The sequence below is a fragment of the Triticum urartu genome, chromosome 7 (assembly GCF_003073215.2).
Source record: "Triticum urartu cultivar G1812 chromosome 7, Tu2.1, whole genome shotgun sequence".
Classification (NCBI taxonomy): domain Eukaryota; kingdom Viridiplantae; phylum Streptophyta; class Magnoliopsida; order Poales; family Poaceae; genus Triticum; species Triticum urartu.
Genome location: NC_053028.1, coordinates 529,747,229 through 529,817,301, shown reverse-complemented (window position 1 = coordinate 529,817,301; position 70,073 = coordinate 529,747,229). Strand labels below are relative to the sequence as shown.

The following is a 70,073-nucleotide window of genomic DNA, read 5'->3' as shown; positions in this document are numbered from 1 at the left end:
TTGTTTTGCATTTTGTTCATGTCATGCATACCATATCATGTCATCATGTGCATCTCATTGGATACGTGTTCGTCTCATGCATCCGAGCTTTTTCCCAGTTGTCCGTTTTGCAATTCGACACTCCTACGTGCACCGGCGTACCCCTTTTGTCTCTTTTCGTGAGTGGGTGTTAAACATTCTTGGAATGGACCAAGGTTTGCCAAGCGGCCTTGGCACACCACCGGCAGACCGCCTGTCAAATTTCGTGCCATTTGGAGTCCGTCTGATACTCCAACGGTTAACCGGGGAACCGCAAAGGCCTCGTGTGTGTTGCAGCCCAACACCCCTCCAAAACGGCCCAATAACCCTTCCAAACCACTTCCATGTCCTCCGTCTTCGGATCACGATCGTGTGGGCGAAAACTACACTCCATTTGGACACTCCTACCTTCTCCTAGCTATAAATATGTGCACCCCGTCCAATTTCCGGGTCCCGAAACCCTAATTTTCGTCCTCTCCGCCGCCGGACGTGTCCGCTCCCGCTGGACACGCCCGCGCCGCTGCCCGCAGCCAATCACGGCCAGCCACGTGGCACCGCATCACCGCCGGCCCGCTCGGCCCGTGCAGGGCCCCCGCGGCCCGACCGCGCCACGCCGCGCCCGAGTCCCAGCGTCGCCGCCTCGAACCCACGACGGCAGCCGCCTTCATCGCGCACCGCCGTCAACCTCCGCCGCCCCGGCGACCTTCGCTCCCCACCGCCGAGAGCGCCTCACCTCGAATGCCGGTGCCGCCCCGGCCTCTCCTCCGGCGACTTCCTCCTCCGCCTCGGCCACCTTTCGACGCGCCGGATCCACCTCCTCAGCTCCGGCCGCCGTCCCCGACGTCTCCGGCGAGCTCGCACCGGCCATCCTCGAACTTCGCATCAAACCCTAGATCTGAGATTTCGGGAGGTCATTTTTCCTCTTAGTCCTTTCCCCTCATGTGTTATGCCTCTGTTCATTGCATCATAACTCCATGACCGTAGCTCTGTTTCATGCGCATGATATATCAAAATGTTCATTGGGAGATGCTCTTCATTTCGTTCCATTGTGACATTCTTGTTTTGCTTGCCATTTGCAAACTGTGCATCCATTTCTGGTGATCTTTATATCGATTTTGATCGAAATCATCTCATCTTTCCAACGGCACACTTGGTTTGTCAAGTTGATGCCTTGATCAATCTTTTTCCTTCCGGAGCATGCATATGCTTTGCTTATCACATCTCGCATATCATGCCATGTTTTTGCATCATGTTGATTATGCATTGCATCGTGATTGATTGTTTGTGCTTTGCTTGTGTTCTTGCTTTGGGTAGAGCCGGGAGACGAGTAAGTGATCGAGGAACCTGTTGAGTACGCTAACGAGGATCAAGCTTTCGTCAACAATGAGAACTTTGCAGGCACGATGACCATACCCTCGAAATCACTTCTATCTTTGCTTGATAGTTGTTCACTCTATTGCTAGCCCGCGATACCTACCACCTGCTATATCATGCATCCCATATTGCCATGCCAAGCCTCTAACCCACCTTTCCTAGTAAACCGTTGTTTGGCTATGTTACCGGCTTACCGCTTTGCTCAGCCCCTCTTATAGCGTTGCTAGTTGTAGGTGAAGTTGAAGTTTGTTCCTTGTTGGAACATAGATTTTGTTGGGATATCATTATTATCTCTTATTTACTTTAATGCGTCTATATACTTGGTAAAGGGTGGAAGGCCCGGCCTTATGCATGGTGTTTTGTTCCACTCTTGCTGCCCTAGTTTCCGTCATACCGGTGTTATGTTCCTTGATTTTGCGTTCCTTGCGCGGTTGGGTGTTATGGGAACCCCTTGACAGTTCACTTTGAATAAAACTCCTCCAGCAAGGCCCAACCTTGGTTTTACCATTTGCCACCTAAGCCTTTTCCCTTGGGTTCCGTGGACTCAAGGGTCATCTTTATTTTAAACCCCCGGGCCAGTGCTCCTCTGAGTGTTGGTCCAACTTGTCAACCGCCGGTGGCCACCAGGGGCAACTCTGGGCTGGCCTACCAGAAGTTTGGACAATCTGGTGTGCCCTGAGAACGAGATATGTGCAGCTCCTATCGGGATTTGTCGGCACATTCGGACAACTTTGCTGGTTTTGTTTTACCATTGTCGGAATGTCTTGTAACTGGGATTCCGAGACTGATCGGGTCTTCCCGGGAGAAGGAATACCCTTCATTGACCGTGAGAGCTTGTGATGGGCTAAGTTGGGACACCCCTGCAGGGTTTTGAACTTTTGAAAGCCGTGCCCGCGGTTATGGGCAGATGGGAATTTGTTAATATCCGGTTGTAGAAAACTTGACACTTAACTTAATTAAAACGAATCAACCACATGTGTAGCTGTGATGGTCTCTTTTTGGCGGAGTCCAGGAAGAGAACACGGTCTCGTGTTATGCTTGAACGTAAGTAGCTTCAGGATCACTTCTTGATCACTATTAGCTTCTCGACCGTGCTTTGCTTCTCTTCTCGTTCTCTTTTGCGTAAGTTAGCCACCATATATGCTAGTGCTTGTTGCAGCTCCACCTCACTACCCTTTCCTACCTTTAAGCTTAAATAGTCTTGATCGCGAGGGTGTAAGATTGTTGAGTCCCCGTGACTCACAGATACTTCCAAACAGATGCAGGTGTCGATGATGCCAGTGCAGGAGATGCTACCGAACTCAAGTGGGAGTTCGACAAGGATTCGGGCCGCTCACTACAAGAAATATGTCAACTTGTGACCTTGACTATTGGTCACTGAAAGGTCATTGTTTTTCATTTGCGACCTTTTTGTGACCAAAAACAGAAGGTCAAAAGCTGGCGGTCGTAAACTGAAATTAACGACCTTCTCTGTGAGAAGGTCGTAGACGTTTACGACCAAAATATGCCTACTGTTGTGTTTTGGTCACTAGCAGCCTCCCCAGGCCACATAGGCATCCGACGTGGCAATCTGATGTGGCACAAGAATCAACCCGGTTCGATTCAGCATTTTACATGGGCCGAGCCCAACACTTCGGCCTTTTTAATATATTTTTTCCTGTTATTTTTTACTAGCTACATGGGCTTGGGCCATTGTTTCGGCCTTTTTTGCTTTCTGAGGTGCAGCCTTTTCACATTCTATATATTTTTTATTTTCGGGTTTTTTTGTTACATTCAATTTTCAGATTATTGTAGTCAACTGGATGCACATTGTCAGATTCTTCTAGGCACTAGGTCCCAAACATCAGGTTTTAATTTTTCACAACTTGTAACTCAATGATATACAATCAGAGAACACATTTTAAATATATTCAAATAACAGCCAAATCACCAATATACCAATCAAGTTTATTACATTCCGCCAATCACAATATAACCATACAATATTACACCAATCACAATATAGCACTCTACAGATAAAACACTCAACAAGTATAGGCACGTCTCCAACACCTTAGCGCCTTGAGCCTGCAAAACATCACATCCAGCCACATATTAATGATCAAATCAATTCACCCCTTGACGGCAATAAAAACGGTGCTCATGTATGAACGAAAATAAAATAAACAATCTTTGAGGCCATAGAATGTGCTACAAAAATCTTAACAAATGCATAGATGTCCACACAAAGCACATCCTACATGCACCAAGCATCAGGCATATGTTCAAGAAGACAAGTAATTTGAGATGGAAACAAGTACAGCTAACAATCTGACATGTGTAGTAGCACCAGCAAAAGAGCAAGACATGGAAGAATTTACAAGAACAACACCCTGGGAGTACAATTACATGTACATGAGGTACTGCTGCTAGTGTATAACAAAGCATGAGTCCAGCTTGTGTAGGAGCAGAGCATGAGTCCAACAAAGCATGCTATAGGAGCAGAAAAGAGGGAGCTAGGGGTAGGAGATGGAGCCAGCTCACCGAAGAACTTGGGAGTCCAGCTTGGGTCCTTGTTAATCTGTTGCTGCTCCGGTAGCTCTCGTGTGCGGGTATAAGATCAGATCCAACTGTCTGGAAGCGGCCGTTTGTCGAGCGATCTTTCATTTCCTGGTCTGCAACAAGAGGTAAATGCTAGAGATTAGCAACTGCTGCCAAACCCAATGTGACAAAAATTTAAGTCAATCTTTGTGAGCGTGTAGTAGATTGTTCACATCCTAATGAGATACATGGCAAAGAAGCTTGAACTATACTAGCAACAGAAAGCAATCAACAGTATCTGAGAGTGACTGATGGTTGTTTCAACAAACAATCAGTTTCTTGACATCTTAACACAGACTCAACTTTGAGAGAGCGGACTGATTAACATTTTTTGTCCTGCCAGCTAGATGTCGTGTAACTAAATAACTGTTGGTTCAGAGTTAGATGCAGTATAAAATCTGCCAATTTGCAGTGTATGCCACACATTCAAAGAAATTTGTGTGATGTTCAGAATATGCAGTGTACGCCACACATTCAAAGAAATTTTCAGAACATCTGACACCCCTAAAATTCAGTCAGTCTAAAATTTGCTAGGTTATAAATGTTCAGAAACAAACTTGGCAATGTTCCTGTTTACATGATCAATCTGTTTACTGTCAATTTATAGAGAAATGAAGTTTTTCTCTGTAGGAGCATGATTTGTTCACAAGACTAAATGCACCTGTTAACTGTTAACTACTGTGTCAAATCATTGAAACCAATCAAAGTAGGGAGAAAAATAGATCCTCTATTTAATTGTCATAAGAATAGAAGCTGAAGGACAGAGATGAAGCACCCTTAGCTCAGTTTGCTAGCACACAGGCCATAAAAATCGGCAAAACATTCAAAAAGCATGACTCTAATCTTAATGTTGTGTGGAAACAGGACAAGAATTGTACAAGTTTAGTACTGTACACAGCAATGAGCATAATTTCAATGCTGCACAGCAAATTTAGTCAGTTATCGAATCACCTTCAATCACACACAACTGTTCCAGATTGAATCCCCACACACCGCATATATAAACCGAACTACCGTATAGACAGATCACATTTGCTTTCCCAGATGACAAAATGCAAGACACAATCACGGATAAATCCATGGGTAGAGACCTAAGCCAGGAGAATCACCACCCGTACCTTGCCTATCCACAGCATGTTGAACACATCCAGGAGAATCCTGTAGTTCTGGATCATGTCGTACTCCGTCTTGGCATCAAAATTCACCTGCAAAACACCCCAAAATGAGCATCACATCGCAGCCATCTAAGCCAAGCCACCTAAGCGCAGTGCTCCAGAACAGATCAATCAGGCCCGAACGCCTCCTAACCTTGTGCATCAACACCAACCCAGGGTGAACTATGTCCAGCAGCTGGCACTGCACCGCCCCCAACGCCGCCTGCGGACTTGATGATCCAAGCCCCCACGACGACCATGTCATGATCCATGCGGAGCTCCACCTCCTGCACGTCTGATCCATGCTCCAGTGGAGGCTCAGGCTCCACCCTCGAATCCAGCGGCGCCTACAAAAAGATAGAGAGAGATTGAGCGAGTCAAAAAGAGAGAGGGGGCAGGTCCAATATACAAGTTATCATGGTCTATTACCATTCGCAACAGACTAAATCGAGCACCCTGGTATGAGCAAAATGCATTACCATTTTTGTTAATAAATATGCATCATGTTCAGGTACTGGTCATGCTATTGAAACTGATCATTGCGACTAACACCAGCACAGTGCATGATTCCAGCAAATGTTGATTGAACAGTCACCTAGATCGGTATTGATTAACATTAACCAAATAAAAAATGTATAATGTGCATGCATGGCAGTAACAATCTTGCATATAATGTTTACTACACAAACATTTTTAGCTTAAAAGTAGAAGCAAATTTGGGCTATTCATTCAATCATGATAAAATGGTTGATCATGCCCCCAAAATACGTTTGAGTGGCAGGACACGGCATAGGACAGGCCACTCCGTAACTGAAATATTGAACTGGGTTGTTAGAGCTAACCGTAGTGAGACTAGCAAAATGACAAACAGGACGAAAATATAAATACAAAGGCCAACTGAAACCTAGCTCACACATATTATGCAAGCGTGAGAATACTCAGGTATACTTAACTTGAGTTTAGGACACAGGTACAGTTTTAAATGCATATCATATCAGGTATAAAATCATGCACCTGGGTTTAACTTATCAAGGTTTGTGGTCAACAGACAGGGAAAACATCTTGATTTCTAGGTATCAAATTGTCAGAACATCATCCGTATTTCTTCGCAAAACCAAAATTAACAGGATAAACCAATCCACCATAAGATTAGACAAGACATTTCATCAGCATAACGACTGATAACACTCTGCAGATGCGACGAGAAATCAAGAAGCAGAGAACAGCTAGGTGCTCCCGTGGCGAAAAGCAACGACCAGGAACAGATCGGATAGTAGATCCTTGCATAAAACTAAGAAATAAGGTTGAGGTTCTTGAGGAGATCGAGCGGCATGGCGTGGTAGCGGTCGTACACGGGGCCGATGACGGCCTTGACGGTCCCCTCGACGTGGTCGACGCCGGGGCATAGCGGGCCGGTGTCCTGCTTGGCGTATGCGCAGGCCGCGGTGACCAGCAAGACAGCCTGCGCAACCGCCTGCTGCACGAACTCGAGGTACCTTAGCCTGGCCTCCTCCTCCTCGGGCGTCCTCTCCACCTTCACATCCTCCTGCGCGCGCGCCAACAAACCACAAATCAGCACCAAATCATGAGGAAATTGAAAAACCGAATCAAATCTCGGGGTGAGATCCCTTACCGCCGCGAGCTGAGTACTGATCGAGGTGGCGTCGTTGTTGCCGGACTGCGCCATCGGCTGCGGAGACCGAGCACGTTGCCGGGAGCGAGAGGGAGGAGGACGTCAACGTGGGACGCCGGCCAGCCCAAGCCCCATCGGTGGAGAGCGCCTGCTCGATCCAGATCGAGGTCCTGATTGGCATCTGGTGTTGCATCTCATTCCGGCGGGGCGATGGATCTGGGCGTTGCCTCACCCCTCGCTCGATCTGTGGATGGGCGAGAGGGTGGAGCAACAGTGCTTGGGGGTGGGGGTTGAACTCCGCCGGAGGGAGGTGGCCGACATGCGCAGGAATGGAGATGGAGGCCGGGGCGGGAGGGCGAGGGGTTCTGACTTGGATTGGATCTGGGAGGGAGAAGGGGGCAGCGGCGGCTGGAGTGGGAGGGGAGTTAGGGTTTGGGTGGTTGGGCTGTGGGTGGGATGAGGGGTGAGAGGTAAGGGGTGTGTGGGCCGTTGGATCTGGGGGTATCCGACGGTCTGTGATGCTTGATCCGTGTGACCTGTCCATAGACCAATCAGAAGGAAGTATAGGCTTTGATGATGTTATGACCATGTAAATTGGTCTTAATCGATTAACAATAAGCAAAGAACTACGAGTCAGCTAGATGATTTTGTCTAAAATCATCTGCCTAGCTAGCCGCCCGATCTGCGCATTGGCTATCGTTCGATCACATCAATATGTCACGACAGCACCAAACGTGAAAAAGTTTCAACGCAGCACCGATAACATCCCCACGAAGCTCCATTACAGCTCTCAACAGCGTGCTAAGAGCTCCAACGCAACGCCACGGTGCCCGATGAAGCTCCATTGCAGCGTCGGGGAGATCCAACGTAGCACCACGGCGCCCGGTGGTACGTTCCCTTCTCTCATTGAGTGCCCGAAATGAGTTTTTTTGTGAAGGACCTACCATATATTTGTTGCAAAATTGTACCAAATAAACTTTCTAAAATACTAGGACATATTTAATGCACAATCGACCAAATGGTTGGGTGTCAAAAGTTTTTATCCACCTCTGGTGAAAAAGACAAATTTCCGCCGATTCAGCTGGAAACGGGTCAAATTTGAACTGCGGCTGCCTTATAGTTTGCTCTTTATTTTTTCCAAAAATCATTTCTAGGTACATAAGTATCTATTTAATCAGAGAAACGGCAAAAAAAATTCAAGATTCAACCACTAGCTCGGAACGGTCATTCCCGCCGTTTTGACCGCATTTTGAAACGGGCATAAAAATTCAAAAAAAATCAAAAAATTGAGAAACCTTCGCATTTTGTCATTATATGTGGCCAAGTTCCTAGGAAAAATAACAAACTTGTAATATGACAATTATTCTAAAAAAGTGTTCCCAGAAACGAGCTATCACGTGTGGAGATCAATGGCTTTCAAGCCAAATGATCAATTTTATGGCCACATTCATGGCATAGTTTGTTCAAATGATCTTATATTGTGCACAAGGGTGCATATTGGAATGGCAAACAATGTTGCCTAAGGAAGTTTTCATTTTCTTTGGACGAAAAAACCATTTTCCATTTTTTGAGTGCCCAAAAGGAGGTTTTTTGTGAAGGACCTCCCAAATAATTGTTGCCAAATTGAACCAAATCAATTTTCTAAAATACTAGGACATATTTAATGCTCAATTGACAAAATGGTTGGGTGTAGAAAGTTTTGATCCACCTCTCGTGAAAAAGACAAATTTCCGCCGATTCAGTTGGAAGCGGGTCAAATTTGAACTGAAGCTGCCTCATAGTTTGCTATTTATTTTTTCCAAAAATCATTTCTAGTTACATAAGTACCTATTTAATCAGAGAAACACCAAAAAAATTTCAAGATTCAACCACTAGCTAGGAACGGTCATTCCCGCCGTTTTGACCGCATTTTGAAACGGGCATAAAAAATTCAAAAAAAATCAAAAAATTGGGAAACCTTCGCATTGTGTCATTATATGCGGCCAAGTTCCTAGGAAAAATAACAAACTTGTAATACAAAAATTATTTTAAAAAAGTGTTCTCAGAAACGAGCTATCATGTGTGGAGATCAATGGCTTTCAAGCCAAATGATCAATCTTATGGCCACATTCATGGCATAGTTTGTTCAAATGATCTCATATTGTGCACAAGGGTGCATATTGGAATGGCAAAGAATGTTGCCTAAGGAAGTTTTCATTTTCTTTGGACGAAAAAACTATTTTCCATTTTTCGAGTGCTCAAAAGGAGGTTTTTTTGTGAAGGACCTCCCAAATAATTGTTGCAAAATTGGACCAAATCAATTTTCTAAATAATAGGACATATTTAATGCACAATTGACAAAATGGTTGGGTCTAAAAAGTTTTGATCCACCTCTCGTGAAAAAGACAAATTTCCGCCGATTCAGTTGGAAGCGGGTCAAATTTGAACTACAGCTGCCTCATAGTTTGTTATTTATTTTTCCAAAAATCATTTCTAGGTACATAAGTACCTATTTAATCAGAGAAACACCAAAAAAATTCTAAGATTCAACCACTAGCTAGGAACGGTCATTCCCGCGTTTTGACCGCATTTTGAAACGGGCATAATAAATTCAAAAAAATCAAAAAATTGGGAAACCTTCGCATTGTGTCATTATATGTGGCCAAGTTCCTAGGAAAAATAACAAACTTGTAATACGGCAATTATTTTAAAAAAGTGTTCCTAGAAACGAGCTATCACGTGTGGAGATCAATGACTTTCAAGCCAAATGATCAATCTTATGGCCACATTCATGGCATAGTTTGTTCAAATGATCTCATATTGTGCACAAGAGTGCATATTGGAATGGCAAACAATGTTGCCCAAGGAAGTTTTCATTTTCTTTGGACGAAAAAACCATTTTCCATTTTTCGAGTGCCCAAAAGGAGTTTTTTTTGTGAAGGACCTCCCAAATATTTGTTGCAAAATTGGACCAAATCAATTCTCTAAAATACTAGGACATATTTAATGCATAATTGACAAAATGGTTGGGTGTAAAAAGTTTTGATCCACCTCTCATGAAAAAGACAAATTTTTGCCAATTCAGTTGGAAGCGGGTCAAATTTGAACTACAGCTGCCTCATAGTTTGCTATTTATTTTTTCCAAAAATAATTTCTAGTTACATAAGTACCTATTTAATCATAAATACATGGTTTGGTGGCGATACGTCGAGGTTTGGGCGGTGGCCGAGGGCCCCAACTCTAGAGCGCGTAAACTCACATGCCCGCCACGTGGTCATCGCGTGACCGTGGCATTGCCATGTGTTCTGGGCGGCCTAGGCATGTCTAGTGGGTTGGGCACTCCCCAGGTAGGTGCTAGGAAGAATATTACAACATAAGATTCTCACGAGGAGACCAATCGATGCTCAAACATGAATTAGCAGCCAAGTGTTTGATTAGCGGTACGGGAAATGTACATGGCTAATGGGCGCAAGTTTTGGCTGAGGATGATCAGTTACTAAGAAGACCGTCTTCACAAATTTTCAGCTCAAAAGAAGGAGCCTAGGTGGTACTTGCTTTGCAAAGTACCACACTAGACATAAATACGAATGTTGAAGCTGGGCTCAAAATAATGAATGGATTGAGCTGGCATTTGGTGGCGGATGGTTATTTGGGCATAGGAAAGCACTGTAGAAAATGGATACTATTTGGACATGCCAAAGTGGTACATCCTTCACAAAGTGCTGCTCTGAACAGAATAGGAAAATGCATATTGTTGAATTATTTTTGAACTAGGAAAGGAAGGTTTTTGACATATTTGATGAAGATATGATCCAAACAATTTATGAGATTTTTTTTGGGAATTTTTGGAATAACAAAAATATAGGTTGTTTCACAACCTAGGGCAAAAATTGACACATGGACATGACACATAGGCAAAACTGATGAGATGGCGCCTAGTCATCGCAACCCACCACAATTTACAAGGCTATGACCATCTATATTGGTCGTTAACAACTAGAAATAAGGCAGCGGACTAGCGATGTTTGCTTTATGACCATTTCGTGTAAGGAAATTACGACCTTTCTGACCAAAATGGTCGCAATGGCTTAGGGTTTGGAGCCCCTCGAATAGCTTTTGACCAATTGGTCTCAAATGGTCATAGATCTATGACCAATTCTTTCAGGGTCACTGACAGAAGGTCACTAGTTGACATATTTCTTGTAGTGGTTACTATGTTTCTTTTCAGTAGAGGAGCCCAGTTGGGGCGATCGGGGATCTAGCATTTTGGGTTGTCTTTCTTTGTTTTGGTTCCGTAGTCGGACCTTGATTGTATTCTGGATGATGTATGACTATTTATGTCTTGTGTGAAGTGGCGATTGTAAGCCAACTCTTTATCCCTTTCTTATTCAGTACATGGGATGTGTAAAGATTACCCCTCTTGCGACATGCCTACCATGCGGCTATGCCTCTAAGTTGTGCCCCGACACGCGGGAGATGTAGCCGCATTGTGGGTGTTACAGGGCGACTCCTGATGGGTGGGCCTCGTGTGGTGGCGAGAAAGAGAGAGAGAGAGGTGAGCGCGGGGCCAACTTGTTTGCTGGGCTTGGCTTGACTCGGTCGTCCGCATGAGTGAGAGAGACGGGAAGTTGGGTTGGGCCATATGTAGTTTAGGTTAGATAGATTTTCTGTTTCTTTTTTCCTTTTTTATTTATTTTGTTTTCTGTTTTTCTTTTCTAATTTCAAATTCCTTTTGAATTTGAGCTTGGTTTCAGAACCAAGTATGCTCTTTATCAAATTTAAAATTTTAATATAGGGTCAACCCTAGCACTTGGTCTTATTGGAATTTAATTTCATGACCAATAAAACATAAAGCCCATATATTAAATATTCCCATTTGACTTTTGAACTGATTGAAAAATCAAATTAAATTCAAATATTTTGGGAAATTTACCAGTGGCTCAATCCATTAGTTGGGACTTATTGAACATTTTATTATGTCCAAATTAAATATTTGATTTTTCACCCTGTTTTTTGGAATACCAGTTTATTCCATAAATTCTTCTAGGGGTCAATTTAATACCTAGTGACTTTAGGGTCTCAATAAAATAGGGGTTTATGGATATTACTCACAGCCCAAAATGTTTGACAAAATGTCACAAACATTTTGTGATATCAATTTCTGGTTTTATGAATAAGTCCAGAAACTTATTCGAGCCACATTTTAAATTAAATCAAACAACTCATATTTAAATTTTAGCTAATAACAAGAAATCACAAACCATTTTTGTAAATTTTATTTCCTTTTGAATTTCTTTTTAACATTTCATATTTGGAAAAATCTAGGTTGGGACAAAATAATACGCTTGTAAATCTCAAAGAATATGTATAAATGGCAAGCGGGGTTGCAATCTTTAGAGTGTCACCCTGGAAGTGAAGGAGGTACTAGACCAACCTAAATAGTGGAGTCTCCCCACTCCACTAAGTGATGGGTATGAGGAGAGAAATAGAACACCTGACACGTGCGCTTTAGGGCGAATGACGTAGGCGTGCGACATGCGCGTGAATGGTCCACCAAAATCCGATCGGTGGCCTTGCATGAGCACAGTTTCATTTTGTTGTTTTATATTTTGGTTCTTTGGCAGACAAGTTGTTTGTCTTTCTTGTTCGGTAAATGTGCAATTGGGAAATCAAGTAGGATTGGAATCGTGATCGTGACACGGTACCATGTGGGTTTTCCTATATATACGACTTACCGGCCACGACAAAGAAACACCGAAACAAGCTAAGGTCTTGCCTTAACCCACAACTTGCGCCGCTACCGTAGACTACTCCACCCCGAACACCTGCATGCACCGGCTAACGGGAGTCGGGAAAGCAGGCCTCGAAACATCTTTATCCTTGTGATCCTGCATCGAGAAAGGACAAATTAGGTTTCTGGGAAGTGTTCAGCCTTCACCTTCGCGCGACTGCTCAACTTCGTCACCGTGGGTTGTCTACCATCCATGTCGTCGTCGCATACTGATGTCTCCAACGTCGTCTGCTTCGACCGGTCTTCACCAACGCCATCGTCAACACCAATGTTACTGCAGTAGCTACGGCTACCAACGAATAGTACGTGCATCGTAATCTGTTCATGTCGACTTACCTGGCACGACAAAGAAACACCGAAACAAGCTAAGGTCTTGCCTTAACTCGCAACTTGCGCCGCTACCGTAGACTACTCCACCCCGAACACCTGCATGCACCAGCTACCAACGAATAGTACGTACGTCCGGGCAGCAGCGTCGTTGACGTCGCATCCCTTGTTGGAGGTGCTGCTTTGTACGCAGCGGGTCGGAGCCTGGGTCTGTGGTGGGTCAATTTCGGAGGACGCAACGGTGGCGGGTCATCCGCGCTTTGTCGAGCTGCCGTTGTTGGCATTTCTTTCTTCTTCTTTGTTCTTTGTTCTTTTCTTTGGGCTTCTTGTGCTTCTCGCCCAAGCATTCCTATGTATCGGTGTTGGTTGCTTTGGAATATAAAGCGTGGGGAAACCCTTTTTCGGGAATCTGTTCATGTCTCCAATCATGGTTGCTGTTACACGTGCAATGTTGTTGTATATGTTTTCCTGATCATCTAGTTGTCACACCTAATACAGGAGTATCGGAGGACCTGCGTGGGTGAGAGAGAGCTGGTGGTTATGACAGTGGGCCATGTGTGGCCGTGTAAGCGTGTGGGTACTTAGTCCCTTGTGCAACTCTGTATTGGTTATGCAATGAGAAAAGTCTGAATCATACTCACCCCATGTTCTCTCTCTCACCTACCCTGCTTCTTCCTCATCCCGATCCTCTTTCCTCTTTCCTCACCCCGATTCCCCTTTCCTGTGTGGCCGATCTCAAATCCACGGGCTTCGGTCATCACAATTGGTAATCAGAGCCAACAATTTCCCCCCAATTTTTTTGCGCCGCGGCATCCTCAACTCCCTTGGCTGATCGGTAACATCCACCGCTGTAGGTCGGAATTCACTCTGGTGAGATCCCACGAAATCCTCAGCGGGGTTCGATCTGTTCGGGGCAGATACCACGGCGCCATCCAAGCCTTCCGTCCAGACCCGGCAACTCCTCACGGCCATGGGTGAACAAACATCAAATCTCACTGCTCTGCTGGAGAAGCTCTTGTCCAGGTTCGATGAAGAGCAAGCTCTGGCAACCAAACATGCGGAGGAGCAGGCCACGTTCAACACGCATGTCTCAACCGAGCTGCTGAGCCTTTCCAAGCAGATCGGGCTCACGCAGGCCGACGTGGATGACGTGCGCAAGGTGGCTTCCCCGACGGCTTCCTCCACTGTGGCATCGGCGTCGCAGGTGGACGACCCCTCAGCGATGGGTCTCCGCAAGCCGGCGGCCACCAACGGCCTCCAGCAACCCGCACCTCCACCAGCGCAGCGGGACGCACCTCATCCAAGTGCGTTGCCGATTCTGCAGGCCATCACGGGCCACGACTCCGTCGCGCGACTCGTCAATGAAGGCCCACCCCTACTCGCTCGCCCCGAACAGCCATCCGCGGTGGAGCATGTTCAGCATCCATTACAGCGTGATGAGCACGCTGCCCGGCCACGAGAGGAGTACGCCACCAAGCCACCGAAGCACAACTTTCCCCGCTTCGACGGCGAACTACCTTGGGTTTGGCTAGACCGCTGCCTCGCCTACTTCGAGCTCTACAATGTGCCCCCACTCAACTGGGTGGCGACGACCGCACTCTATGTGGAAGGTCATGCGGCTCTCTGGCTCAGGGCGTTTCGTCAGCAAAATTCGGTGATCTTTTGGGAGTTGTTTTGTCGTGCAATTGAAGAGGAATTTGGCCCGGAGGAGTTTGAATCCCCGATGCACAATCTCCTGCAACTCCGACAGACCGGCACGGTCGTGGAGTACAGGAAGCAGTTTGAAGTATATATGTACAATCTGCTAGCACTCGATGCCACACTCAGCTCGAAGTTTTTTGTCACACAGTTCTTGCCGGGTCTCAAGGATGAACCGCGTGTTGCGGTGCACCTTCAAGCTCCAACTAGCATCACCAGGGCGACCGTATTTTCTCGGATACAAGAGGAGGAGCTCGATCATCAACGCCCTCATTTCCGATCATTCCCTCCAGGACGACCTCCTCCCCTACCAGCAACACTTCCAACACCAGGCCGACCTCCACCACCAGTGCCACACATCCCAGCAGCACCCCGTCCAGCTCCAGCTCCGCGACCAGCGCAAGATGATTTTGGCCGGGAACGCCAGCTCCGCGACTACAGACGGCAACGTGGTCTCTGTTTCCGCTGTGGGGACAAATACTCGCGGGAGCACCAGTGCAAGAGAGCAGCGCAACTCCTCACGATCGAGGTAGGGGAGCATGGAGAGGTGATATCTGACGAGGCCGTGCATGCATTACAGTTGCTCGATGACCCAGAAGATGTGGCCAATGCGGCGTGTTGCCTACTCTCTGCACATGCAGTCAAAGGGACTGAAACATCAAAAACCGTTCGTCTGCGTGCAACTGTAGGCAATCAAACCATGCTGCTATTGGTCGATTCCGGCAGCACACATAGCTTCGTCAACTCGACGTTTTCAGCAAGGATTGGAGCAGAAACAACCAGTATTACCCCAATCTCGGTTCGGGTTGCCAACGGTCAACGATTGAGTTGCAACACTATGGTGCCAAAGTTACAGTGGCAGGTCCAAGGGCACCAGTTCAGCACAGCTATGTGGGTTCTGGACCTCGGGGTTTATGACACAGTGCTTGGCGTCGATTGGCTAGCGCAGCACAGCCCAATGAAGTGTGACTGGCAACAGAAAACAGTGCAGTTTGAACGAGAGGGACAAACAGTGCACCTGACCGGCGTCCAATCGGACGAGCCACCAACGCTAACTGCCCTCGATGCAGCGACTCTCTGGCAGATGCATGACGCTAATGAGATTTGGGGTGCTGCCCTCTTGGAAATTCAGGTGAACCCAGCTTCAGACTCTGACGGAAGACAACCACCACCCATGGTGATTCAGAAAGTACTGATGGAGTTCAACGACGTATTTGCAGAACCAACTGAACTTCCTCCCCATCGACAATATGATCATGCGATCACACTAGAACCGGGTGCAACACCAATCAACTGCAGGCCTTATCGCTACTCACCATTGCAGAAGGACGAGATTGAACGGCTGATACGTCTCCGTCGTATCTAGTTTTCCAAACACTTTTGCCCTTGTTTTGGACTCTAACTTGCATGATTTGAATGGAACTAACCCGGACTGATGCTCTTTTCAGCAGAATTACCGTGGTATTATTTATGTGCAGAAACAAAAGTTCTCGGAATGACCTGAAACTTCACGGAACAACTTTTCAGAAAATATAAAAAATCCTTGCAAAAGATGAAGGCCAGGGGGCCCACCACCTGTCCACGAGGGTGGGGGGCACGCCTGCGCCCCTAGGGCGCCCCCCCTACCTCATGGGCCCCCTGGAGCTCCTCCGACCTCAACTCCAACTCTATATATTTGGTTTAGGGGAGAAAAAAATCAGAGAGAAGAATTCATCGCGTTTTACGATACGGAGCCACCACCAAGCCCTAAAACCTCTCGGGAGGGCTGATCTGGAGTCCGTTCGGGGCTCCGGAGAGGGGAATCCGTCGCCATCGTTATCATCAACCATCATCCATCACTAACTTCATGATGCTCACCGCCGTGCGTGAGTAATTCCATCGTAGGCTTGCTGGACGGTGATGGGTTGGATGAGATCTATCATGTAATCGAGTTAGTTTTGTTAGGGTTTGATCCCTAGTATCCACTATGTTCTGAGATTGATATTGCTATGACTTTGCTATGCTTAATGCTTGTCACTAGGGCCTAAGTGCCATGATTTCAGATCTGAAACTATTATGTTTTCATCAATATATGAGAGTTCTTGATCCTATCTTGCAAGTCTATAGTCACCTATTATGTGTAATGATCCATTAACCCCGAAATGACAATAATCGGGATACTTACCGGTGATGACCGTAGTTTAGGAGTTCATGTATTCACTATGTGTTAATGCTTTGTTCCGGTACTCTATTAAAAGGAGGCCTCAATATCCCTTAGTTTCCGTAAGGACCCCGCTGCCACGGGAGGGTAGGACAAAAGATGTCATGCACGTTCTTTTCCATAAGCACGTATGACTATATTCGGAAATACATGCCTACATTACATTGATGAACTGGAGCTAGTTCTGTGTCACCCTAGGTTATGATTGTTATATGATGAACCGCATTCGGCATAATTCTCCATCACCGATCCATCGCCTATGAGCTTTCCATATATTGTTCTTCGCTTATTTACTTTTCCGTTGCTATTGCTATCATCACTACAAAATACTAAAAACATTACTTTTGCTACCGTTACCACTACTATCATATTACTTTGCTACTAAATACTTTGCTGCAGATATTAAGTTTCCAGGTGTGGTTGAATTGACAACTCAGCTCCTAATACTTGAGAATATTCTTTGGCTCCCCTTGTGTTGAATCAATAAATTTGGGTTGAATACTCTACCCTCGAAAACTGTTGCGATCCTCTATACTTGTGGGTTATCAACGGCAAGTAAAAGAGATGCTGCGTACGGGTGTCATCACTCACAGCATGAGCCCCTATGCAGCACCCATCCTTCTCGTCAAGAAAAAGGACGGCACATGGCGTTTCTGTGTCGACTACCAACGTCTCAACGCGGTGACAATCAAGAACAAGTTCCCACTACCTATCATTGATGAGCTGTTGGACGAACTGGCTGGTGCCGCTTTCTTCTCCAAGATAGATTTGCGCGCCGGTTACCATCAGATTCGTATGCGGGAGAGCGACGAGGAGAAAACAGCTTTCAAGACACATCACGGTCACTTCCAGTTCCGCGTCATGCCATTTGGAGTCACCAACGGGCCACCAACCTTCCAATGTGTGATTAACTCTATCTTCGCGGAACCAAATCGTAAGTTTGTCATCAGTTTTCTGGATTACATATTGGTTTTCAGCCAATCCTTACATGAACATGTGGAACATCTACGCACTGTCCTCTCCATCCTGTGTCAGAATCAACTCTACGCCAAATTGTCAAAGTGCTCCTTTGCGCAACCAAGCATTGAATACCTGGGCCATGTCATTTCCAAGGAAGGGGTTGCAACAGACAAGAGAAAAACCAGTGCCATGAGTGCATGGCCTACTCCGACGAACGCCACTGAACTCCGGGGTTTCCTAGGCCTGACTAGGTATTACCGCAAGTTCGTCAAGCACTATGGGATTCTTGCCAAGCAACTCACCCAATTGCTCACCAAGAAGGGGTTTGTCTGGTCTGATCAAGCTCAAACGGCATTCGACCTCCTCAAGAAGGCCATGATCAACACTCCGGTCCTGGCTCTTCCGGATTTCACACGCCCGTTCTCCATTGAAACGGATGCGTGTGACACCGGGGTGGGCGTGGTACTCGTGCAGGACAACCATCTGATCGCGTATTTGAGCAAAGCATTGGGCACCCGCAATCAATGCCGCTCCATCTACGAGAAGGAATTCCTAGCGGTGATCATGGCAGTCGACAAGTGGCATGCTTACCTCCAAAGAGCACCATTCGTCATTGTGACTGATCATAAAAGCCTCTACAGCCTTGGAGATCAACAGTTGGACACAGAGCTGCAACGCAAGGCGGTGTCTAAACTGGCGGGGCTCCAATTTTCCTTCAAGTACAGGCGTGGCATTGACAACGGCGCAGCAGACGCCCTGTCTCGTGTTGGGCACCTTCTTGCCCTCAACGCCCTCTCTATGTGCCAACCACAGTGGCTACAGGAGGTAGCCAATTCTTATGAAACAAACACTGATGCTCAAGACATGCTCCAGCGCCTAGCGATCTGCAGTCCGGACGAGCAAGGCTATGAACCCCGGCAAGGCGTGATTCGCCTACATGACAAGCTATGGATTGGGGCCAACACTGCTCTCCAAACCAAGTTGATCAACGCATTTCATTCCAGTGCGATTGGGGGTCATTCTGGTGTCACAATGACCTACCAACGCCTCAAGAAACATGGCGCGGCCTCAAGCAGGCTGTGGAGGATTTTGTGCGTCAGTGCGAGGTATGTCAGCACGCCAAGCACGAGCACCTCAAATCCCCTGGCCTCCTACAACCCCTCCCAATTCCGACGGAGCCATGGCGTGACCTCACCATGGACTTCATCGAGGGCCTGCTGCCGTCAGAGGGCTACGAGGTGATCATGGTCGTCGTCGACCGGTTCACCAAGTACGCCCACTTCGTGCCTCTCCGGCACCCCTTCACAGCGGCGACCGTGGCACGCGCCTTCTGGGACAATATCATCAAGCTGCACGGCGTGCCACACTCCATCGTCTCCGATCGCGACAAAATCTTCACCAGCAACATGTGGCGCGCCCTCCTCGACGCCGCCGGCACAAAGCTCAGCTACTCCATAGCGTACCACCCATAAACGGGCGGCCAAAGTGAGCGCGTCAACCAGTGCCTCGAGATGTACCTGCGTTGTGCCGTGCACGACCACCCAAAGCAATGGCGCCAGTGGCTTCCCACAGCAGAGTTTTGGTACAACACCACCCATCACGCGTCGCTGAAGACATCCCCGTTTCAGGCACTCTATGGCCAAGAACCCAATCTGGGAGGCCTTCCGATGCTAGCCAACAACCTACCCGAGGGTGCAGGTATGGATCTGGACTGGGCGACTCACAACGGCTGGCTACGTGATCAACTGGCGCGCGCGTAGAACAAGTACAAGCAGAAGGCCGACAAAAACCGCACCGAGCGCTAGTTCGAAGAGGGCGACTCTGTTCTGCTCAGGCTACAGCCTTACACCCAGTCGTCAGTGGTGAATCGCCCCTGCCCCAAGTTAGCCTACAAGTTTTTCGGTCCATTCCAGATTCTGCAGCGCATTGGGGCACTGGCGTACAAGCTGCGGCTACCTGACGACAGTCTCATTCATCCAGTCTTCCACGTCTCCCAATTGAAGCCCTATACACCTGATTATACACCAGTGTTCTCCGAGCTGCCCCGTGTACCAGACCTCACGGCTGTTTCGTTGCAACCCATTGCCATCCTCGATCGGCGCATGGTGAAGAAAGGCAATAGCTCTATAGTGCAAGTGAAGGTACAATGGTCCTCGCTCTCCCCGGACATGGCCACTTGGGAAGATTACTCGGTGCTTCGCCATCGCTATCCGGAAGCACTCTGCTGGGAAGAAGACGCTCGCGCTCAAGGGGAGGCAAATGTCACACCTGATACAGGAGTATCGGTGGACCTGCGTGGGTGAGAGAGAGCTGGTGGTTATGACAGTGGGCCATGTGTGGCCGTGTAAGCGTGTGGGTACTTAGTCCCTTGTGCAACTCTGTATTGGTTATGCAATGAGAAAAGTCTGAATCATACTCACCCCCTGTTCTTTCTCTCACTTACCCTGCTTCTTCCTCATCCCGATCCTCTTTCCTCTTTCCTCACCCCGATTCCCCTTTCCTGTGTGGCTGATCTCAAATCCAAGGGCTTCGGTCATCACACTAGTATACTAGACCGTTGCATGCTAATAATAATTTTAATCATGGTTTATATTCTGAAATGAACCATGGAATTGCCTAATTATCGAATAAAAATACCACCGAGTCATGAAACACCATCTTGACTCAACGCAGGAGCCAGGTTCTGGGGCAACTGGACGACCCACCATCCCGTGAAGTCAATGGAACTGGTCATCGGTATGTATTTCAAAATGAAGCCTACCTGATCGGTTTCTTCCTTGCAAATCAACCAAATCCACCACAGCCAGCCTTGATTCTGCAGCTAGCACACGGTGCCCCACCTGCCACTAGTATTTATCATTTCATTAGCGCATGGTTGTCGACTTCCTGGTTTGGAGGTCGATGTCGTTCCGGTCAACGTACTAGTTCTCAGACTCCCGTGTTGATTTGGGCTCCTGGGATCTGCGAACACGTTGACAGAGACACTAGCGTAGTTACATTGCTTGAAGAAAGTACCAATCGATCCATGTATGATGTACCGTCAAATGCACTGCGCTCTGCACGTATTAGTTTCTTGGCAATTAGCAATGTGCAATTAGCAACGTACGTGCTTAGTTTTTTGAGAAATACGTACGTGCTTAGTTGAAGGATCAACTAACCGCGTAAATCAAGGTGCACGAAAGTTCGAAGAAAGCATCCGACGGAGAGGTCCGTTCAACACACACAAGTTTCAAAGTCAAACTCAAACCACAGAGACCGCCTCCCCCTGTTTTTTCGGGGCAAATCACACATTCCTTTGGCTTACATTTCTTTAATCTGGATCGAGAAGTTGACTTCTTTAACTTTTTACGGAAGTGGTGCACACAGCACACAGCGAGGGCCTACTGTTTCTTATGTACACTTATGAGCAGTTGGCGGCCTCTGGCCTAGCGGTGTAGCAATAGTCGGCCGAAACAATATAAAATGACAATAGCCATATGTAAGTCGCCTGAATTTGCAATTTGAGTCGGTTGATTTTTTAAAGAATCAAGTTCGTCAGAGAAAAGGAAGAAAGGAAGGAGCAATCGTCGCGATCTATCTTAGGGTGGCAGGCTTGCCGAAGATCTACCTTAGGATAAGGATGAAAACGGAGCGGAAACAGACGAAATTGAGTGCTATCACATTTGTTTTCATATATTTTTGCAGAAGCAGAAACGAATACAGAAACCTCAAAAATGAATATGGAAACAAATACTACCAGAAACGAACAAGGAGCGAATACAAAGCGAACATGAAAACATAAGTGGGTGTTGACCGGAACCTAAAAATAAATCTATGATATTTTATCCGTTAAATGACGTCATTTCGACAATTTCATATAGCTCAAAGTAATACACACACTCATGTCTTAAATAAACTGAAGATATTGCTAGAAGGACATGCATTAAACTACACAGGTATAGTACTACTCCCTCTGTTCCTAAATATTTGTCTTTTTAAAAATTTCAAATGAACTATAATATACGGATGTATATAGACGTATTTTAGAGTGCAGATTCACTCATTTTGTTTCGTATGTACTTCCTCTGTAAACTAATATAAGAACGTTTAGATTACTAAAGTAGTGATCTAAATACTCTTATATTAGTTTACGGAGGGAGTAGTCACTTGTTAAAATTTCTAGAAAGACAAATATTTGAAAATCGAAGGGAGTACATCACAATAATCTGACTAGTGAGTATTTGAGAAAAGATGTTGGATTCATTCGTCCTGTTATAGCCACCCCATATAAAATAGTCTGTGGCGGGAAGAATCTCTTGAGTGGTTTACCCTATAAATTCGCCCCTTCCTGAACGGCCACGAACTCCTCTTCCACCTTCAGATCAGACCAGTCAAAGGAAAGAGAGAGAAGACAAAGAAAGCCCAAGAACTGCCGCCGCAGTTTCAAAAAAGAACTGCCGCCGCGAGATGGAGCCCTTGTCGGGCGCCGCCAACGCCGCGGCCGCCGCCGCTGGCGGTGGTGGTGCATCAAGGGCGCCGAGCTTTGCCTCGCAGACCAATGCCCTCCTACGCAAAAATCTCATCTTCCAGGTCCAATCCATGGCCATTCTGCAGTTTTTTCGATTCTTTTTTGGGTTAGCAGCATGGAACCCTTTGGATGGGGTTTCCTGGTTCTTTAACATTTAGCAATAATTGAAAAAAAATCAGGCTTATTTACTGGCTTCCGTCGCTCCCCGGTGATGTTACCACAATCTACCGCTACTGCGCCCACAGTTTGGCCCATTTGCGGGAATTCATGGGTTGTATTGACATGTACTCACCGTAGTTTTGTTGTTATTGTTGAGCTTTTAGCAATGACCGGTCAATTATCCTGCTAGCATGATAAGAGAAGGCTGTAATATTTTGATGCAAATCGAGAACGATATCGTTGTCAAGTTGTCAATACCACTCATTGGGTAACACTCCCTCCTTCCCAAGATTTTAGGCACATTTGACTTTGCACGGTCTTTGATGCATGACTTTGACCATTAATATATAGCAAAATACATGGATTGAACATGTATCAATAGTATCATCGTATTTGTCTTGCAAAACAATTTTGTTTTATACCTCTTGATATAATTTTGAAGGCATACATTAAGTGAAAGCCATAGTCAAATTTATGCGATGAAGACCAAAAAAGTCAATGCGCGCCTTATATTTTAGGAAGGAGGGAGTACAGTTTGTTAACACCATAATAGTGCCTTGTGCACTTGGTAATTGTAGTCAGTATTTCTTTTAAATAATTGTTTTTCTTACTAACCGGCGCTTAAAAAGAACAATAAACCATCCATTTTTTTTTTGAAAGCAACCATCCATTATTGATTCTATATATTTTTATTTGTTTAAAAGAGATTGTATATATTTCGTTATTATGGCTAGCACATGTTTCCAGTATATTTCAACTTTATTGGTTAATACATTAAGAAAAATAAAGGGATGTGCTACACGTCGATGTTTTGGCGAGTGGTCACATATCAACAAATCAATTCAAACTTCCACCAGCACTACCCGTAGCCACTAGTTGCTCGGAAACCTGCAGATCAAGAGGTGTTGGTCAGTTTAGGAATTTTTTTTTGGGAGGAATGGCTCACGATGGTACCATATATAGCATATTTGCCTTTAAAAAAAGGGGGATATGCAAAAAAAAAAAGCCCCGGCAGTTCCTAACTTTTTATCACATCACTGACATTAGTTTCTGTAATTGCATACTGGCTGTTTGTGTCGTCCTAAGAAGTGGCAAACCATGTCTATTGGATAAATCCCCCCCCCCCCCCCCCCTCCCTGGTAGTTTCTAACAATGTTTCATCACCTTGCAGAAACGCAACAGGAAGGAAACCATTCGGCTAATCATAGTTCCGATATACCTCTGCGTATTACTCAGTGTTCTCCAGCGAGTCATCAACAATTTATTGGATAAACCGAAATACAAGTGTGGTTGCATGTGTGTTGATGTGAATGGCACTGGTCCTTGTCAAAATGTGTGTGGCATTCAGTACTCTACATTGGACCAGGCTGGCAGTTGCCCTATACCAAATCCTCCCGAATGGCCTGCTCTCTTGCAAGTACCCCGCCCCAAGTATCGCGCCATCCAGGATTCCTCTGAATCATGCAGAAAATCACAATCCTGCCCGGCTGCCATACCGTTCACGGGGGTAAATGAAACTCTATCTACTAGTAAGTAATCTGTATCATATAACTATTTTAATCGCCACAAATCTTCTTAAGCTACTGCGCTGAGAAGTAAAGTGTGTACTTTGTACCGGAATTTCTATGTTTCCAGTAACAATGGAAATAAGGGTGATAGATAAGTCTGCAAACATATAGTGCATTCATCATATTCCTCTAACCATCAACTCTGCTTGTTTGTTTGGCAGCTGTCATGCAGAACATGTTCACAGACTCGCCACTTTCAAATCTTTCTGATAATGCGAGCATATCTGGTCTTCTCCTAGTAAGTTAAAATAACCAGGCTATTACTTGTATGTATGTTTGTTTAAGGAACATGTCAGTCGAGACTTGCTTTCTTACCATGTATACTTCCAGGGGACAGATATGCCAGGTACTTCTACGGGCTTCATCGAACCTGCTTTTATCTCGGATGTACCCATTTATGTTCTTCAGTCGGAATGCAAATCCAGGGATTCAGTTACACTCCGAACTACAATTGATGCTATTAATGTTCAGAAAGGTAAATTTTCTATGTATTACTACTTTTGTTTCTCAGTGGAATGGTCTAGCATAATAGTTCTCATTATTTTTCTATTTCATCAGAACCATTGAATTCTATACACTCCCATGATGATGTTCCGATATTATCATTTATGCACCTCTTTAGAAGTGTTTGGTTGAATTGGATTTCACATCTGAACTTCTGAATTCATTGAGCAGAGATAAGATGTGTTCAAGGTCTACCCTTGTGGCGGAATAGTTCAAGAACAATCAATGAGGAGACCTTTAAGGGTTACCGGGAAGGAAAAATAGGGGAAGGAATTAGTGAAGTTGCAATGGGTATGGCACTTTTCCTTCTCTATACAATATAAAGTGCTGTTGTTTCCTTATATGCGGGCATTAATGCACCAGCAACACTAACTACTTCTGTTGCTATAGCTTATGATTTCCAGGACTCAAATGAGAAGCGTTTCAATGTGCTTGCATTGTATAACTCGACCTATCAGAATATCTCTTATGTCCCGATGCCATTCGGACTTCTGCGTGTTTCGCGTTCACTGAATGCGGTGCGTGCCATGTACTTCATTGATCATAACATTGACCTGTTACTATTAATTTTGTTATGAACCTGCTGAAAAAAAAATTGTCCTCCATATTTTACTGTTCTGAACTCTGAACCACTTTATGATCCCATAACAAATCCACAACAAGATCCACGAAAACATGCAACATGACATGAAAAAAGAGGATAAAACTGATGAGCAAACATATCTATATATACACCTTGCTTTGCTACTAATATGTCACTGAATGATACTTTCTGCATCCTTTTTACTACTAATTGTCCTGTCTTTAAGAAGAATGCCGAATCATCAAAACTGTTCCAAATTCATTACAGTAATTTCAACTTTTCCAAAATGATATTAGTCTATTTTTAACTTGGGCTATGTTGCTCTTTTATCAATGCAACCAGAAAGTTATATAACTCATTCGCTCATTAACATATTGCTTAACATGTGTGTAGGTCTCAAATGCATATCTCCAATTCCTACAAGGTCCAGGTTCAGGCATAAAAATGTTGCTTGAGTTCACAAAAGAAATGCCTAAGCAAGCGACTCGTCTGACGATTGATTTTTCTTCCCTTATTGGCCCTCTCTTTTTTGAATGGGTTGTTGCGTTGCTTTTCCCGGTAAATGGTACCAGATTTGACTTTTTTTTGTTATAACAAGGAACTTGATTGGATATAAGAGGATATCTAGCATACAGTAAAAGTTACTCGAGAGTAAATTGTTGCATGATTGCAATGATTGAACCTCTTAAGTTCTAATGCAGGTTATGTTGACATACCTTGTATATGAGAAGCAACATAAGCTCCGAACAATGATGAAAATGCATGGGCTTGGAAATGGCCCTTACTGGATTATCTACTACGCATACTTCCTTATTTTGTCTACGGTGTATCTTGTGCTATTTGTCATTTTTGGAGCCCTTATAGGTATCAAAGCTATCAAAACACAGTTATCATAAAAAGAATAGCAGTTATCAAGCCATTTACCTAAATCAGTTGTTACTTTGCAGGTCTAAATTTTTTCAAGACGAACAACTACAGTATCCAGTTTGTTTTCTTCTTCAGTTTCATTAACTTGCAGATTGTATTATCCTTCCTAGCTGCAACATTCTTTTCGAAGGTTAATACTGCTCAAGGTATAAATTATTTTACCATTTTATCTTCGAATTTGTTACCTCTTGTTCAATGCTGCAAGGTATGTGATGTTTGTTGCTTCTTATCTTCTTTGTACCAGCAATTGCATATCTGTACATATTTGGATCAGGGTTAATGGCAGGATCTCTTATTCGGAATTTTCTTGAAGGTGGAAAATTTCCAAGTAAGTTCACGATCATCTAAAGAAAATTTCCAAGTTCTTACCTATCAAATTTCACATTAACTTTGTTCAGTAGAATTAGTTACAGTTTTAAGTTTTAACCATGCCATAGCAAGTTAATGTCCTTTTTCCTGATGAACATATACCATCCATTTTGAGACCAACCTTGCGTCCTTGCCTATTCTGGAGACAATACCTGCATTTTCTTCCTCTTGTGTTACTGCAGGAAACTGGATTACAGTTCTGGAGATAATACCTGCATTTTCTTTATATCGAGGATTATACGAGCTTAGCCAGTATGCTATTAGGGCTTCAGAAACAGGAAATCCTGGCATGCGATGGAGTGATCTAAATGACCGTACAAATGGAATGAGGGATGTGCTGATCATTATTATTGTTGAGTGGTTGGTTTTGCTTCCCGTTGCATATTATTTTGACTATGCTGCTTCAGTTGGAAACAGCTCTGGTCTCCTTTCCATCATCAAACGTCTCCTAAGGAAAAACCCCACTTGGAGAAGGATAGCTGTTAACGAAGTCGCTGATAACGATGTTCATGTAGAAATGGAGAAGCTAGACATTATTAAAGAAGTAAGTTGTTATATTGCAGTTCATCTCTTGTGCACACAGTTCAAACTTTCATCTTGTTTTATGTGTAGTTTGAAAATTTGAAAATTACCTGTAGGGCTCCATTATTTTATTTACTTTTTTTTCTTTTCGAAAAGGGGGTTACCCCAGTCTCTGCATCAGAACGATGCATACGGCCATTTTATTAAAACAAATAAATAGGGTTGTAACAAGGTCTCAAAAGTCTTCAACTGAAACAAAAGCTCACGCAGAGCCAAAAAGGCTAGAAACACATACTAGCCAAAACAGGGACGCCACAACCGGCTGGCTAAAGCAAGATAGGTAAACTAATTGTCTATTCTATTACATGACCGCCATCCAAACCGGTTGAAGATATCCCGCGCTACCATCTCCCAGCGGATAGATCCAGTAACCAAATGCTCCCTGGCCTCCATCGGAGTGAGTAGCGACCACGAACGGATCAATGTCGTGGCTCGGAAGATAACCTGCATAAAATGAAATCGTGATGTTCTGTTAAAAACCAAATCATTTCTGCAATTCCAGATAGTCCACAGTAAAGCGCATACTCCCACACGAATATGTCTCGCTAAGTCGGGCTCAATCCCATTAAGCCATGTCCCAAATAACATGTTAACAGAATTTGGTGGAGTAATATTGAAAGCAATGTGGACGGTGCGCCAAAGAACTTTGGCCAACGGGCAATCAAGAAACAGGTGCTTAATTGTCTCATCCCAATCACAGAAACTACACCTAGTTGATCCTGTCCAATTACGCTTTGTTAGGTTGTCTTTGGTTAAAATGACTTGTTTATGGACAAACCACATAAACACTTTTATTTTCAAAGGAACTTTGACAGCCCAAACATGCTTGGAGGTAGGAATGAAGCTCGAATTGATTACATCAATATACATTGATTTAACTGTGAATACTCCAAACCTAGTTAGCTTCCAGGGTAATTCATCGGGTTGTTGGGACAATTGAACCTCCATCAGTCTCCTAACTAGACGGAGCCATTCTTCCCAACGATTGCCCGCTAGTGACCGTCTAAACTGAATATTAAGGGGGATAGATTGAAATATCGTTGCAACGAACACCTCACGACGTTGAACAATACGATATAAAGACGGATATTGAATGGCCAAGGGTGTCTCTCCGAGCCAAGTATCCTCCCAAAACCGTGTACTAGCGCCGTTGTCAATAATAAACTTTGCCCTATTAAACAAGGATTGTTTGACTTTCATCAGTCCTTTCCAGAAAGGCGAGTCGGTCGGCCCAACTGTCACTTGTGACAAAGTTTTGGTCTGAAGGTACTTGCTATGAAGTATTTGCACCCACATGGCATCAGTCTCATGGGATAGCTTCCACAGCCACTTACTAAGAAGGCATCTGTTCTTAACTTCGAGATTCTCAATACCAAGCCCCCCTTGGTCTTTCGGTCTACAGATGATATCCCATTTAGCTAGCCGGTACTTTCTTTTTAGTTCATCACCCTGCCAAAAGAAACGTGATCGATAAAAGTCCAGTCTTTTCCTGACTCCAACTGGGACTTGAAAGAACGATAAGAGAAACATAGGCATACTCGTGAGCACCGAATTTATCAAAATTAGTCGGCCTTCGTATGACATGAGCTTGCCCTTCCAGCAACTCAGTTTCTTTTCAAATCGGTCTTCGATGCACTTCCATTCTCTGTTTGTCAGCTTACAGTGGTGGATTGGTATGCCTAGGTAAGAAAAAGGTAGCTCCCCCAAATCACACCCAAACAATTGCCTATAGGCCTCTTGTTCTTCCTTGGCTCTACCAAAGCAGAACAACTCACTCTTGTGAAAGTTAATCTTAAGCCCGGTCAATTGTTTGAAAAGGCATAACACCAGCTTCATATTTCTCGCCTTGGCCAAATCATGCTCCATAAAAATGATTGTATCATTAGCGTACTGAAGAATGGATACTCCTCCATCAACAAGATGAGGTACCAAGCCACCGACTTGACCATTCTCCTTAGCCCTTCCTATCATAAGTGCTAACATATCAACCACAATGTTAAACAGGATAGGGGACATCGGATCTCCTTGTCTTAGGCCTTTATGTGTCTGGAAGTAATGACCAATATCGTCATTCACCTTAATTCCAACACTTCCTTTTTGCGTGAACGATGTAACCTGATGGCGCCAGGCTTCATCGAAACCTTTCATACGCAATGCTTGTTGGAGGAATGGCCATTTGACTTTATCGTACGCTTTCTCGAAATCCACCTTAAAAACTACTCCATCTAGTTTTTTAGAATGGATTTCATGGAGCGTTTCATGAAGGACAACCACCCCTTCAAGGATGTTTCTATCCGGCATGAAAGCAGTTTGGGACTGTTGCACCACAGAATGCGCAATCTGTGTAAGCCTATTAGTCCCGACCTTGGTGAAGATTTTGAAACTAACATTAAGAAGGCAGATCGGCCTGAACTGCTCTATTCTCACAGCATCCGTTTTCTTAGGAAGCAATGTGATAGTTCCAAAATTCAATTGAAATAAATGAAGCTGTCCAGAGAACAGATCATGGAACATAGATAACAAATCCCCCTTAATAATGTGCCAGCACTTTTTGTAAAACTCAGCCGGGAAACCATCCGGTCCGGGAGCCTTATTGTTTTTAGAACGGAACAACCAAAATATCATTATCGGCAGCCGATAGTTGAGGCGCATCCTCAATCCTGGACTCATCGAGGGACACATAGCTATCCTCGGGAGGTCCAAATAACTGCTTGTAATATTCGGTTATATAAGTTTTTAGGTTGTCCTGTCCTAAAATAGTACCTTCGTCTTGCTCAAGTTAAAAGATTCTCTTCTTTCTATGTTTGCCATTAGCAATTAAGTGGAAGAATTGGATATTCGCGTCCCCCTGGACAACTTTGCGGACCTTAGCCCGCAATGCCCACTTCAATTCTTTTTCGCGGAGAAGTTCTTTCAACCTCTTCTCCGCCTCGATTTTAACCTGATGCTCTGCTGGCTGTAAAATCATGGATTCAGCCTGTATGTCAAGGGTCTGAATAAGAGAAAGGAGCCTGTCCTTTTCAATCTTATACTCCCCACTAAGGTGTTTAGCCCACCCCCTTAAGAAACTTCTCAAATGTCTAATCTTATTCTGCCAACGCTCGACCGAAGTCCTACCTCCTGCACCCTTAGCCCATTCCCTGGCAATCAGGTCCAAGAAACCTTCGCGTTCAAACCAGGCCATCTCAAAAGAAAAGGTATTCTTGTTTCCCACGTGGTTCGGCTCCCCCGAGTCCACGAACAAAGGAGTGTGATCAGATATTCCACGCGAGAGGGCTTGTACCGTTACGAGAGGGTACTTCTGTTCCCACTCAACGCTCGTGAGGACTCGATCAAGCTTTTCGTACGTCGGGTTTGGTAAAGCATTAGCCCAGGTGAACTTTCTACCAAAAAGCTCTATCTCCCTCAGATCCAAGCTTTCAATAATGGTATTGAACATGAACGACCATCCGCCGTCAAAATTATCGTTGTTCTTTTCCTCTCTCCTCCGAATGATATTGAAATCACCCCCAACTAAAATTGGGAGCTGCTCAAACCCACAGATTCGAACAAGGTCCGCCAAAAACTCCGGTTTAAGCTCGGGCTGTGCGGCACCATATACCGCCACCAAAGCCCAATTGAACCCATCAGCTTTTGACCTGACTCGAAACTTAACCGCAAAGTCACCCATCACTACGCTGCAGACTTCTAGTGAGTCACATCTCACACCAAGCAAGATCCCCCCCGATCTTCCTCGCGGAGGAAGGCAATGCCAATCAAAGTCAATACCGCCCACAAGAGAGGTAAGAAACTGGGGCGCAAAGTTCTCACGACCAGTTTCCGAGAGAGCAATAAAGTCTAAACGATGCTCTAAAGATGCCTCAGCAAGAAACCTTCTTTTAGCCAAGTCTTTCAGACCTCTGCTATTCCAAAAGATTCCTTTTATAATTCATCATGAAATTTTTTGGTAGTCCGAATCCTAGCACTCCTACGAACCGCAGAATCGGCGTAAATCTTTCGTTTCCACTTGCGCTTTGGTTTACTAGGTTCTTCCACCCGGTCCTCATAACCGGGCTCAGTGGCACTAACTACTATATGAGCCAGAGGAACATCATCCTCCTCAGACTCCTGGTTTGATGGTGCTAGATTCGCACAGAAGTTATTGAGCACTTGGACCCCCAACTCGTCAATCTCCTCATCATTCATGGGCTTTACCGTAGCCAGATTACGAATAATCTCTAAGGCACGTTCCGCCTCCAAATCTAAAAGATCATTTACTGAATTGGAAATTTCACTATCATTAGCCCCTAGCGAAACTCCTAACTGGTTTGCATTATTTATAATTTCCTCCTTAGAAAAATGCAATAAAGAATTAGAAATGTTGACGGACATACCAATAGACATCGCAGCATCCCGAATCATGGCCGCCCTCATAGCGCACCTCTGCTGCATGTCATCAACCTCCGGGTTGTCCTGGAGACGAGAACTCATCCGTCGCCCCGCAGATACCGGATCGGGGATCCCACCGAAGGCAATAACCTCCTCCCGTGTAACACCTTGCGCTGAAGATTTAGCCAAAGATACCAGTGGAGGCGAAGGAGGGCTCACAAGGCCCATGGACGGGAAACCGGGGGAGGGATGCGCGGGCGCCGCCGGCCCAGACACACCCCCCGCCCCACCCTCCTAGCCAGAGGTGACTGGCGAAAGAGGAAGGAGGGTCGAGGCCACCTGCCCCAGACTCCCCCCCAACACCACAGGAGAAGCGGCGGCTGAAGCCGGCACCGTAGGAAAAGGAATCGGGTCCACCTGACCCATACTACCTCCCCCACGGCCGGCCATTGAAGGCGTCACCGGTGTCCTCGGCGCCACGATAGGAGGAGAGGAGATCGAAGTCACCTGACCCGGACTCCCCCTCCCATATACAGCATCCGAAGCAGATGTCGTCTCCCGGTCCGAGGCCACTGGGGTTAAACCCTCCACCCCTGGTCCAACCACAGCCTCAAACTCCAACACCGGAAGCGTGCACTCAAAACCATCATCAGAATCCACCTGGTCGCTCCAAAGTCTGGGAGGGGCAGATGCTCCGCCCAAAGGATCCAAACCTCAACGTGCTCATCGGCGCCGACGGAGCTGGGGCTGGCAGAGCCCCGGGTCCATCCCCGGGCAGCTGAGCAGCAGGACCAGATCCAGTAGACCTCTCGCGCCCAACCTCATCAGTCGGGTCCCCACTAGCACCCGCATCGCCATCACCCTCGTGCATATCCACATCTGTCCCATTAACCGCGACAGCAAACAACTCCGTATCCTCAAACTCAATCTCAAGCGGAAACACCTCTCCCCTATAAGTCCAGTTGACCACATCCGGTACGAACTCGATGTCCAGAACACTCACTAATAGCCGGGCCACCCCATGGGCACGTGTGAATGCCATATCCACTTTCTCAGTTTTGCCAACCATAATACCCAGACTAGCCACAACTCGAGCATCCGTCAATGACTCGGAGGGGGCCCCGGAAAGCCGCAGCCACACCTGAGTGAGAGGCTTTCCCTTGGGCTCCACTTTCTTCCACTCGTGAAACTCTAGGATGCATTTCGTGCCAGGAACCTTGCACAACCCAAAACTCAGCAACCTGTGCAAGTCGTCCACCGTTGGGAAGTCAACCCTAAACACATTGTCCTCAACCCGGACAAGCTCCCACTGAAAATCACCTGGGGCCAGTTCCCGGAGTCTCTGCACAATCTGAGCCTCAGACACCACTCCCTGGGTAGCTTTCACAATTCCAGTAGTCAAGCTCCGTGACTCTACCGGAATCTCTCTCGCCGCCGGGGACTCAAAGAGCATAAGCTCAGCACAATATACTCCATACATCGTGAGAGCCGGAGCCTGATCACGCAGAAGCGGGCAATCCCCCATGTCGTGTGCTGGTTTACCACACGTGTCACACAACTCCGCCACACACTCAGCAATGAAGTGACCCTTGTCACCACATCTATAGCATAGCATCTTCTCCTTCTTACGCGCGCACTTGGACGCCCTCTCAGACTCTGCCCGGTCGCCTGCGTCGGTTGTAACCCCATTCCCAGGAATTTCCGCGTTGGCCAAATTCGTCACTACCTCCATCGCCTGGCTAGGCAGTGCATTCGTCTGAACGGTATCTGCCTCCACCTTAGACTCCTGATGATCCACAACGGCCGGTGGCGGAGGCTGTCCGCGATGACGACCACGACCCCCGCCACGACCACCACGGTGACCACGGAAACCCCCTCTCTGCCGGTAGTCCGGTCCAGAAGCTCCCTCAACAAAACCGCCCGGAGGGCCTAGAAACGGCCTCTCAGCAGAACCATCACTCTGCCAAGCATACGCACGACCGCCTCCCGTCGATGACGATCCACGGTGTTGACCATCCCCATACGCATCATGGCCGTCATCCCCCACTGTCCTCGGGGCGGATCATAAGCTTCTCTAGCCACCACATTCTGTCTCGTCTGCGCTGGGCCCAATCGCTTCTGCGTCGGCCTCGCAACATAGTGAGGTGGCGGCGCAGGACGATGATGCGTGCCAGCAGAAGTAGCCGGGATGACTGGCCGCGGGGCGTTGGCTTGGAGAGCCGGCCGAGGACCATTGGGCACATGCATCGGCGGCCTCGGCGGAGCGGCTCCACGCCCCACTGCCGCAGCTGTCGGTGGCCTCAGCGGAGCAGCGCCGCGGCCCACCGCCATAGGTCCTGCCGGAGCCGGCGGCGGCGGCCTAACTCCAGCCGTGCCACGACCCGCAGCCGCAGGAGGTCCGGTCGCGAGCGCTGGTTTTGGGGCGGGCGGGATGCCACTCCCTGCAGCAGCCGCTGGTCGGGCTCCAGGTGGCGCGCCGCGCCCTGCCGGCAAGATCGGCCTCTGCCCTAGCGCGCCACCGCCTCGTCCAGCCGGCGTCGCTCCCCCCCCCCCCCCCCCCCCCCGAGGTTCTTAGGATCAGCAGAAGGGGCACTCCCCCGCCCAGCCATGGCGAGGGGAGGGATACGAGTTGCGCGGCCAGGACCACAGCGAGGAAAGCCCGACAGAACGGAGCGCTTGTCAACCCTAGGCGGCTGAAGGACAGATCGAACACAACGATCTTCTACCCTGCATGGCTCGATAAGCAGGGGAGGCGCATCCAGGCTCTCCTGGGCCACATACCCAGTCGGCGCCTGTCCACCAAGCCCTTCGTCAACACCCCCATGCTGGGCCTCATACCCATGCACAGGCTTGTAGCCGGCCCACTCCTCGACAGCCCCTTCGCGGCCCAAGAGGAAATTTAAACGAGCAGCCCTAGCCGCTGGGCTGCTCGGATCCCAGCCGCCGCCCTGATCTCCGGCACCGGCGGTACTGGCTCCGGTCTCCCTCTCCTCTTCTTCTTACGGACAACCCGAGTCCAAGCGTCTTGCGGGAAAAAATCTGACAAGGTAATGGGTTTGATACATACCTTAGGTATAGGCCCTTTCCAAGGCCGTATCACCGTCGCCGCCGTCCTCCGGTGGATGGTCCGGCGATCCACCCTTTCCTCAGAACACAGCTCGATCCGCCCCGGAGCATCGCCCGGCACCAGCGTGGCCACCTCTTCCTGCGAGTGACCAGGGCTGAAGGCCTCCACGACCACGTGGGACGGCGTCAGTGAGTAGTTCACCGGCGATCTGCCATCAGGATCACCGTCGTCGTCCTCCTCATCTTCCGAGTCCGCAAGAACCCAAAACCTCCCCCCGACATGCCTCGTAGACGAGGTCGCATGCACAGAAGGCCGGCTCACGGCAATGGCCGCGGGCGCCTCCCTCGTCGCCTCGTGCGTCGTCGTCAAATCGATCACTTCGATCTCCTCTCTCTGAACCTCCTGCAAACATGACAACACATGGACATCGAAATCATCTAAAATAAATCGCATCCCTACCTCGATCTGAACGTCCGCCGCCAGGTAGTCGCCGGCAAGGATGTCGTTATCCATATCACGAAGTGACGTCCAGCGCGATGACGGAGAATGCTGTAGCCGTCCTTCGATCCATCCGCGGATCGGATCGGAGAAACAAACCACCCACTGATCCGCCATAACCCGGATCTCGTCATCCCCGGCGATATCCTCTGAGATCCCCGGCAATATCCTCGGAGGTGATGGAGTCCGCCGCGCGACTGGCGGCCGAAGCACGCCGGTCGGCTGCATGCCCGGCAGCCGAAGTGCGCCGGTCGGCTGCGCGCCCGGCGGCAGCACGTCAGGCGGCCTTGCGTCGCCGCCCAGGACGTCCGTCATGTCCGCAGTGTAATCTCCGTGATCTTTTATTTACTTAACTACTTAATTACCTATGTCCCCAAAAACATATGCTGTCATTGTGAACTAAAATTTTACCATTGCTTTAATGTGTTTCTTTGGAATCATGTTACCTTTGATGAATGGGGAAACATGCATATCAGATTTTTTTTTTCTAAAAAGGAGGACAGACCCCCGCCCTCTGCATCAGGTGATGCAAGCCGCCATCACCTGCTCCTTGATTATGTGCTGACATTACTCTGGTATGGTGAATCACAGAGGGAGACTGTTGATCAAGTATTACAGCAGCGGAACAGTGGCTACGCTGTTGTCTGTGATGATCTCAAGAAAGTATATCATGGAAAGGATGGTAACCCTGATAAGTATGCTGTTCGAGGTCTATCACTTGCTTTGCCGTACGGAGAGTGTTTGGGCATTCTTGGTCCTAATGGAGCTGGCAAGAGCTCTTTTATTAGCATGGTTCGTCACCCTTAATTGACTTGCTATATCCTAACTCTGTTACAATGTACTCCCTCCGTCCGGAAATACTTGTCATCAAGATGAATAAAAGGGGATGTATTTAGATGTATTTTAGTTCTAGATACACCTCTTTTTATCCATTTTCATGACAAGTATTTCCGGACGGAGGGAGTATGTGTGGAAGACATCAAGTCCTTCCTGCTCAATCTTCATTTTTTCTAAACACATTAATTATAATATTATGATATTTCCCATCCTGATTCTTTCATTTGCAATCTTATTTACTATTCATGTGTATTGCGGGTCAATTTCATCAGCTTTTTTCATGATCAAACTACCAAACCCGTAAATGAACTCTTGCTCAAAGTTCTAAATTGAGTAGTATCATTGGTTAGTTGTGATGTTTTAATCCTATTGTGGTATTCATCCTTCTTGCTGATGCCTGACAGATGATTGGGTTTTCAAAGCCAACATCAGGGAATGCATTTGTACAGGATTTCAGCATACACACTGACATGGAAAACGTATACAACAGCATGGGGGTTTGCCCGCAGAATGAGTAGGATATGCACTTCTTTGTTTCAAGAGATTCATAGTAATTTTGGTTAAGCTCATGATAAACTCCTTCTGATTTTCACATTATTTTGTCTCTATTTTTGGGATGCAGTATGCTTTGGGAGATGCTGACTGGCAGAGAACACCTCCAGTTTTATGGTCGACTGAAGAGCCTCAGTGGCTCTGCTTTGGACCTTGTAAGTTATAACAGTACACTAATTGCATAGTGCATTAGCATACTCTCTAAGGTGAATCCAATATATGTTCTAGAAGAAAACCCGGTGTATGCTAGCTATTGCTTTTAAGACTTAAATTTCTTTACTATTTCTGGATCATTCACCTTGTAAGATATGTAACGGTATCTTTTTGTTCTATGGAGTTAGAAAGAAACCTGAAAAAAAGCTTACTGAAATGAAAATGATTTCTGATTTGACATCTAATGGCAATGATTTCTAGGCCGTCGAAGAATCTTTAAGAAGTGTAAATTTACTTCTTGGCGGTGCTGCTGACAAGCAAGTCAGGAAGTACAGCGGTGGCATGAAGAGGCGTCTTAGCGTGGCCATCTCGCTGATTGGAGATGCTAAAGTATAGCTTCCGGCGTCATCTTCATTTTCTTCAGTCACCGGTTGATCCATGCTTATGCTTTTATAAATCCGTCTCAGGTAGTGTACATGGACGAGCCCAGCACTGGACTGGATCCAGCTTCGAGGAAGAGTCTCTGGACTGCTGTGAAGCAAGCAAAGCAAGATAGAGCAATCATTCTTACAAGTAACCTTCAACCTATAACCATAGTTTCCTCTTCCATGGTAGCCAACTAGCCATCAAAGCACTGATTCTCTGTCATTTTTGCAGCCCATTCCATGGAAGAAGCCGAAGTTCTCTGCGATCGGTTGTGTATTATGGTCGATGGCAGGCTCCAGTGCATAGGAAGGCCTAAAGAGGTATATGATCATATATCATATAATTACAACCCCTCCTCCATAACTGAAGATCAGTTGTGACATTGTTGTTTGTTGCTGTTTATATTAAGCACTTGGAACTTTATAATCGCAGCTCATAGAAAGATATGGAGGCTATTATGTGCTGACGATGACGACATCCTCAGAGTTCGAGCGCGAGGTCGAGGATTTGGCGCTGAAGCTCTCTCAGAACGCGAGGAAGGTATATCATTTGTCAGGGACACAGAAATACGAGCTCTCGAAGCAAGAAGTTAGGATTGCAGATGTTTTCATGGCCGTGGAGAATCTCAAGAGGAGAGTGGAAGTGCAAGCATGGGGCCTCGCGGACACCACCATGGAAGATGTGTTCGTCAAGGTCGCGACAGCGGCGCAGTCAAGCGACGAACTCTCTTAGCCCGGCCCAAAGGTCCTGCTCGCGATGTGCTCGTGTACACTTTGTAGAAATTCCTTTTGTGGAGCCAATGCTTTGCTCATCCTGTATGTATGGCTTTTTCCCATACTTTTCTGTAGGTGGTTGTATGTGCTGTATGATGATCATTATGTAACAGATGTGTATATTTAGGTGTACAGTCAGAAAATGTACCTAGCTGACACTCAACAGCTTATTTTCTTAATATGATTTATTTTTCTTTTATTTTGACATCATTTCCCCTCTGGTTGCGCTGTTGCTTTCATGTCTATTTCATCCAGCAAGGTGTAGCTTATGCTTTTCTTAGGATGACCTTGTGGCTGACATTATTGCTGCATCTTCCATTGCCCAATCATTAGATAACTAAAGTAGTGGCAATTATTGGCTTCTGTGTAAGACTCTGGGATGAAATTACTTTTTGTGCACTTCAGTTGTTAGCACGATGGAATTTGCCATTCTGTCATTTATATTCAAACTGATTAGTCGTGAATGGTACCATGCAGTTGATGCTGCAGTACTGCGCGAGCGAGTTATGGATTGCACTGCAGTTTGTTTGCTTGTAGGAAGGACTAGCTTTCATTGCAACTGAGAATCTTCCTGTCGTTGTCCCCGGGGGCAGGAAAATAGCTCATAATAATATTATTAGCACTAGTCAGTACTACTCCCTCCGTCTCATAATATAAAACTTTTTTGTAAGCTACTCCCTCCGTCCTCATTTTGATGACAAGTATTTTCGGACGGAAAGAGTAATACTCCCTTCGTTTTAAAATATATGACCCAATCTATTTTGGAATGGAGGGAGTGCTTCTTCCGTTACTAAATATAAATCTTTTTAGAGATTTTAATATAAACTGCATACGGAATGTAGATTCACTCATCTTGCTATATACGTAGTTTATATTGAAATATTTGAAAAGACTTATATTTAGGAATCGAGGGAGTAGCTTAAAAAACATCTTATAGACGGTTAACTTGTAAAAATGTTTTATATTATGAGACCGATGGATTGAGTAGTTTGTTTTCTTTCAAATGAAAAATCTGTGCCATCCAATCCCCGGGCACGCTGGAAATGCATCTGCACCGAGCACCGTAGGACTTTTCCTGGACGCCGTCCCGTCCGGTACCTTTCTCTCCCCTTCCTCCCTCTCCCATCCCAGCCCCCCTGACCTACCCAACGCTCCAATGCGGCGCTAAGCAAAATCTCTCCCACAGGACGCCACCGCCGTGCCGCCCCCGCCGACGCCCGCCCCCGTCCGCCTCTCCCCGCGCGTCGCCGCCACCGCCGCCGTCCCTGTTCCGCCGCCTCCCCGTTCCGCAATCTCGGAGATTGGATTTTCAGGTATGAATGACCCTTCCGCCGTCCAGCTGATCGGTGGAACAGCTTCCATTAATTTTGAGTTGTGCCCGTACGACATCTAGATCCGCCCCTGTAATTATATCGTTTCGTCGGCGACGAACCCCAGCAAGCATGCTTGGGTTGCTCTGAGTTATATCCCACCCCGTTTGTCGCGGAATTGTTTGCTGGCCGCCTTGTAGCACTTGGTTTTGTAAATTCTTCTGGGGATTCAGCTGAACCCCCATACTCCAGGCTAGGTCCCTGTCTCGGATCGAACGAGCTTGCTTGCGCGCACAGGCAAGCTCGCAAAGCCCGCTGATTGCGTGTCGTAGCTAGACTCGCGGATCACTGGTCTGCAGTGCGGGCGCCACCTGCCACCAACCTTTATATGTTGTACATGTGTGTGCCCTCTTTGTGGATAGCGTGCCGAAGGAATCTGAATTGAGTCCTGAGTGGGATTGGAAAGTGAAGTGGCTTTGGTATCGATTCCGTTTTCTCGCGATATAAATCCTCTTTATGAATCAGGCTTGCACGCCTGTTGGATTTGATGGATGGGGATTATCGTATCGTGTTCACACTAGATAACTTGTTAAGTAGATTACTTCCGCAATGCCCATTTAGGAGCATGACAGTAAGTCTGTGACTATGATACACTTTCCTGTGGCTCGCATGACCGCTGTTTGCGCTCTTCTTGCCATGGCCTCTGTTTGTTTATGGTCCATTTCTCAGCTCGACGCGAAGAATGGTTTGTCGTCATGATATACCAGCACAGGTTGTGGACCATGTAAAGAGTGATATGCCCAACCCACTTGGTAATAAAGCTCACACTTTATCCCTAAAAAAGGTGTGTTTGCAACCATGGCCTCAAGAACCATGCCATACATTTTTTTTTCTTATGCTCGTGGCATCTTAACAAATTGATTTCATGGAACCCACTGGCCTTTTGTGGCCAACATAGCTATAAAGTTTTGAATGGCGATTCATTGTGAAATTTTTTGGAGGCTACCCTGAGGTGGTAATCCCAGGCATCCTTAATGTTTGTGAATTGCGAGAACAGGGTTACGGTGATTACATGGTGTTGCCTTCTATTTATTTACTCTAGTGCTGCAGCTTCAGGAGAATGTGTGATCATTTTAGCAACATATTCTGTAGGTGTCATTTCAGAATAGTACTATGTTTCTTGCTAATGGGTTCCTAAGATACTGCTAGTATTTGGCCAACATTTTACACTATTAGTGTGGTGTAGCACGAGTGAGATAAAATTGAATGCTAGACACTGTCTTCAATGTTTTAGTGATGCTGGTTGTGTTTCTTGTATCTTGTTGATCACCATAGGTTTATTTAGAATATTGAAGTTTTAAACCCATGCTTTAATTTCTGTGTTCTGATTTATCAGCAGTTAGACATTGTTAGTTACCTTTTTTTCTTTGCTTCATGGTAGTTCTCTCTACAAATTATTTATGTATATGTGATTTTTTGACATGGACATGCAGTACCAAGACCGTGCCACTTAGTTGGGTGTCCTACAATGGAGTTTGACAGTCTAAGAGAGGCCTTTGACCGAGTTGTTGAAAAACGTGTGTTATCTTCTACCAAAGTTCAGGAAGTTATTGATCAGATAGTGGATGAAGTTAAGCAGGTAATATCCAAGATGCAGATGATGGATACAGATTCCATGGACAGTTGTGACCATTCATCCATGCTTGCAGAATTGAAGGCCAAGCTGAACGAAATGGTGCCATTGAACCAACTCGAAGGCTGTCAAAAGGAATTGAATGTTGCACTGAGCAAATATCTCAAGGTTCTCGAGAAGTCTTTTACTACAGATATATCAAAGGCATATAGAAATGTGGATTTTGAGGCCAGCACAGTAAACAACATAATAGCGAATCATTTCTATCGCCAGGGCCTCTTTGATCTTGGAGACTCCTTTGTCCATGAGTGCGGTGAATCAGATGAGACTTACCTGAAATTGCCATTTCAGGAGATGTATGGAATACTTGAAGCGATGAAAGTAAGAAACCTTGAGCCTGCGCTCACTTGGGCTGCCAAGAACCATGACCAGCTGTTGCAGAATAGCTCAATGCTCGAGTTGAAGCTGCATTCTCTTCAGTTTGTTGAGATACTCACCAAAGGAAGCAGAGATGTTGCTTTACAATATGCGAGGACTCACTTGGTGCCCTTTGCCTCCTTGCACAAGGCAGAGATCCAGAAGCTAATGGCTTGCCTGATCTGGGCTGACCGGCTTGAACAGTCCCCATATGCCGAGTTTGTCTCATCGACGCATTGGGAGAAGCTAGCCGAGGAGCTAATCCATCAGTTCTGCAGCCTCTTAGGTCAGTCTAGCAATAGCCCACTGAGCGTAGCTATATCAGCTGGTTTTCAAGGGCTGCCAACCTTGTTGAAGCTAACCACGGTAATGGCTGCCAAGAAGCAGGAGTGGCAGACCATGAAACAGCTTCCAGTCCCCATAGACATCGGACCAGAGTTCCAGTACCACTCAGTCTTCGTATGCCCGGTGCTCAGGGAGCAGTCGAGCGACGAGAACCCTCCGATGCTGATGCCCTGTGGACACGCCGTATCAAAGCAGTCGATCATGAAGCTGTCAAAGAGCAGCTCCAGACCTTTCAAGTGCCCTTACTGCCCCTCGGAGGCGGTAGCTTCGCAGTGCAAGCAGCTTCATTTCTAGATGTTTCACTTTTTCCAGATCGAATTCTGTTTATACAAGCCCTTCCTTCGTGTTTCTGTTTCACCCATACAATAACTTTGCCTGTATTATAACCTTGTATCTTTATTTAAACCTGGATGTTCATCTGTACAGTAGCTAATTCCAGTGTGGTAAGATTATCTCTTGGTACAAAATACAAAAATAAGTTTCACAACTGGCTTAGTCTGTCGTTCGAATCCTGTATGTTCATGATCTATTGGTGATGAAGTCATGTAGGCTGGTAAATTTGCTACACGTTTTTGTGCCAGATTGTGCTTAGTCATGTACTACTAAACACAAAATAATTGTCGTTGAAATCATGTATGCAAGACAAATTAGATGGAGTACATGCATGTATTAGACACGGGCTGTTTTTAATCTTGAGGCTTGAGTGGGGTATGTTTTGTGAGCATGAACTTCGTTAACAAGGAAACCATGAGTGCAAACATTCAAAGTTTTAAAAAATTCTGAAAAAAAATCCCACATTGACATACGGATACATGTGTGTAAAATTTCATGAGAAAATACATTATTTGCGAGCTACACAGAAAAGTGAAAATCTCCGGTTTTTATATAGTGAACAGTACACACACTGTTCAAAATCACCGATTTGTTTTCTTTTTGTGTAGCTCGCTAATGTATTTCATCGTGAAATTTTGCACACATGAGGTATACGTCCGTATGGTACTGTGGATACTTTTGAATCACTGAAACTTGTAGCCCGAGCACCAAAAGGCGAAAATTCCCAAATAACCGATAGTATATAAGGTTTGGAATTTCGTACAAAATCATGGACCTAATACACAGATGAATCATGTGAAAAACTGCCAAATTCCAACTCGATTCTAAGATATTCTAGCTAGCTAGCTACGGAACTACCACTGCATTTTTTTTACCCTAGTAACAGAACGCTTTCTTCCTCCTGGACCTGAACACCTTCCGTGACAAAAGTGCTACGTAGTCTAGTAGAGATAACGAGGCGATGATGCAGCTGACAGGAGCTCGCCGGTGCTGGTGCTGGTGCTGGCGCTGGCGTTGGAGCGATGGAGCGCCTCGGCTTGCCAATGCGCCGCCGTGTAGTTGCTCTCCAGACTGGTGAAGTTGTCGCTGACGTCCATGCCCATGGCCATGGGGTACCCGTACCCAGATGGTAGTGTGCTCACGTAGTCGCCGCCGGCGGCGACCTCGCCGGAGTAGTGCTCAGGCGCCAGAGTGCCGTCGGCGAAGCACACCTCGTCGGTGTGCCACATGGTAAGATCAGGCCAGTTGTAACCAGCGTTGCCGAAGCCCGGCGCGAGCATCTTGTCGCCGCCGCCGGCTGAGTAGTTGTAGCCAGCATTGGCGAAGCCCGGCGCGAGCATCCCATCGCCGCAGCCCGAGTGGTTGTAGCCAGCATTCCCGAGGCCAAGCGCGAGCATCCCGTCGCCGCCGCCGCCCAAGTAGTTGTAGTCAGCGTTGCCGAGGCCTGGCGCGAGCATCTTGTCGCCGCCGCGCGAGTAGTTATAGTCAGCATTGGCGAGGCCGAGCGCGAGCATCCCGTCGTCGCCGTCGCCCGAGAAGTTGCCGCCGGCGCATTGGAAGCCGTCGCATCCTGGTTGCATCTGGAAGCCATGTTCCTGTGGGAATTGCTCGAGTAGGTCGTCGTTGTTCCCGCCATGGTACGGCACCATCTGCAGCTGCTGGAAGCCCTCGGCGTCGTCCATGTCCACGGGGTCGCCTCCGGTCCAGGGAACGCCGCCGTCGTGCCCGAGGTGCTGCGGCATGGCGGCGTAGTCGGAAGAGTCCGGCGTGACCTGCTCACCGAGCGGGCCGGGGCCGTGGCCGTGGTCCGCAGGCACGCCCAGCGCCTCCATCCTGTCTCCCGTGGCCAGCAGCGCCGCGTCGATGGCCCGGAGCAGCTCCCGCGCGTCGCCCAGCGTCATGTCGTTGAGCGCCTCGTCCCAGTCCGGGAGCGCGGCGGGGCAGCCGTGGCGCGCCCTGGCGAGCTTGGCCCTCCGCTTGCCCAGCTCCGTCTCGAGGTAGGCCCGGTGCGTGTGCCCCGCGCGGGCCTCCGGCGGGACGGCGCGGCGGTACCTCTCGAGCACGCCCTCCTCTGACTCCCAGACGAGCGGCGGAGCCCCGGCGCGAGCGCTGGCGCAGACGAGCGCGACAGGGACCCCGCAGAGCGTGGCGAGCTTCTCCGCCTGCTTCTTGAGCCCATCGGCCCTCTTGGCGTGCGCCTTGGGACGCTCCCGCGCGTACTCCATGAGCCTCATGGGGCGCGCCATGGTCGGCTGCGGTGCGTGCTCTGCTCTGCTTCTCTCCTCTGCTCCTCCGGTGAGACTAGAAAAAGTCCTACGAATAGAGAACCAAACACCACCTAAGTTATTCCCATTATGACTAGCCTGATACTACATCTGTAATGCATAATTATATGTTGATATCATAAAGGACTACATTTATTGCTATGCATAACACAAAGTAACACATCATTTAATATAATATGGTATTATGATATGATACTCAATATTTTTTTCTTCATTTAATTACATGCCACTTTATTAAAATTACTTAGTAGGAAGGTGCTTGCAGCGTAGGGCGGCAAACCGTTTCGATCCGGTTTGTACTTGGCGTAATTAATGCGGCATCGTTGAGGAGGGTTTCCGGTTCCGGCACGGCGAGCGCCGGCGCTAGGTTTTCTAGACAACGGCCTCCCGTCGATTTTCACTAAAGAAAACTGCCATAATCTATATCTATATCTATTAGTAAACGAAAATGTTAACGCTCATATGTGTGGGCGTCTGGCAACTCGTCCACACGCATGGATCCTTGTCCAACCAATTATGCATGAATTTTGGCGCGTTCTAATAGTTTTTGTGTGCCACGTAGACTAAGCTAGTGTGTGGGCATTCATCCGGTCGCCCACACGTTTTTTTTTCACCACATGGGTGGCTGGTGTGTGGGCGTTTAGCAATTCGCCCACACACTAGTTTCACGCATGCAGAGGGGGCTGATGTGTGGGCGTTTATCACTTCGCTCACACGCCCGTCTCCTAGCCCACACCCAAAGCTGGCAGTTGCCATGTGTTTCTGCAGGTATATGGCAACTGCCCTAGCTTTGCTTGTAAGCAGATGGCAACGCTTTTTACCCGAGTTGCCATGTGTTTTTGCATGGTACATGGCAACTGCCGTAGCGTGCACGTAAACAGATGGCAACTCTTTCTTTTACATGGCAACTGCCCTAGCATGCTTGTGAGCACATGGCAACTCTCTCTTTTACCCAAACATGTTTTTTTGCCATGCCTTCTTATAGTGCTACATGGCAACTGCCTAGTGTTTAATGGGTGGCAACTCCTAAAGTTTTGAAAATCATGTCAACTGTAGTAGATCAGACCATACATGGCAACTGCAGTTGAGCAACCATGGCAACTGTAGTTGTACGACATGGCAACCGAAGTTCAGCGACATGGCAACTGCAGTTAAACGAACATGGACGAGGGTCTGAATCATGGCAACTGCGCGATGCGCGGTGACTGTCACGCGGGCGTGCGGGACCATGAGGTACGAGGCCTGACGTACGGGGCGTGTGGGCGTTATCTATTTCGCCCACACACACGCTTGTGAGAGGGATCGAGAGGGAAAAAAAGAGGTGTGTGGGCATTACTTTTTTTGCCCACACGTGGGTGCGTGGGCTGTTCTTCTTATACACCACACAAAATGTATGGGCAGCCTCCCTAACGCCCACACGTGTGGCACTTATCAGCGTCCGTAGTAAAAGATCCGTACGTTGCAACGGGAATATTTTTTCATAAATTTCAATGAACATGATCAAATTTTGCTGCATCACTGAGATACACTATCATTCTCATTTTCATTGAGATCTTCATTTAAATAATAATAATTGTATATATTTTGCAAAAAAGAAGAAGATAACACAAATATATCATCTTCGAGAAATCACGAGAGACAACAGGTGTCCCAACACTAATACAAAATACCCCCAGGAAAAAGAAGATACAATGCAGTCCTGGGAGAGAGCTTAAAGCAAAACAACCAACACCAGTTGCTAATCATCGCCGCCTTTGAGACTAACAACAACGAAAATGCTAAAAACCACCAAATCCTGAAATCTTCATATATTATTGAGAGCCTAAAATCTTGAGGGTCATACATTCATCCACAAAAACTTAGAAAATAGATGAATAAGAAATTGATGTTTAATTCGTATAAGTTACCAAATGCCAATTCGTGATTACAAAATTCTTTTTGACTTTGTTTTCACATCAGCCCTATAAAGCCTAAAAGATTACCAAATGTTAATAAATTCAAAAAATGCTCATGTTTTCAGAAAATGTTTAGAAATGTCAAGTTTTGTTCAATTTTTTTTAAAATTTTCTTGCTTTTATAAAGTGTTTGGAATTTTCAAAAAATGATTGTATTTCAAAAAAATATTCCTTTTCAAAAAGTACAAATTCAAAAAACATCAGAAATATAAAAATATTCGCATGTTTCAAAAGTTGTTTAGAATTTCCAAAAACATTCCCTCTTTAAAAAATGGCCTTGTTTACAAAATTTTGTTCAGGATTTTTTTCCATTTTTAGAATTTGTTCACAAATGAAAGAAAATGTTCCCTTTTAAAATTTATTCACAAATTGAAGCGTTGTTCACATTTTGGAAAAAAAAATATCATGCTTGTCAAAAAATTATTACTTAAAAGAATTATTATGAATTCCAAGAAATGTAAAAAAACATATAATATTCTGGTCTACCTCGGCAGTTAATTCTTCAAAATTCACACGGGTATATAGCCACAAAGGCTCACAAGATATACTGATCAATTGGTTGTATTCATGTGTAGCACAAGGAATTTTTAGGATTTTCCTCACCCGTTGCGTTTTGCACGGTTGCTACTCCGTGTGACGGCCCAGGTGGGGGGATTCCCAAACGTAAATCTAGCCGCTACTGTGTGGACTGGCCCAGGTGGGGTGGGGGGGGGGGGGGGCCCTTGTCTAAAATGTATTTTTTTTTTCAACCGCTACTGCGTGGGGGTTTCCTATTTGGCACGTAGGTCGTGCCCTAGCAACCTGGCATATAGCCCCTCCTGCATTCGATCCTGTTTTGGGCCAGCCTATTTTTGGATTTCTTCCTCACTGGTTCTGGGAAGAATCTAGAACCTTCCCTGAACCGGATTTTTGACTTCTTCATTTTTCTTTCTGTTTTCTCTTTTTCTGTTCCTTTTCTTTATTGTGAACATCTTTTCAAATTCGTGAACATTTTCTTGAAATTGTGATTTTTTTAAATCATGAACATATTTTGAAACTCATAAACATATTTGAAATTGTGAACTTTTTCAAATTCCTAAACATTTCTACAAATTTTTGAACACATGCTAAAATCATGAACATTTTATAATATTTGCAAATATCTTTTATTATTGTGAATATTTTTAATCGGGAACATTTCTAGAATGGATAAACATCTTTTTGGAGATTGGTGGAACAATTTTTAAAATTCATGAACTTTTTTTTATTTCATGAACATTTTTTGAAAATGATGATCATTTTCTGAATCAGCGAACATTTTACAAATTAATAAATTATTTTGTAGTTCATGAACATTTTTTGAATTTTTAGGATATTTTTCAAATTCATGAACATTTTTTGAATTGGCGGACATTTTGTTCAATTTCATTAATATTTTTAATACATGAACCTTTAACATCCGTTAACGCCTGGGCTTGACCGCGGTTCCTGACTGGCCGTTGACGCCCGTTAACGGCGTGCCTTCACTGCTGTCGGCCGACAAGTGATCAGCCACGCCAAAACACGCTCAGAAAATGACTCAGTGTTTTTTGCGCCTGTCAAATTTTTGGTTCAGTGCAAACTGTCATGAAACGTAAAGCGGTGGTTTTCCGCTAATCGTGACACGAATGTGATGGTCCCGTGGATTTAACTCACCCAACTCCATTGTACTCCCTTTTCTTTCCATAACCAATTATTTGAAGCAGACATGTGGGTACAGTTACATAGTCTGAAGATTGTTTGCATTCTTCTGGAGATTTAGATTTCTCAGATTTTCATTATTTGATCAATCAATCCATGTCGATCTCATTGACATGGTTTGTAGAATGCACCTTTCTGCATTTACCCTGTTTGGTTAAATGCCTAGCAGGTGATAAGAGGTATTCAAAAATCCCAGGACCTCCTCTGTGCGAAGCCTCGCATCACCCGGTTATTATGCTATATCCTCATCCATGTATTTAGCACTGTGAGTCTTTGACTAATGTATTGCCCTATAGAAATATGATTGTTTGATGTATGACTAGTTGAGTTCCCTCTGTATGAACTAGAGGCTCTCTTTTAAAGTTGTCCGCTGTCCCCATTCCTCGTAATCTCCGAATCGGTATTTAGTTGATAATTGTGGTAACAAAAGATCATTTGCAAACAAGGTTCTCACCACACCCTGATATTTATTTTGGCATGAAAAAGCATTGTGATTAAATCTGCTGAGAACGTCCTTATAACAGACTAGCGCTAAGCTTCATATGAATGGACCATGAATGTTGTTATTGATAAAGAACGAATTATGGGACACGTTTACAATTATGGGAGGAAGCGAGCATAGATTGCGGAGGGGGAGATGGGAACGTGTATTTTTGGGACGGCATGAAGACCAATGTTTCCACGTGAGAATTCTCGAATTTTTTTTTTATCTTTATCACAATGCACAGCCAAATTATCTCGCCTCGAGCAGTCTGTTCTGTTAGTAGAAGTGTGTGACATTTCTTCGCACCCGGTGCAAACGCATGAACATGTTTGCTAGTAGTAACTGATGGTATATGAGGTTTTGAATTGTGTACAATATCATGGACCTAAGATAGAAAAACTGTAAAAATCGGCAAAACTCTCACTACAAATGTTTGAGAAATCATGGACCTAATACAGATATCCTAGCTAGCTACGAACCTTCGACTGCATTTTACCCCCTAGTTCTTCCTCCTGGACGCCGTCTAGTAGAGATAATGACGCGATGATGCAGCTGACGGCAGCTCCCCGGTGCTGGTGCTGGTGCTGGCGCTGGCGCTGGCGTCGGAGCGCTGGAACGCCTCGGCCTGCCAATGCGCCGCCGTGTAGTTGCTCCCCAGATTGGTGAAGTTGTCGTCGCCCACGCTCATGCCCATGGGGTAGCCGTACCCAGATGGCAGTGTGCTCACGTAGTCGCCGCCGGTGGCGACCTCGGCGGAGTAGTGCTGAGGCGCCAGAGTGCCGTCGGCGAAGCCAGGGTAGTACCCAGGTGGCATGGCCGCGTCGCACATCTCGTTGGTGTGCCACATGGTAAGATCAGGCCACTTGTAGTCCGCGTTGCCGAAGCCCGGCGCGAGCATCTGGCCGCCGCCGCCCGAGTAGTTGCAGACAGCACTGGCGAAGCCTGGCGCGAGCATCCCGTCGCCGCCGCCTGAGTAGTTGCAGCCAGCATTGGCGGGGCCCAGAGTGAGCATCCCGTCGCAGCCGCCCGAGTAGTTGCCGCTGGCGAATTGGAAGCCGCCGCATCCTCCTGGTTGCATCTGGAAGCCATGTTCCCGTGGGAATTGCTCGAGTAGGTCGTCGTTGTTCCCGCCGTCGTACGGCACCATCTGCAGCTGCTGGAAGCCGGCGGCGTCCGCCATGTCCACGGGGTCGCCTCCGGTCCAGGGCACGCCGCCACCGTGCCCGATCTGCTGCGGCATGACGGCGTCGTTGGAAGAGTCCGGCGTGACCTGCTGATCAAGCGCGCTGTGGCCGCCGTCGGCAGGCAAGCCCAGCGCCACCATCCTGTCTCCCGTGGCCAGCAGCGCCGCGTCGATGGCCCGGAGCAGCGCCCGCGCGTCGTCCAGCGTCATGTCGTTGAGCGCCTCGTCCCAGTCCGGGAGCGCGGCGGGGCAGCCGTGGCGCGCCCTGGCGAGCTTGGCCCTCCGCTTGCCCAGCTCCGCCTCGAGGTAGGCCCGGTGCGTGTGCCCCGCGCGGGCCTCCGGCGGGACGGCGCGGCGGTACCGCTCGAGCACGCCCTCCTCCGACTCCCAGACGAGCGGCGGAGCCCCGGCGCGAGCGCCGGCGCAGACGAGCCCGACCGGGACCCCGCAGAGCGTGGCGAGCTCCGACGCCTTCTTCTTGAGCCCCGGGACCCTCTTGGCGTGCTTCCTGGCGCGCTCCCCCGCGTTCTCGACGAGCCTCATGGCGACCTTGCCGCGCGCCATCGTCGGCTGCGGCGCTCCGCTTTCCTCCGATGAGATTAGATCAGACGCCCTTGGCTTGGCTCGGCTTGGCTAGCTCCTTGCCGCTCTCCGGCGAGGCGGCTGGTATATATATATATAGGTGCGCGACGCGGATTCTCCCGGACGCGGCGGCTGCCTGTCATGATGGCCTACCTAGTAGCTAGGCGGCAGTAGGCCTATTACGCTCCGTAATCTGGCATTAGCCCGGCTGATTAGCTCCGGACAAATGACGCCGCTGGCTGCTGGCTGTGGATTAAACCGTGCCTCGGACCGTGATTAGCCGGAAAAAGGCAGGTGATTAAAACGCGGCGCGGCAGAGCAAACCGTTCCGGGCACGGCGGGGGTGGGATTTGGATTTGGTGAATCCGGTTTCGATCCGTCGCAATCAATGCGGCGTTATCCAGGAGGGTTTCCGTTTCCCGCACGGCGGGCGCGTCCTCCGCCCCGGATGGATGCCCGCTACCGCCCCTTTTTGCGGGCCGAACGTCACGGGCCCCGTCGCTGCCGGTCACATCGGCCCGCATCTCCAGGCCCAGGATGCAATGGAGTTCTGCGCCGCCCGCACCGAGATCCCCTCGCCGACGGAGGTGAGATCCCTCCCTCGCTCCTACCAGCCTGCTGCCATCATAACTAACCTATTGCCTGGTTCGCTGATCTCATGATCAGTCGAAGCGAATTGGAGTGTAGGTTTCGAATAAGCATTTTCCTGATTTGACTCCAATGAGCCAGCAGCCGGCTCACTGCTGAAATTTGGTCCTGGTTTGCGTCTTGTATAAGGATGGAAGTTTTATTCATGGACATGGATACCCATGGATATTCAATCCGAATGGATAGAGTTTGGATATGCTTTTGCGCTCATGGACAACGCCCAAATCCGACCCGATTACTCGTGGATAGGGCATGGACATAATCTTGTACCCATGGATATTTCCAAACCCGACCCGATCGTCTGACTTAACGAGCAATATTCTGCTATCCCTACCCCATAGTCACATGTCCCATTATAATTTTATCCTTTATCTAAAACACCCAAGAGAAATTACACAATCCCCACCGTAACATACACCAACGCACCTTCTCATTCTATTATCTACACTAATTAAATGACTTGTTGTTAAGAATCGGTTCCATCTATTTGGGTTACTCCTCTCATAGCCCTAGAGGTGGCCACCGCTGCCAGCCGCTACCCCCACGTAAGGTGGATCGCTGCAGCAGCCACTACTGGCCTGCGACAACCCAGCTCCATGTCTCCTTGACCCCTCCGTCTTCGCTTTCCCACACACGCACTGATGCATGGCCGCAGTAATGGAACAATGCAAGGGCTATGACTGCACGACATAGAGTGAGCACGCCAATGCAGAGTGCACATTGTGCAATGAGTTATGTCTTATGTATAGGTCTTGAGAGGACCCAATGGATATCCAATGGGTATGGATATCCATCGGATTTGGACATGGTCACAATTTTTCGCCCATGGATTTTTTTATGAATGGGCTGGGACTGCCTTCATGGATATGGATATGGATTTGATATTCTTCAACCCGATCCAAACCCGGCCCATTGCCATCCTTAGTCTTGTAGACTAGTCACAATGCACTAGTGCAGAACCGGGCAATAGCACCGGTTCGTAAGGCCCTTTAGTGCCGGTTCCATAACCGGCACTAAAGTGTGGTCACTAAAGGCCATTGCTAAAGGGCAACCACGTGGCACGAGCCAGCTCCGGGGGCCGGGAGCCCTTTAGTACCGGTTGGTAACACCAACCGGTACTAAAATGTTTGGGGGGTTTTTGGTTTTATGATTTCTTTTTTATTTAATTTTGTGTTTTTCATTTTAATTCTTTTTCGTTTGCTGGTATTTTACGATACTACACATTGTACACGTTATGCATATATATATATAAATAGAATTTCTAGTAGAACCAATCATATATATATCATCAATGTCTCACAAACCACCATATTAATTCACACATACACACATGTATAGCTATATACAATTTCTTCTACATATGCATGTTGCCTTCGGAGCCAGTGGCATTAGCCTAATTGGTGCCTTCGGAGCACGATGACAATTGAAAGTGGTTCATAACCTGGTCGATGGGGGCGGTAGCGGGTAATAATATTCTCCCTTCGGATTTATGACCTGGTCGAGCAAAAATCCCGCTATTTTCTCTTGAAGTGCTTCTACGCGCTCCGTTTCTAGGAGCTTGTTCCGCACCTCTTTGAACTGTTAAGAAGGAGATCAATATGCATGTGTATTAGTTGTGTGACTATATATCGATAATATATAATCTCGAATACATCGTCTTGAATATTATATAGAGTACATCACTGACTAGGTAGCTAATAAAGATCGAATACTAAAGAAGAATCTAGGACACTCGCGGTTCCTGCGGCGCGGGCGGTGGACACCCAAAGAGAAGGAACCCTCACAGGATCATAGCTGAAGTGAGATCCCTGAAGAAACTGCCAGGTATTGGAGAACCTGCCGCCCTCTAACGCAACCATGTAGCGATGGACGTGCTCGTCCTCCTCCCTGACACGGCGACGTACCACCTCCGGCGGGGCCGGCTCCCTCCGCACCGAAACTGGCCCACGCGAACACCACCAAATGAGATCAGGGTCGACGACGGGACCTGGGGCCGGGTTCCTCATCAAGCGGCGCGCCCCTCCAGGCAGCACCTCCCAGTGCCAGCCCGGCGGAGCCCAGTCCCGGACATGGGGCAGTCGGACGTCGTCACGGACGGGTGACGGCGAGGATGCGGGCCGAGCATCGTCGAGAACAAATACTAGCTATATGCCCGCAAAAAGTAACATTTTTTTAATGATTGGATTTTGATAACTAAAATTTCAAACATTTCTATATAACTAACATTTCTATAACATTTCTAATATTTCTAGAACTAAAAAAAAGAAAAATTTCTAACTTTTTTATAACTATTTCTATAACTAAAAATCAGAAAAATTTCTAACAATTCTAACTTTTTTATAACTATTTCTATAACTAAAAACAGAAAAAATTCTAACAATTCTAACATTTCTAACTATTCTAACAATTCTAACATTTCTAACTATTTCTAAAAAACAGAAAAATTTCTAACAATTCTAACTTTTTTATAACTATTTCTATAACTAAAAAACAGAAAAATTTCTAACAATTCTAACATTTCTAACTATTCTAACAATTCTAACATTTCTAACTATTTCTAAAAAACAGAATTTTTTTAACAATTTCTAAAAAACAGAAAAATTTCTAACTATTTGTATAACTAAAAAACAAAAAATGTATGTGTGTGTGTGCGCGCTCACCGGCGAGGCGAGAGGCGACGGGGGGTGGCGACGGGGACGGCGACGGGCGCGGCGACGACGGGGACAGGGACGGGGCGGCGTTGACGGGGACGGGGACGTACGGGCCGGGGCGGCGACGACGACGGGGACGTACGGGGCGGCGACGACGGGGACGGGGACGACGCGGGACGGGCCGGGACGGGGCGGCGGTGACGACGGGGCGGCGACGACGGGGACGGGGCGGCGACGGGGGCGGCGACAAGGGATGGAGACGTACGGGGGGCGCGGCGGGCGACAGTGCAGAGCAGAAGAAGCAGGTGAGAAACTGAAATTTTCGTAAGTGTTGTTTATATAGGAGGGGCCTTTAGTATCGGTTGGAGCCACCAACCGGTACTAAAGGCCTGTTTTGGCCAGGCCAAGCGGCGGGAAGCGACCCCCTTTAGTACCGGGTGCTGGCTCCAACCGGTACTAAAGGCCCCCCCTTTAGTACCGGTTGGTGCCACGACCCGGTACTAACGGAGACGCGCTGGCGCAGGTGCGGTGCGGCAAGTTTAGTCCCACCTCGCTAGCCGAGGGGCGACCGCACTGGTTTATAAACCCCCGTGCGGTAGCTCTCTCGAGCTCCTCTCCAAAGCAGGCCTACTGGGCTTACATGTTCTGTGCTGCCCTGTAGGCCTACTGAGCCTTTGCGGGCCTGCATCCTGGCCCAATAACAGGTTGGGTTTCTAGTCGTATGCCGGCCGCTTTGGCCTAGTAGGCGGGCTTTTTTAATTTTTTTTGCTTTATTTATTTTTGAGTTGTTTTTTTTGTGTATTTAGAGTTTCTTTGTGAATATTTTTACTTTAGGTACAAAAAATTACAAACTTTCTGTTAGTGCCCGTAGTTTTCAAATTTGAATAGTTTAAATTTTGAATTATTTGAAATTAGTGTGAATCACTAGTTTGTGAATAACTTAACTTTAAAAATCAGTAAAGACATGAAAGAATTTGTTTGCACATAAAATTTCTTCGCGTTTCAAATGCCAAAACACATAATTAACTACCCTAACTATTACAGAGATTCCTTTCTGGGTGTGAAACACAGAAGAAAGTGATGATAGTGAAGCCGATCACATCCCAGATCTTTGGGTGTGAAACTTTTTCTTCGCGTGTGTCCCTTTGCGCCGTAATCATGGAAAATTTTCATCATTTAACGGGATGCTCGGGTCAATATTCACTGTGAATGGAGCAATTTCATCAAACTTTTCATAATCTTCTGACTTGTCTGTCTTGTCATCCACTCCCACGATGTTTCTCTTTCCAAAAAAAACTATGTGCCGCTTTGGCTCATCGTACGATGCATTCGCTTCCTTATCTTTTCTTTTTCATTGTTGTCTCAGCTTCTTCCCCCATTGTTGTATCATCGTATTCAGGAAACCCATGGCCAGGATAGCTGTCGTCGTCCTCTTTTCTTCATTGTCTTCCATCATAACCCCTCTTTCTCCGTGCTTGGTCCAAACATTATAGTGGGGCATGAAACCGGACTTAAACAGGTGGACGTGAATGGTTCTTGACGTAGAGTAATTGTGACCATTCTTACAGCGAGCACATGGACAAGGCATAAAACCATCCGCCCGCTTGTTTGCCTCAGCCGCAAGCAGAAAAGTATGCACGCCCTCAACGAACTGGGGAGAGCATCGGTCATCGTACATCCATTGCCGGCTCATCTTCATTACACAACACCGAATAGACCAAATTAATACAAGTTCATACATAAAGTTCATACAACACTTAAATGCAACAAATAAATAACTCTCTAGCTAAAGCATTTAAATGCAACAACAAATACGATCAAGATCGCAACTAAGGTAACAATGGATCCAACAGCATAATGATACCAAGCCTCACTATCGATGGCATATTTTCTAATCTTTCTAATCTTCAAGCGCATTTTCTCCATCTTGATCTTGTGATCATCGACGACATCGGCAACATGCAACTCCAATTCCATCTTCTCCCCCTCAATTCTTTTCAATTTTTCTTTCAAGTACTCGTTTTCTCTTTCAACTAAATTTAACCTCTCGACAATAGGGTCGGTTGGAATTTCCGGTTCACATACCTCTTAGAAAAAATTTCTATGTCAACTTGATGGGCATAATTTGTCATAAACACGAAATGCAACTAGTTTTAAAAGAGAATATATATACCACATCCGAATCATAACAAGGACGAGGGCCGACGGGGACGGATATCAAAACCATGGCACTATATGTATAACAAACAACGTATGGATAAGATAATTATACGAGTAACTATATATCCAAATCACACAAACATCAATTTTTATATAAAATTTCATGAACAAGAGGCTCACCACAAGGTGGTGCCGGCGACGGGACGGTGCGGGCGATCGACGGTGGTTACGACGGAGATTTAGAAGGCACTAAGTAAACCACACCTACATATGCAAACTAAGTGTTATTTTTGACCTCAAATTGCATATAAATCAAATACTAGCACATATATATATATATATATATATATATATATATATATATCCTCCCAAATTACTAAACCCACAAATTAATCACTATATAAAGCATTGCAAGAGCTAATCTAGCAATGAGAGATGAAAGGACAAAGTTGCTAACCTTTGTGATCATTTGAATGGATGGGGACCTTCAAATCTTGACAAATTTTGGGCAAAATGTGTGATGAGCTCGAGAGGAAGAGGGGAAGAACAAAGAGGAGAGGGGAAAGAGGAAGAACAGAGCGAGCTCGGGTGTGAAGGGTTTATGTAGGACGACCTTTAGTACCGGTTCATGCCACGAACCGGTACTAAAGGGGCTGGAGGGGCCCCAGTCTGACAACATCCTGCCACCACTCTCATTAGTACCGGTTCATGGCACGAACCGGTGCTAAAGATTCGCCACGAACCGGTACTAATGAAAGCGGCCCGGCTAGCCGTTGGAACCGGCACTAATGTACACTAATGTGCTTCACGTTTGACCCCTTTTCTACTAGTGGTGGGGAGTAACTTAGAATAATAACATGCATATGTTACTATCTTCACAGTGGGTAGTAACATATGTGTTGTGTCATGCATTACTTTATTTATTAGGTCGTAGACTCATCTTTTCTTGATATGTGTGATGTTATTGTAACTAGCTATGTTATCACATGCCTCTCTTTCTTTATTAATTACATGCCACATCATCTATTTTATCTAGATGGGTATGATGTTACCATCTATGTTACTCCCACCGTGGGTAGTTGTAGAGATTTTGAGAGTCAATCGGTTATTGCTTACTTTCTCTTTTCCGGTTTATAAGACTCAAATCTGAAATCTCATCAATCAAGGCATTTTGTGAGTGAAGGAATGGGGTCTGGCTCTCCTGCTGAGATCCCTGCACACATTATGGTGCAGGGCCAACCAATGAACGACACCTGTCCTACACAGCCCACCTCTCATTTTTTAAATTACTAAAATCCCCTTATCTCCTTCCTCACGGGGTAGCGGACATTAGAGGCGGGCGAGAGAGTTCATGGGAGCTGCTCCACTAGCTCATAGCTCCCATCACCTAGGGCCGTGGCCATGGCTTGTAGCAAGGCCTCAGCTATGGCATCCGACGCCGCTCGCGCCTGCGCCGGTGAGTATCGTGGATGAGAAGTTGAGAAATTACAAGCCGCCAAGGTCCATGACGAAGTGTCGGGCATAAAACCCGGCTCCCATGTCGCTTCAATATTTGTTTCCCGTTCATGTCCAGTGACAAAGACACGGCGGCGCTGGTGAAGATGGCCTCCAGCAACCTGCTCACGTTCATATCAAACTTGTGTACATGCATACACCTGGACCAAGGCTAGCGAGTGCTCCGGTGGTGTTTTGGGGATGTATGTGGTGAGTACGCCGCCGGGGGTGAAGCCAGCGAGCTCGCAAGTGAACGGGTCCAGGGACGTGGGGAGGACGACAGAGGGGAAGCCCGCCTTGATGAACATGACACCAGTAACGGCCATGGCGGTGCCATGGGCAATCCATGGAATGGACGTGATGCGTGTGCAGAGATATTGGAGGATCGGAGACGTTCACGGCTATGCCTGCTGCTGCTCCGGCCGTGAGGTAGGAGATAAAGGGATTTCAATAATTTTAAAAGAAAAAGTATATGTTTTTGGGAGGTGGGGTTATCAAGACACGTGTCATTCATTCCTGCACAATATTGTGTGCAGAGATCCCAGCAGGAGAGCCGGACCCGAAGGAATGCATCTCGATACTTTACAAAACTACCCTAATTAAACGCATGCATTAAATTAGATTAATTGCAGTGCATGCATGCTTGGCCTAGATAAGTAGAAACATTATGTGCATTAGTGTGTTCTTTTTAATTCTTACATGCAAAGATTTAATGCATCTTGGAAACTAAAAATGAGATGGAGATGAATTCTATAAATTGGAAAAAAAAAGTTAAGATAAGTCCTATAAACCGGAAAGGAGGGCGTAGTTACCAGAAAGGAGTAGTTGACATCTTGTAGAGGTTGACGATGATTCATTATCTCCTCCCGCTGATTGCAGAAAACGGGTGCCATTATTAGCTAGCACGTATGATTTTTATGCAGTTTATGAGCTCCTTCTTGTACTTGCTAGAGTCTGCTGTGTTGTTGGGAAATGAAGCCTTAATGAAGCTTATTCAGAGACAATAGTGCGGGTAAGGATCTGGCAACAGAACAGACTGTTACTCCCTCTGTCACAGTTTAGAAGGCACAGTTAAATTTGCGTGCGTTTTCATAATAGACAAAGTTTAGGGCGCATTGCATTTATTTCTAGTAGCTAATTAGTACTCTGATATACTATTTCTATATGCATGCGTAGTATGAATGCTATTTGTTAGCCCATCTCACAACCAATAGATAACCACCTAGATTCCAGAGAATTTCTGGACACGCCTTCTAAACCGTGACGGAGGGAGTAGCAAGATAGTTAACCTTGTAAGACAGCTTCAGACCACATTACCTCCTTAAGAACTTATTCTACCTGGTCTTCTCTTCAGCCACAGCAACAGCAACAGCTTGCGGTACAAGCAGCGGCAGTCAGGATCGAGGGGCGGGCCAAACTAGGGTTCTGCGACAACCAGGTACACGCTTGTGCCATGCCTATCTGCTTGATACGGGGCATTCTTCTCCGCGGATTGGGCGTAGGTTTGGTTCTCAACACCATTTACTCTGGCTTGTTCATGTGAATTTTGTGATCAAGCCGTGTTCGAGGGTTAACCTTTGATGTGGTTCCAAGCCAGCTTCCCAAATATTTACTCTGACTGCCCAAATCGGTCTAGCTCTGTTCGTTTGGGCTGTGCTTATATAAATACTACTCGCCTTGTACAAATAAGGGAAAATCCGTACATGAATGAAATGCTGAACTGAAAAGAGAAGGGTACTGTCTGCAAGTGTCACTAACTGAACTTTTCGTTTCGGAAAAGCCATGTAAGATAGTACAGCATTGTTCCTTTTTACATGAATTTCTGTCACTAGGTACCATCCTGCCAATCTTTGCTTCATCTGACATCCATGCGTGAGGCCAGATGCTTGATTCTAAGGATCCCGGCAGAAACTTGTCCCATGCCCGGCCGGTCTTTGGGCGATGTCATGGAGCAAGAGAGGCCTATTCTAACCATTAGAACGACACAGTTCTTCATCACTTTCGGTGCGTTGCTGTCATCTTGTAGCATTTTTGGATCAACAACCTTACAAATATTATATGGAAATGCTCTACGAACAAATTCATGAAGGCTTGCACCTTCACTGAATTTTCCGTCGCTGGACTTCGCCCTGTTATCATTTGTAACATAAGCACTCCAAAACTGTAGACATCACCCTTGGTTGATATCTCTTCACTCATGCCATATTCTGCATTTGCATTTACAAACACAGTTAGAGAATCTGCAGCATTTGCAAGTTGCAACTCCGTAAAGAACAAACACACCCAACAATCTAACATTGCTGAGGATATGCTTAATCTCACCTGGTGAGATGTATCCGATCGACCCTTTATGAAATGATAAAAGCTTTTACTTCTTGTACTATCTTTTCGATATCCAATGTATCTAATAATCTCACCTGGGTCTTTACTTTTACTTGGATAGTGGCCTATTTTTTTCCCGATGGATAGCACTTCTCCTTTAATGTAGTCGTTATTCTTACAAACTACTACTCCCTCCATTCCACAATGTAGTGCCTATAGATTTTTCTAAAAGTCAAACTTTGCTAATTTTGACACAGTGTATAGAGAAAACTGTATACATCTACAATACCAAACATGTAAATTATGAAAGTATAACTCATAATGTATCCAATTATGTGCATTTGGTATTCTAGATGTACCTATTTTTCTCTATAAATATGGTCAAAGTTTGTAATGTTTGACTTTTGGAAAAATCTATAGGCACTACATTATGGAATGGAGGGAGTATATTCTGCTTTGCCTTTGCTGTTTATGTAGAACTAGATCAATTTTATTATTCAACCCAGAGTACTTTTCTACAAGTCTTTGGTATTTTCTCAATAAACTTTCAAATTTTGGTCTAAGTTGTCTTTTCTTTTCCCCCAAGATATAAAAAAGCTATATATCAAATCAACAATTGTATTTAGTTGGCTATGAGTAGTATGCCAAATTCTTCAGAGGGATTTATTCTGCACCTTATATCAATATTTTCTTTAGCATTTATTACTTTACCTGTGCTAACTTCTGAGTTTAGATACTTCAACCTTTCAATGATTGAACACTAGCTCAGATACCAACAATGCACAATATTCAAGATTAAAATATGTTATTATTCAGTTTAATTTTTGTTCATATTCGAGATTAATTATTATAAAAAATATTGATTTTTTATTTAGAGATGTTAAAATATGATTTGTACTGTTCAAATTTCCTAAAATCAGATACTATATTCATGTGAGTCTACTGTTCAAATTTGAGGAAATTTGAAGTTACAGTTGAAAAAAATAACTAGCCCAACCATGAGTTATTGCAATTCTGAGATTAGAGAAGAAAATTATTAAAACTGAAATAGAGCAAAAGAGAAGATTACACTGTCTGCAAGGGTCACTATCTGTCTAACTGAATTCAAAAGAAGGAAAAGACATAAGATAGTACATCATTATTCTTGTTTACACGAATTTCTGTTGCTAGCAACCATCCTGCCTATGCTTTGCTTCATCTGACATACATGCGTGAGGCCACATGCTTGATTCTAAGGATCTCGGTAGAAACTTGGCCCATGTCCGGCCGCTCTTTGGGAGATGTCATGGAGCAAGAGAGGCCTATTCTAACAAGTGGAATGACACAGTTCTTTATTATTTCTTGTGCATTGCTGTCATCTTCTAGCATTGTTTGATCAACAACGTCACAAATATTATTTGGAAATGCTCTATGAACAAATTCATGAAGGCTTGCACCATCACTGAAATTTTTGTCAGTTGGACTTCGCCCTGTTATCATCTGTAACAGAAGCACTCCAAAACTGTAGACATCACCCTTGGTTGATATCTCTGCGCTCATGCCATACTCTGCATTTACATTTACAAACACAATTAGAGAAATCTGCAGTATATGTGCCACTCTAAAGTAAAAACGAACCCAATAGTCCAACATTACTGAGGATATGCTTAGTCTCACCTGGAGGGGTGTATCCGATGGATCCTTTTAGGCAGGCCAGACTTGTTGAATCACCTTCTTCTACATTTGATGTTGTGAATACAAACCTTGCCAGGCCAAAGTCGGTGACATAGGCAACCATGTCAAGATCCAAAAGAATATTGCTTGGCTTTAGGTCACAGTGTATTAGTGGAGATGCACACTGGTTATGAAGATAATCCAAAGCAAAGGCTACATCCAAGCCAATATTGATCCTTCTGCTTAAAGTCAGGATATGTCTCTCACCATGTTCAAGGTCTTCCGGATGCAACCACATTTCTAGGTTCCCATTCGGCATGTATTGGAACACTAGGGCCTTGAAATCTGCCCCATTAGAATCCACAGAAGAACATAATGTGATGATCTTTACAAGATTCCGGTGACGGACATTTCGTAGGGCTTCACACTCTGCAATAAAGCTCCTATTTGCTCCATAATTGTTTAGGCTGAAAATCTTGATGGCAACTTGATCTTCCTGAAGCCTCAAACTGCCCTTGTAAACCACTCCAAATGATCCTGATCCAATTAGGTTTGCTGGAGAAAACCTATCTGTTGCCCTTACAATGTCTTCATATGATATCTTCTTCATGTGCTCACTGAATTCTTGCAAATCTGGATTTTACTGCATTCTCTTCCTCCAGTAAATTGTTGCAATACATGACAAAATTAATAGGACAGCAGAAACGGCTGGCATTACTATCCGTAGGACTAGAGCCGATGCATTTTGTTGCCCTTTTCTGTCAACTTGTGTTGAACAAAGAGGTATACCTCCTGTTGGAATGCTGGTACACAAGTCATGATTTCCTTCAACTGACACTGCAGCAGTATTGTTAAAAATACCGCCTCCTGGAACTGCTCCATCAAAATTGTTGAAGGATAAGTTGAGATTTTTAAGGGAACTTAAGGATGTGAGGAACTGTGGAATCTTTCCGGACAAATTGTTATGAGAAATATCCAAGTACTCCAGAACCACACACTGGCCAAGAGTGGATGGGATGTTGCCAGACAGCCTGTTATCTGATATGCTAATTTTGTTCACATTAATGAGATTGCCAACTTCCACTGGCACTCCCCCAGATAGGTAATTGTGTGACAAGTCCAATTCTTCAGAAAGCGAAGAAATTTTGAAGATTTCACTTGGTATATTCCCATCTAGTGAATTGTGAGCAAGGTTGAGTATTTGGAGTTGATTACAATGTCCTATATCCGCAGGTATCCTTCCGCTAATGTTGTTCCCATCCAATTTCAAAGAATTTAGCTGAACCAGATTACCAATAGTATCCGGGATTTGCCCTGACAGTCTGTTTCGTGCAAAGGGTAGATGGACCAAGCTGTGCAAATTACCAATTGTTGCTGGTATATTTCCAGTGATAAGATTGTAATCCATGTACAACCTGCGGAGGCTCTTAAGATTGCCAATCTCTGGTGGTATAGGCCCTGAAATTTGGTTTTCCCTTAACCACAGCCACTCCAGACTATCAGAAAGATTGCCTATTGAACTTGGCATTTCGCCTTGAAGATTGTTCCCAACCAACATCAGCATAGTCAACCTGGTACAATTTGCGAGTGAAGAGACAAATTCCCAGTCTCCTGCTTCTAGCTTGTTGTATGACAAATCAAGTTCCTCCAAATTTGGCAATGACCCAAAGAAGGGTATAAACCCAGTTAGGCTGTTATTATACAGGTAAAGCTGACGAAGGTTGTAAGCTTTGGGAAGAGAAGCTGGGATAGGGCCATCAAACTTGTTTGATGAGAGGATTAAATCCGGAATATTCGGGAGTGTGTAGCCAATATTGGAGGGTAACCTTCCAACAAGCGAGTTGTTTGCTACGCCAAGAAATGTCAGTGATGACATATTGAAGAGAGATGGTGGAACTGCCCCAGACAAGTTGTTGGCTGTCAAAGTCAGTATCTCCAGTGTTGAGATATGACCTAAGCTGTCTGGTATATGCCCTACTAAATTATTTTCTGTAAGACGAAGATCAATGAGGGAGGAAAGGTTCCCTAGCGAGGAAGGTATTTTTCCTGAAATATGATTATAGCTTAAATCGAGGTATTGAATAGGCGGGGAGGTGGCAGTAACAACAGGTATAGAACCAACAAGGTTGTTCTTTTGGAGGAAAATGTCAAGAAGAGATGATGTGTTGAAGAGAGCCTTTGGTAGTTTTCCACTAAGCCTATTGCTCATGAGCAGAAGTACTTGGAGGGATGGACTATTTGCTAGGGACTCCGGGATGACCCCTGTTAGAGCATTCATCCCAAGATTGACATATGTAAGAGAACGGCTGCTATCCAGAGATGGCGGTATATTACCTTCCAAAGTGTTCTTGCTGAGGTTGAGCTCACGGAGCCGGCTCAGGAGGCCAAGCTTTGATGGTATGCCACCATTGAAGTTATTGTTTGACAGCTGCAGCCTTTCAAGAGAGGTCGGGTTGGCAATGCAAGGCGATATGGGGCCTGAGATGCCTTCTGAATTAAGGTCCAGCTCAATCACACGACGAGGGGACACCGTGCTGCAGGTGATCCCATGCCAGTCGCAAACGTCCAGGGACGTGTTGCTCCATGAAGCTAAAACTCCTGCTGGACCCGAGAGCCGGGACTTGAAGCAGAGGAGAGCTTGCCTATCATTTTCAGTTTCGTTGCAGATGGCTAGTGGTAGGCTGCAAAGGAAGCAGAAGAGGCATAGGAACCAAACAATGCCTGGAAACAAGACAACAGAGGACGCCATTGTTGTTTGTTGCAGGTTACAGCTATGGAGTATGGAGATGAAAGCTGAAGGAGGATGTTTAAGTAGTCAGCGGTCGAATGTGATAGTAGCTAACCGCTCAAAACAGCACACGCTATTCGCGGATCAGAGATCAATATGGTGGGAACGGGGATGATGCATCACGTATGCTTTTGGATTAGATTTTGCTTACTGGATTAGTTGTGACCTGGAAGTAGTTGTTCAAGCCCACACTAGTGCAATATTTATATTGTGAGCATGCATTTGGACGCTAAGAGATTTGACCCTTCATGCCTTAGACTGGGACGATGCCTCCTCCAACCTCCGCTTACATTGCATTGACCCAACTACCCTCCAACAACATGAGTGCATGTGGTTGCTTGAGGTACAGTGTCGACGCACGCTTCATCTTGAAGAATAATGAATATTAACAAAGTGAATAAATAGATAAATGGATGTAGGGAATGCTAGGAATTTATGACATTCAAAATTTCACAGAAGAAAAAAGAAACTGTGCAAAAATAACAAGAGATAAATATAATCCTTATAATCGGGTTATAAGCCAATCAAGGCACATACGACTCTAATCAGGTTATAAGGCAATCAAGGCACATACGACTCTAATCAGGTTATAAGCCAATCAAGGCACATACGACTCTAATCGGATTATAAGCCAATCAAGGCACATACGACTCTAATCGGGTTATAAGCCAATCAAGGCATGGTGTCTGCTCTGGTAGTAAAGGTTTGACAACAAATTTCATTAGAAGGCAATTGTTTTGGTGAAAAAGGTTCTTATAGGTTGTTTGGTTTGGAGCCCCGAGCTGCCCAACGTAAAAATTGGTTGTGACCAGTCTTGTGGTAGCGTTGCCCAATCTATGGAACCCAAAATCTTAGTCATCAATCATACTCCCTCAGTTCATAAATATAAGTCTTTTTAGAAGATTCCACTACAAACTACATATGGATGTATATAGACATATTCTAGAGCGTAGATTCACTCATTTTGCTCTGCATGTAGTCCATATTGAAACCTCTAAAAGGACTTATATTTAGGAACGGAGGGAGTACATAGGATGAAGCTCAGAGTGAGTGTGTGTGTGTGGGGGGGTGGGGGGGGGGGGGGAGGGAGTAGTCCAATGCCATAGCTGATGATCAAAGGCAAGTCGGAATGTCGAAGCCCAAGCGCTGCCATATCCGAATAGCCGCGGGGCAAAGCATGAAAATATGGACAATATCTTCAGTGTCGTGCCCACAGCAAGATCATGCAATGTTTTTCTTGTGTAGATTTGAGGGAAAGCAGAAATGGGGATTGTAGGGTGGACACGGTCTCATTTGCGCATTCCGGCGAGGCATGCATACGGACAAACATGGTTTTGGAGAATTTGGTTGATAGGCCCATGGCAAGGGAAAATGATTGGAGGATGTTTTTGAGAGGTAGAGTGGCCGTGGGCGAGGCACCAGTCATAATTAACTTGTCGTGGAGAGTTGTGGGTGGTTGGTGAAGATTGGGTGGTGTGGTTCGTCAAGGTTTGAGTTTTGTTGGATGAGTTGTCGCAGTGGATCTGCAATGATAATAAAAAGGTAGGGGAGAGGGGTCCCCCTGTTGCACCATGTTTCTGTAGGTAAATCTAGTTTCCTAGAATTCCGTTGAGCATTACGATCGTTTTAAGGGTTGATAGTGCATCGTGAATCCATAGATAGAAGTGTTCTATGATTCCATGACGATGCAAGATTGTAAGAAGGGATTCCCAGGACAGAGAGTTAAAGGCCTTAGAGAAGTCTAATTTGATGGCCATGATAGGAGCTTTCCTAGAGTGGCAAGAACTGATGAGATCGGCAGCTTATATGAAATTTTCCTTTTTACACTAGAGTGGCAAGGACCGGTGACTAGAGCTCGCACACGTGACACGTCAACTTAATTATCAAGTACTTTTATTTCTAGAAAATTCCACTATTGACCGTGAGAATATGATGCTTTTTTGCGAATACGCAAAGCTTGTGTATCATTTCATTGATAGATAGGAGAGAACAATAGTAACAAAGATGAAGAAGAAAGAAGGGGGAAAATATACAACACAATATACACTCACCTAGCTAGCTTGAACCGGAGACGACACCGAGAGCACCTAGACCATGTCAGACCAACGCAAAGCACCACCGTCGCACGACTGCCGCTCCAGGACAGACCAAATCAACGTACTGCCCACCTTAAGCGCCTAGAGGAGTTGACAAGTGGGTTGCAGGATCCGATTAAGCGAGAGGAAGAAGCCATGGTTGGGGCACCGACGATGTCATACATTACACCCTAGATGCCCACGCCTTGAGAACAGCCTAAAACCAAGCATGGCGTTGAGCACCTTCGGTTCCAACACCGGAGACACCACGAGCAACTAAGACTACGCCTTCATGAAGGATACGATGTCGGAACGCCGCCGCCGTCTGATTTGGTGAACCAAACCTAGGGTTTTCCCGATGCTCGAAGAGGGACACAGACAGAAGGCCATGACAGCACCTTCAAGAAGGAGACGACACCCACAGGTGTTGCCGCTGCCAAGATCAGCAAGCCAAGCATGGATTTCGCTTGAGCCTTTGACCGAACAATCCCAAATGTCGTCGGATCAGGATTCGATGACGGATACCAAATCGCTTGGTTGGAACCACAATTGCAGGAAGGAGAGATGAATTGGAACCAGCTCCAGCCAAAATCGCCAACCTTGTTGCATGTACCCTTTTTTTAGTGCTGAAACATTTTAATAACTCAGAATGTTTTCAAGGATACAAATGATATATGATCTATCCAGCAGCCACAAATGGCGCCCAAAATCTAAGCTAGTAGCTGCTTTTGCCAGACTATGAGCTTGTACATTCGAACTTCTAATTTCATACACAAAATCTACTGAACCCACACTCTTCATCTTCTCCTTTATTTCATGAATGATTGCTGCCGATGTTCCAAGATAACCCCACTGCAGATTCTTCACTGTCCCTTGGCAATCAGTTGCTATGATAACATTGGTGCAGGTACCGGAGCTGCCAGCCAGATCTGGGTAGGGGAAGCCGGTAACAGGCCTGGGGGAAGGGGTGACACTTCGTCTGTAGAAACTCCACATCACTGCCTAATCAGAATATGATACTGCCTAATCAGAATACGAATTTTTCCTTTTTACACTCACTCATTCATTGATGGTGACCGTCTTGAGTTCTTTATTTGTTCTATCGCACAACTATTTCCGCAAGTTATATGTGTTGTAATCTGTGTTGTACTTCCTTCGTTTTTAAATATAAGTCTTTTTAGAGATTCAAATATAAACTACATACGAAGTAAAATGGATGAATCTATACTTTAAACTATGTCTATATACATTCGTGTGTAGTCCATATTAAAATCTCTAAAGACTTATATTCAGAAACGGAGATAGTACATGTCAAATTCCCACATTTTCTTATGCATTTCAGAGAGGAGAGGCCTTGGCTCTTCATTTCACAGTCTGAACCTCCGTTTGATGGTAAGGTAGTTCACATTGTTTTCTCAGACCAGCGAGACGACTCCATGGCCCTATTACTCCCTCCGGTCCTTTTTACTCTGCACATTGGATTTGCCGAAAATCAAACTTTACTAAGTTTGACCAAATTTATATTCAAAATTATTAGCATCTATAATATCTAATAAATATAATATGGAAATATATTTCAAGATGAATCTAATGATATTGGTGTTGTTATATGAATGTCTATAACTTTTTATATAAACTTGGTTAAAGTTGGATCAGATTGATTTTGGATAAATCTAATATGCAGAGTAAAAAAAACCGAAGGAAGTATATATGCGCCCACTGCATTGACCGGCACATCAACTTGGAGAGCGGCCGTCGGTTCCATGGTGTAGACGCGCTACCATGGCAGACCAGCGGCCGAGCAAGTTGCCTGGAGAATCTCAATGGTACGAGTAGAGTGTTTTGTATGAAAGCATGCCACCCACTTGTGATGAACACAAAGTGTGTAGAGCCGCCGGGGAAGGTCAAGGTCATGGCTGTAAGCTAGCTGGGTGCGCATGCACCTCCGTCTCCGTGACAGTGAGATATTTTTTTAACACACTCATATACACACGTATACACTCATCCTTATGAACGCACACACGCACATCCTAACTCTATGAGCACCTTCGAAAGATTGAGCCGGTATATCATCTTGAAATTTACGAAGTTATTGTAGGCACCTCGTCGTCGACAGAAATGTTTTCTTCCACTGAATGCGCATAGCCGAAAATCCTGAAATAAATCCAAAAATAAATGCGAGCATTAAGATTTGAATCCAGATGGGTTAAGGATACCATAGTCCCTCAAACCATTCAACTCAACTACAGGTTGGTTCCCCGTGACCGTGAGATATGACGGGTTAGAAAGTCCACTCCGAAACGCAAGACTGTATATATAAACATACAATACCGGGGCCAGGAGGCATTCCTCACCGATCAACTTGTCCTCTGCCTAGTAGCTAGCACCGATCAAGGATGGCGCTTGCTCCCCCGGTCGTCTCTGCGCTCCCTGTTGCTGCTCATGTCCCACGGGAAGCCACAGCTGAGCTCTTTCTCCTCCTCCTCCGTCGCCCGCACGGGCGTTCCGCCGGTCGCCCCGGGAGCTGATACCCCTCCGGCTGCTCCGGCCGTCCAGCCTCCAGTCACCACAGGTTAACGCTTCTTCCTGCACGCACGCGTCTCCTTTGGTTCCAGCTATCAGTTTTTCCTCTTCTAGAACAAGCTAACAGTTAGTTCTCTACTGCGTTGCAGCTCGGCCAGATCGTTCATGCCCGAAGCTCCCTGGGGGTCCACGTACATATGAGGAAGAGACCGTTCTTCAGCCACTTCATGGAGTAACTGACAAGGCTTGTCTGAACGCCCCTCAAGATCCTAGCGCATACCCAACTCCTGATCATGGGTCATGTCGCACACCTGAACCTGTACCCGTCGAGCCTCCCAGTCCCCGAATCTCCTATGCATCCCGAAGTTCCTATACACAAAGTTCGTGATCCACCACCTAGGACGCGTCGCGGCGCTGTAACCAATGGTTCACGTGGCACACCTGAAACTGTACCTGTCAAGCCTCCCCGGGACATCTCTGAAGGTCCTGGACACGAAATTCCTAGACACCCTATTCATGATCCACCACCTAGGACGCATCGCGGCGCTGTAACCAATGGTTCCTGTGGCACACCTGAACCTGCACCTGTACATGTACCTGTCAAGCCTCCCAGGGGGATCTCCGAAGATGTTAAACACAAAGTTGGTGATCCACCACGTAGGCCTAAAGCTGTAACCGAGCAGCCTGCACAGTGCTCTCCGGCTGCTCCTGCCGTTTAGCCTCCGTTCACCCAGGTAGCCCGCTAACCCGCACAAGCTAATGCTTCCTGCACGTACGCACGCATCTTCTTTGATTGCAGCTAACAGTTACTCCGTTGCGTTGCAGCTTTGCCAGATCATCCGAGCCAGAAGGTCCTTGTTCAGCAATAGTTTGTTCTTCATCCACTTCCTGGAGGGTCTACCTTGTAGACTTAATCTCGTTGCACACGTCAACTTTTACTTGGCTTAATTTTCACAAGAATAAGCTGTCCACGTAGCGTGAGGTTGTTCATGTCTTGGCCAGTTTTTTTTTCCGTTATGTCATGTACTCCCTCCTTTTCGAATTACTTGTCTTGGATTTGTCTAGATACTAATGTATCTAAACTCATTTTAGTGCTAGATACCTCCGTATCTAGACAAATCTAAGACAAGTAATTCGGAACGGAGGGAGTACGTAGCTATATCACATGCATGGTTGAAGGCCGTGGTGACAGCGTCGTGGGATGGCACGATCAAACGTGGTCATGACGACATAGTTTGGGCAGAGGACCGAGTGGCGTTGGGATGGCAACGTCGTATAGCTCGCGCACTCGCCCGTTCACCATATATGCTTTTAATTGTAATTGAAGAATAAATATAAGAAGGAAAAAACTAAAGAAATTGCATCTTGTGTCCACTCATGCTCATGGTCTGGCTTCAGCAAGAACATATGGCATTAGAGCTTTGTTTTGGTCCATGCCGAGTTCCCACAGCTAGCGCTCCGTGGACGGGAACACCGGCAATAGAGCAGGTTGGTCACGGTTGCCGCCTTTAGCTAGCTCGATGCAAATCGTTGTCCTCAGTACGCCTCATGGGCGCGAACTGGTGGTGTTTCAACGGATCGTGAGGGAGAGGAGCGGCTCTGCACAATACCTAATGCTCACGGAGTGAGGGGGCAGCTGCGGGCACCTATCATGTGGAAGGCCATCGAGTGGGCGACGGAACTCAACCAATTTTCCATGCATTTCACCTCCCATACTGTGATCAGGACCCCCTCAAAAAAAACTGTGATCAGGTCGCAAGCATTCGCTAATTCCATCCTCAAGTGGACTCAACTGCCAGAGCCACATGAGGAGATACAACACGAATGTTCGATGGGTCGGTCACCCTATACGGAGCAGGGGCTGGAATCACCCTATGCGTAGAGGAGATACGGTACACAATCTAGTCCCTCTTCAACGTCACGAAC

General features: G+C 46.0%; 7 protein-coding genes and 1 pseudogene across 9 annotated transcripts; 3 read left to right on the top strand and 5 right to left on the bottom strand.

Annotated features, from left to right (window-relative positions):
- Positions 1-3,283: 3,283 nt before the first annotated feature.
- Positions 3,284-7,182, bottom strand: LOC125523063 (REF/SRPP-like protein OsI_017815). 2 transcript variants are annotated; one of them, XM_048688105.1, is made up of 6 exons: positions 6,760-7,182; positions 6,479-6,672; positions 5,281-5,473; positions 5,091-5,177; positions 3,781-4,046; positions 3,284-3,459 (listed from the first exon to the last, which is right to left on the bottom strand). In XM_048688105.1, the coding sequence occupies exons 1-5, from the start codon at positions 6,811-6,813 to the stop codon at positions 4,035-4,037; spliced, it is 540 nt and encodes a 179-aa protein (XP_048544062.1). In that variant the 5' UTR covers positions 6,814-7,182; the 3' UTR covers positions 3,284-3,459; positions 3,781-4,034. The 2 variants fall into 2 exon arrangements, with proteins under 2 accessions (XP_048544062.1, XP_048544063.1); XM_048688106.1 differs by having other exon boundaries at positions 3,916-4,046.
- A 14,874-nt stretch (positions 7,183-22,056) lies between these two features.
- LOC125523785 (ABC transporter A family member 8-like) lies at positions 22,057-37,786 on the top strand. The gene is made up of 18 exons (XM_048688851.1): positions 22,057-22,283; positions 23,552-23,909; positions 24,110-24,186; positions 24,279-24,423; positions 24,624-24,743; positions 24,843-24,970; positions 25,429-25,593; positions 25,737-25,899; positions 25,983-26,108; positions 26,207-26,290; positions 26,514-26,875; positions 35,438-35,638; positions 36,088-36,197; positions 36,306-36,390; positions 36,650-36,778; positions 36,856-36,961; positions 37,046-37,134; positions 37,247-37,786. Exons 1-18 carry the CDS (start codon positions 22,161-22,163, stop codon positions 37,544-37,546), a joined length of 2,871 nt encoding a protein of 956 aa, XP_048544808.1. The 5' UTR covers positions 22,057-22,160; the 3' UTR covers positions 37,547-37,786.
- On the bottom strand, positions 26,886-35,431 carry LOC125523786. Its single transcript, XM_048688852.1, has 2 exons — positions 34,349-35,431; positions 26,886-27,357 (listed from the first exon to the last, which is right to left on the bottom strand). Exons 1-2 carry the CDS (start codon positions 35,159-35,161, stop codon positions 27,199-27,201), a joined length of 972 nt encoding a protein of 323 aa, XP_048544809.1. The 5' UTR covers positions 35,162-35,431; the 3' UTR covers positions 26,886-27,198.
- An 864-nt stretch (positions 37,787-38,650) lies between the features above and the next one.
- LOC125520601 (protein RMD5 homolog) lies at positions 38,651-41,744 on the top strand. 2 transcript variants are annotated; one of them, XM_048685556.1, is made up of 2 exons: positions 38,651-38,900; positions 40,391-41,744. In XM_048685556.1, exon 2 carries the CDS (start codon positions 40,426-40,428, stop codon positions 41,584-41,586), a length of 1,161 nt encoding a protein of 386 aa, XP_048541513.1. In that variant the 5' UTR covers positions 38,651-38,900; positions 40,391-40,425; the 3' UTR covers positions 41,587-41,744. The 2 variants fall into 2 exon arrangements, with proteins under 2 accessions (XP_048541513.1, XP_048541514.1); XM_048685557.1 differs by lacking the exon at positions 38,651-38,900 and having other exon boundaries at positions 40,395-40,536; positions 40,607-41,744.
- A 587-nt stretch (positions 41,745-42,331) lies between these two features.
- Positions 42,332-43,908, bottom strand: LOC125523393. The gene has a single exon (XM_048688430.1). The coding sequence runs from the start codon at positions 43,869-43,871 to the stop codon at positions 42,567-42,569; it is 1,305 nt and encodes a 434-aa protein (XP_048544387.1). The 5' UTR covers positions 43,872-43,908; the 3' UTR covers positions 42,332-42,566.
- A 4,562-nt stretch (positions 43,909-48,470) lies between these two features.
- LOC125521514 (MADS-box transcription factor 3-like) lies at positions 48,471-50,125 on the bottom strand. The gene has a single exon (XM_048686568.1). It carries the CDS (start codon positions 49,813-49,815, stop codon positions 48,592-48,594), a length of 1,224 nt encoding a protein of 407 aa, XP_048542525.1. The 5' UTR covers positions 49,816-50,125; the 3' UTR covers positions 48,471-48,591.
- Positions 50,126-60,083: 9,958 nt separating this feature from the next.
- On the bottom strand, positions 60,084-63,648 carry LOC125521884 (annotated as a pseudogene).
- Positions 63,649-67,536: 3,888 nt separating this feature from the next.
- LOC125519019 lies at positions 67,537-69,137 on the top strand. Its single transcript, XM_048683902.1, has 4 exons — positions 67,537-67,542; positions 67,965-68,196; positions 68,297-68,881; positions 68,973-69,137. Exons 1-3 carry the CDS (start codon positions 67,537-67,539, stop codon positions 68,533-68,535), a joined length of 477 nt encoding a protein of 158 aa, XP_048539859.1. The 3' UTR covers positions 68,536-68,881; positions 68,973-69,137.
- The last annotated feature ends 936 nt before the right edge of the window (positions 69,138-70,073 follow it).

What these genes read in the sequence shown, in the direction of transcription:
- LOC125523063 (XM_048688105.1), bottom strand. Translation starts at nt 6,813, where the DNA reads ATGGCGCAGTCCGGCAACAACGACGCCACCTCGATCAGTACTCAGCTC. An exon ending in AAGGCCGTCATCGGCCCCGT is followed by an intron (nt 5,474 to 6,478) that starts GTACGACCGCTA and finishes ATCTTTTTGTAG; the next exon opens with GCGCCGCTGGATTCGAGGGT. An exon ending in GGTTGGTGTTGATGCACAAG is followed by an intron (nt 5,178 to 5,280) that starts GTTAGGAGGCGT and finishes GGTGTTTTGCAG; the next exon opens with GTGAATTTTGATGCCAAGAC.
- LOC125521514 (XM_048686568.1), bottom strand. Translation starts at nt 49,815, where the DNA reads ATGGCGCGCGGCAAGGTCGCCATGAGGCTCGTCGAGAACGCGGGGGAG.
- LOC125520601 (XM_048685556.1), top strand. Translation starts at nt 40,426, where the DNA reads ATGGAGTTTGACAGTCTAAGAGAGGCCTTTGACCGAGTTGTTGAAAAA.
- LOC125523785 (XM_048688851.1), top strand. Translation starts at nt 22,161, where the DNA reads ATGGAGCCCTTGTCGGGCGCCGCCAACGCCGCGGCCGCCGCCGCTGGC. An exon ending in TGCTATTAATGTTCAGAAAG is followed by an intron (nt 24,424 to 24,623) that starts GTAAATTTTCTA and finishes TTCATTGAGCAG; the next exon opens with AGATAAGATGTGTTCAAGGT. An exon ending in AGAGCTCTTTTATTAGCATG is followed by an intron (nt 35,639 to 36,087) that starts GTTCGTCACCCT and finishes GATGCCTGACAG; the next exon opens with ATGATTGGGTTTTCAAAGCC.
- LOC125523393 (XM_048688430.1), bottom strand. Translation starts at nt 43,871, where the DNA reads ATGGCGCGCCCCATGAGGCTCATGGAGTACGCGCGGGAGCGTCCCAAG.
- LOC125523786 (XM_048688852.1), bottom strand. Translation starts at nt 35,161, where the DNA reads ATGACGGACGTCCTGGGCGGCGACGCAAGGCCGCCTGACGTGCTGCCG. An exon ending in GGAAAGGGCCTATACCTAAG is followed by an intron (nt 27,358 to 34,348) that starts GTATGTATCAAA and finishes CATTTTATGCAG; the next exon opens with GTTATCTTCCGAGCCACGAC.
- LOC125519019 (XM_048683902.1), top strand. An exon ending in CCAGCCTCCAGTCACCACAG is followed by an intron (nt 68,197 to 68,296) that starts GTTAACGCTTCT and finishes ACTGCGTTGCAG; the next exon opens with CTCGGCCAGATCGTTCATGC.